At 38.1% G+C, this 72089-nt stretch overlaps 2 protein-coding genes and 2 non-coding genes across 6 annotated transcripts; 3 read left to right on the top strand and 1 right to left on the bottom strand.

Annotated features, from left to right (window-relative positions):
- Positions 1–12748: 12748 nt before the first annotated feature.
- LOC145774269 (serine/threonine-protein phosphatase PP1-beta catalytic subunit) lies at positions 12749–44931 on the top strand. Of its 2 annotated transcripts, none has more exons than XM_082585468.1 (8): positions 12749–12795; positions 21179–21310; positions 27977–28207; positions 28560–28664; positions 31469–31540; positions 36135–36286; positions 41354–41488; positions 42670–44931. In XM_082585468.1, exons 1-8 carry the CDS (start codon positions 12783–12785, stop codon positions 42769–42771), a joined length of 942 nt encoding a protein of 313 aa, XP_082441594.1. In that variant the 5' UTR covers positions 12749–12782; the 3' UTR covers positions 42772–44931. The 2 variants fall into 2 exon arrangements, with proteins under 2 accessions (XP_082441594.1, XP_082441593.1); XM_082585467.1 differs by lacking the exon at positions 12749–12795 and adding an exon at positions 17603–17765.
- Positions 44932–45918: 987 nt separating this feature from the next.
- On the bottom strand, positions 45919–60748 carry LOC145774751 (PDZ and LIM domain protein 7-like). Of its 2 annotated transcripts, none has more exons than XM_082586053.1 (9): positions 60528–60748; positions 58122–58273; positions 56441–56555; positions 55892–55996; positions 54293–54417; positions 53873–54059; positions 51841–51961; positions 49331–49446; positions 45919–48482 (listed from the first exon to the last, which is right to left on the bottom strand). In XM_082586053.1, exons 1-9 carry the CDS (start codon positions 60618–60620, stop codon positions 48390–48392), a joined length of 1107 nt encoding a protein of 368 aa, XP_082442179.1. In that variant the 5' UTR covers positions 60621–60748; the 3' UTR covers positions 45919–48389. The 2 variants fall into 2 exon arrangements, with proteins under 2 accessions (XP_082442179.1, XP_082442180.1); XM_082586054.1 differs by lacking the exon at positions 60528–60748 and adding an exon at positions 59817–59943.
- A 9149-nt stretch (positions 60749–69897) lies between these two features.
- On the top strand, positions 69898–70004 carry LOC145774927 (U6 spliceosomal RNA). Its single transcript, XR_014290099.1, has one exon. It is a non-coding gene; the product is annotated as a U6 spliceosomal RNA (small nuclear RNA).
- A 1445-nt stretch (positions 70005–71449) lies between these two features.
- On the top strand, positions 71450–71556 carry LOC145774921 (U6 spliceosomal RNA). Its single transcript, XR_014290094.1, has one exon. It is a non-coding gene; the product is annotated as a U6 spliceosomal RNA (small nuclear RNA).
- The last annotated feature ends 533 nt before the right edge of the window (positions 71557–72089 follow it).

Here is a 72089-nt window from a genome sequence, read left to right as displayed (position 1 = left end):
GTATGCCAGGATGTACCAATTTTTCTTCATACCCTGAAATTTCACTCTTTGTTGTTCCCAACGGAAAAAAATCATGGTCGCTATGGAAGGGCTGCAGATGTAAAAACAAGTTTTTGCAAGTTTTGTTCAAATACAGGCCACCTACAAACCTTTCCTTCAAGCAACGAATTGATGATGGTAAAGCTTTCGTTTGTAATATGCATTTCAATGAAGGTGATATTTGTAAAACTTCACAAAGAAGTTGGTTAAAGTTTGGTGCACTGCCAAGTTTGAATGTCCCTGAGAAATTGATACCATGCAAAATAGTTCCAGAGAGGCGTAGAATTGTGCTTCACAATGAAGTATCACCAGTATCCCACAAGAAAAAATTATATTCCAGTTTATCTGATATTGAGTTGAGCTTTATATCACTAAAAACTATATGTACTGGCTACAAATGGAGAATATGATACTACCTCAACCTCTGCTGGTTCAAGCAATAGCATTGCATCTGAATGGCTACATTTTACCTACTGGTACTGGGAAGCTAATGATATATGCAAATGCAATTATGTAAAGGTGTGCCACAATACAGCATTTCTATCAAAAGTGATTTGAAATTTACTTCCATAATCAAAAGCTGTTGTTTGCCGGAAAATCACAGTATATATGATATATACTCCTTTAAGCTGCATGGAGATGATGCTGACTCTGTGCACAGTCTTCTTTCCCATGTTGAGTGTTTTGAACTGTGTGATGTTTTTGCATTTTTGGAACAAAAGGAATGCTGCTAAATCCACCTGTTGTAAATGGACTATTACGCAAGACTATTACCAAGAGCATGAGACAATTCCTATCAGGTAAGTTGAATGAATATATATGTTTTAAATAAGCTTGTTCTTAGCATTAATCATAATGCCACAAAACATTGCTATGAGACAACAAATTATTTGCATACAAACTTACTTGACTCATGTTGGCACTGCTCCTCTGTTGTCGTTACATATTAGTTTTGGATACACATAATCAGTCAATGTTACAACAAAAAATAATATTTTTTAATCTATTAATCCATTATGATGGTGCTACTTTAGAAGTGCATTAATTCAATAATTCCGTAGCTATATTTACATTTTGAGGTAATAAACGTTCTTCTTTGGATGCCATTTTTTGTATACTATATACATATAGCAATTGAACATGACTTATTTTACGCATATGCATTACTTTACTGGTACCATATGCTAAAGAACAATGGCATCACATGGTCACCTAAGTTGGGACAGATTAATGGCACCTGATGAAGATGGTGCATTACTGAATTTATTTGTATTTTACAGTTGAATGAAGATTTGGAAGGTGGAAATTCTCTTCGAAAAGTGTGGTATTACACCGACATGTTGCGCAATGAAATCAACAACCTTAATCTGCATAATTGCATGTCATGACTATTGTGAAGGAAGCTTATTGCCGGACTTGGACTGTGCAAGGTATACGGCAATCTATTAACTGGAAACCCTCTACGAATGCGCTTTTGAAGAACTTTTCTGGACCCTTGCTATGTTGACGTGTATTGTTTTTGCTGTGATGGTCAGAAATAAAAAAACTGAACTTATAAAAAAAAAGTGCTGGAGAGATATGTCATGCGTATGAGGAGTCATATTTTTTGCCAGTGCTATAAGACTTCTTACATGGTAGAAACAAAACAACAAAACAGTCGTATAAGCCAAACAGTGCACTATGTAGCACTCTGAAAAGTATAAACAATTCTAAAAGCAAACATTGAAGGAGGATTCCTGTTGTATTTTATTTTGTACAATAAAATCGTAGCATACTTTTATTGTACATATGCTTTTCAAGCTGATTTCACAACACATTACTTTAAAGAATGAAATAGGCTTTCTATTAACACCATAACTTAAATATATATTGTAAAAAGTACACAGAAGGTGCCAATGCGGCAATGATGTAGTTGCAGTGAAAGTACAGTAAACCACTCTTATAACTCCCATTCATCCGAATGAACTAAAAAGTATAAGAAACCATCAGGATTAAAATTCTCGTCCATAACCCATACCGTACGTAATATGTGAGGTTGACTGCACCGGAAATTAGCATAACAGTATGCATTGTGGATACGAAGTTCCTTCAATGTAGGTACGGATTCTCAAAGTGCCAATTTCAATCACTGTTTTATGCAGTCTCGAGTAAAGTGCAGTATGCCGGGGTGGTTAGTCTAATGTTCACTCACGACATTAGATCCCTTCACTGCAGATTGCTTTACAATATCTAAAGTTTTGGAGGTACTGCTAAACATTCGAACTGTAGGCATGGTATCACATGCAACTCTTTGAAAAGTAGTTTCCAAGAGGATCCTGCTTTATTCTTGCAAGTACATAAAATCTGCGAGCAGCAAACGTTTCTCAACTTATCGCTGGTAAGGACAGGGACGATTAGAGAAGCTTCAATTAGTAGCATCTTCTCTCTATTGACATCTCCGACTAAATCTGAAAATCAATGACCTACATCATAAATAACACTTAACAATGTATGTTACAATTAGCACACGTGTTCATCACTAATTATATTAACTATACACACACAGGAATGATAGATCAGTGAATCTTCTCTATATAGGTACGAGTACATTAGCAGTAAGCACCATATGTACCATATGCTTATTGCTTAAATTACAAAAAATAAACATGACGTGTGTGACACATTACGTGATTCACTAGGCATAAGCTCTTAATATTTACCAACATCAACCATTATGGCATACGGTACAACATAAAATTACACTATTTTATTGTGTTGATCTTACCTGATGAAACTGTTCTGCCCACTGTGCTGTTGAAACAGCAAACCTTTTCTTTTCACCACTTGGAACTTTTCACCACTTTGGAACAAAATCCCATATTTGTGGTGTTGTTACATTGTGGTAAACAACAGTTTAGTTCATCACATTTACGCTTAACTTGTGCCATTATCAAACTAAATAATCGTAACTAAGATAATTCACAAGATCCTAAATAGCGTTCAGCATTTGATTATGAACTGTAATGTGCAAAGACTTTGAACAATAAAAGATATTTATATAATTGCTAATTAATAGAAAATTACAACACAAAGGAAATAGACAAAACATAACTTTTGTCTACGGTACATAACCAATTTAGATGCTATGTCGCAAAGCGGGTTCCCCAAAATGGAACAAGTTATCTGATTCTGCTGTGCTTCATTCAGTCTAACTAGTTTTGAGTTAAATCTCAGGACTTTTAACCTTAGTTATGACATTGGTGCTTTAAATTAATGAACCTATACAGTATACTTACCGGTACTCAAATTTATCTTAATGCTCTTTTTGTTTATAAATTATTTTGGGAGTGGCTATTTTGAGTGTCACAGATTGAATCCCATGACTGTTTTGTTGTATCACTAAATAAAACAACTTTAAACACCTTTTTAAAATAACTGTCAACTGAATTAGTTGATCAATCAATACTTTTTGTAAATGATGCTGGCTAAGAAGCATCTATCAATTACTACGGTAATTCCAAGCCTAATTCAGCTTAAAGTTCAAGCTTCCACAAATATTTATTAATTAAACCTTTCAATTAGTAGGTCACTGTACTTGGTACATAGCAACTTATTAACTTTAAAGACCACTACTTTAAACTTATCAATTGCTTAGTAAATTGAAAACTCAAACCACAATTTTATGACTTACCGTATATTCATGCTAACCTAGGCCTAAGAGAATTAATTAAAATTACACTGTGAAGGCCTAAAAGGAAGGTTTAGCACTTCTGTAGCACATTTTCTTCTTTCTAGCGTTATTCCCCCTCATTCAGCAGCCCAAACTCACCTAACAAACACTGCAACCATCAATTCGCCAATTTTTCTACAGGTTTTCCCATAGTGGTTTTGCTGAGTCAGCAAAACGTGTTAACCACCGACAGAGGGCGTACGTGCCGAGTTTAAAACAACGGCAGCTTGCGAACTAGGTATATTTATTAACTATGGTATAAGCCACCCACAGTTTGCTGTGATCGATGAATACTGCCTCCACCAAGTATGCTGTAGCTTTCTCATTTCTGCTCGGATTCTAACAATTTTACTATCGTTGGATGGCATTATGCTTCATCTACTCGAATGGATTAATTGCCAATCTAAAGTAAGCATTATAATTATGTAATGTTAATTTAAACTTTACTATATTGTACCAATTCTCAGAAATTCATTTTGTACAATAAAAATACCAAACCAACACAAATTAAAAGAGTATGTCTTGCTTTATTCACCTAACAACTTTCACGTTTATATGTTATCTACAAAACGAGAAATCGTTGTTCAAACGTAACCGCTCGACGAAGTTATTTTTCCAGTGCCTCCACCAAATGTGCTTTAGCTTTCTCATTTCTGCTCGGATTTCAATAATTTTACTATAGTTAGAAAGCACGATACTTCATCTACACGAATCAGTTAACCCTAATTCACAAATAAACACTGGAGCCATGAACATGAGCAGAAATGAGAAAGCTACAGCATATTTGGTGGAGGCAGTATTCATCGATCACAGCAAACTGTGGGCGGCTAATACTTAACCACGATCGAATCGCCTTGAAAAATGCATCGGAAAAAAGCTTTGTCGAGCGGTTACGTTTGAACAACGATTTCTCGTTTTGTAGATAACATATAAACGTGAAAGTTGGTAGGTTAATAAGGCAAGACATACTCTTTTAATTTGTGTTGGTTTGGTATTTTTATTGTAAAAATTCAATTGCTGAGAATTGGTACAAAATAGTAAAGTTTAAGTTATCGCTACATAAATATAATGCCTACTTTAGATTGGCAATTAATCCATTCGAGTAGATGAAGCATAATGCCATCCAACAATAGTAAAATTGTTAGAATCCGAGCAGAAATGAGAAAGCTACAGCATATTTGGTGGAGGCAGTATTCATCGATCACAGCAAACTGTGGGCGGCTAATACTGAACCACGATCGAATCGCCTTGGAAAAAAGCTTTGTCGAGCGGTTACGTTTGAACAACGATTTCTCGTTTTGTAGATAACATATAAACGTGAAAGTTGGTAGGTTAATAAAGCAAAACATACTCTTTTAATTTGTGTTGGTTTGGTATTTTTGTTGTAAAAATTCAATTGCTGAGAATTGGTAAAAAATAGTAAAGTTTAAGTTAGCTCGACATAAATATAATGCCTACTTTAGATTGGCAATTAATCCATTCGAGTAGATGAAGCATAATGCCATCCAACAACAGAAAAATTGTTAAAATCCGAGCAGAAATGAGAAAGCTACAGCATATTTGGTGGAGGCAGTATTCATCGATCACAGCAAACTGTGGGCGGCTAATACTTAACCACGATCGAATCGCCTTGAAAAATGCATTGGAAAAAAGCTTTGTCGAGCGGTTACGTTTGAACAACGATTTCTCGTTTTGTAGATAACATATAAACGTGAAAGTTGGTAGGTTAATAAGGCAAGACATACTCTTTTAATTTGTGTTGGTTTGGTATTTTTATTGTAAAAATTCAATTGCTGAGAATTGGTACAAAATAGTAAAGTTTAAGTTATCGCTACATAAATATAATGCCTACTTTAGATTGGCAATTAATCCATTCGAGTAGATGAAGCATAATGCCATCCAACGATAGTAAAATTGTTAGAATCCGAGCAGAAATGAGAAAGCTACAGCATATTTGGTGGAGGCAGTATTCATCGATCACAGCAAACTGTGGGCGGCTAATAGCCTACTGAACCACGATCGAATCGCCTTGGAAAAAAGCTTTGTCGAGCGGTTACGTTTGAACAACGATTTCTCGTTTTGTAGATAACATATAAACGTGAAAGTTGTTAGGTTAATAAGGCAAAACATACTCTTTTAATTTGTGTTGGTTTGGTATTTTTATTGTAAAAATTCAATTGCTGAGAATTGGTACAAAATAGTAAAGTTTAAGTTAGCTCGACATAAATATAATGCCAACTTTAGATTGGCAATTAATCCATTGGAGTAGATGAAGCATAATGCCATCCAACGATAGTAAAATTGTTAGAATCCGAGCAGAAATGAGAAAGCTACAGCATATTTGGTGGAGGCAGTATTCATCGATCACAGCAAACTGTGGGCGGCTAATAGCCTACTGAACCACGATCGAATCGCCTTGAAAAATGCATCGGAAAAAAGCTTCGTCGAGCGGTTACGTTTGAACAACGATTGCTCGTTTTGTAGATTAGATATAAATGTGAAAATTAACATATAAATAAACCAAGACATACTCTTTTAATTTGTGTTGGTTTGGTATTTTTATTGTAAAAAATGAATTGCTGAGAATTGGTACAAAATAGTAAAGTTTAAGTTATCGCTACATAAATATAATGCCTACTTTAGATTGGCAATTAATCCATTCGAGTAGATGAAGCATAATGCCACCCAACGATAGTAAAATTGTTAGAATCCGAGCAGAAATGAGAAAGCTACAGCATATTTGGTGGAGGCAGTATTCATCGATCACAGCAAACTGTGGGCGGCTAATAGCCTACTGAACCACGATCGAATCGCCTTGGAAAAAAGCTTTGTCGAGCGGTTACGTTTGAACAACGATTTCTCGTTTTGTAGATAACATATAAACGTGAAAGTTGGTAGGTTAATAAGGCAAAACATACTCTTTTAATTTGTGTTGGTTTGGTATTTTTATTGTAAAAATTCAATTGCTGAGAATTGGTACAAAATAGTACAGTTTAAGTTAGCTCGACATAAATATAATGCCTACTTTAGATTGGCAATTAATCAATTCGAGTAGATAAAGCATAATGCCATCCAACGATAGTAAAATTGTTGAAATCCGAGCAGAAATGAGAAAGCTACAGCATATTTGGTGGAGGCAGTATTCATCGATCACAGCAAACTGTGGGCGGCTAATACTCAACCACGATCGAATCGCCTTGGAAAAAAGTTTGTTTTGTAGAAACGTGAAAGTTGGTAGGTTAATAAAGCAAGAATTGGTACAAAATAGTACAGTTTCAGTTGAAAATCAATAGGCATTCCGCTTTTACTTCTATTCCGCGTTTTTGCACCCTTCGTAAAAGTAGTTGCGTTTTTTAGCATGACGTCACACTTTTCGTGACGTCACTGACCAAGGCGGCCCGATCCTTAACCAGCACCAAACATAATATTGTAAATATTTCTCTAAACCTGTCAACAGTTTCAAGACAGTACGGTATGTCTAACTATATACCGGTAAGTCGGATAGGGTGCAACCTAATTCGTACTATGAACAATTTGCACCGTCAGTTCGTACCTTGAAAAGATCGAGAGCAAAAATTAAAAAAAGCCGAAGTCGCTGATCAAAGTTTCCGCAAGGTTAGGTATCGGACAGGGATATCTATAACTACGGGATTGGAAACTCTATCCAGTGCTATACATCAGTAGGGTCATCACATTACTACGACTACAAAAAGATTAACAAAATACAATACCGACTAAAAGATATACAAAATTCGATTTTACAATAATAATACGAAATGTACACTCACATTAAAATTTAATTGATTTATAAAAGTGCAGTTACGCTGCTAGAAAAAAAACGATGAATCCAAAAAATGAATAAATGCAATGAGTCCAAAAACCGCTTACTGTTGTTCTTTAGCATTTTGCGTACGGTACTGCAAATCGGATCAGAAGTAAATGAGGAGTGTTCAGCAATCAGTGAAATGTGCTGTTGTATCATCAACTTGTTCACAGACCAATCCAGTACGAAACCAATACGTTTACGATGTTATCAGAACAAAAACCAATAGCTAGTCATTCTGGAAAGTTTTTAAGCATCAAACAAAATAAAACATGACTGCACTAATGGAATACAAACAAATAAACAAACCAGGCAAGCGTATAGTTCTTACAATTTACAGCAGGTGAATTGATTGTTACACTTTTGGTTGTTCGTTTAGCCTACCACTTGCTGCCCTTTGAGGTCAATTTATGTGATTATTTATCACAGCAGCGCACAAAGAAAAGTGACCCTACTGGTGTATAAAATGGTTTTCAGTTCCACAGAGTTTCCAATCCCGTAGTTATAGATATCCCTGGTATCGGAGTATCGATGAAGTATCGGCAGTTAAGGTACCGTATCGGTATCCGCAAACAAACTGAAAAGATCGAGAAAAAAAATAGAACATCGCTGATCGCAGTTTCCGTAAACAGTTTAAAATTTCTGGTAATGATCCTAAGAGTTTGCCAAAGTCGCTGATCGCAGTTTCCGCAAATATTTTAAAAGGTTAGTGTTGATCAGAGTTTTCGCAAGCATTTTAAAAGGGTTAGTGTGTTTCCGCAAACAAACTGAAAAGATCGAGTGAAAAAAATAGAACAAAGCTGAAGTTCTATTTGTAATTTGTAATTCTATTTGTAATCAAGGTTTAAGAGAATAAGAGATACCGGTAAGTGAACTGAATAAGTTGAATAGTTGATAAATGAAAAAATAATTTGTGCTGTTGACCTGTTGAAAAGAGCAACTATGCTGGACAAAGCAAAAGAAAAATGTCCTACATGTACTAAAGCAGTGGCTAACAAAGCAGTTGCATGTGACTTACGTATGCGAATATTGGTACCATGCAAGGTGTGTAAACATGCCAGAGGGCACCCTAACTATGCTGGCCAATGGTGATGACAAGGATGGTGCATAATGCGGATCCCTTCTTTGGATCTGTCCCGGTTGCAACCGTGGAGCTAAGAAGCTCATGGTGCATCTGTCCAAAATGCAAGAACAAAGCAACAACCCACACCAAATCGAGTCCTAGCTACAGAAGCTAACCGAGGTAGTTACCGACTTATCCAGTAAGGTGGCCTCTTTAGAGCAGCGATCAACACCCAACATGGCCGAACCTCAACAACAAAAAACATGGGCAGAGAGAGTTGCTAACGGGGTTACTGGTGGTCTAGAAAAGTTGTTCGGAACTCTGTCGAGTCAGTGCTGCAGTGTGAAAAAACAAAGTCTGAACTTATCATATCACGCATGGAGGAGTCCTCTTCCAAAACTGATCAACAGCAAATCAAAGAAATTGGAAAGAAGATTGGTGTGCAAGTGGAACCACTAAATGTCCAAAGGCTAGGCCAAAAACTCGGTGACTCAACCTCAACTCGACTTGTAAAGGTGAGCTTTCCACTGAGCTTGATGCAAGAAATTTCAGAATGAAGTTTACTCAGCACAAGAGGGGCACTAATTTCCAACATGTTAAAGTACGCCTGAACATGGATCTAGAGTCTCGGCAAATTTACAACAAGAAATCTGAGAGTGTTTTCAATATGAACAAGACTGCCATGGAAAGTGGCGTCAGCACAGTCAGCTACAGCCTAAGGGACAATGGTAAAATATGGAAGTATGTAAAGCAAGCTGATGGCAGCTGGAAGAGGGACAACACTTGGAATGAGTCTAACAAGGAGGCAAAAAACGACGAGTAAAAGTAAGGACCAACCCTTACTTCCTTATATTCAATGCGAGGAGTTTACCTAACAAAATTCACATGCTGCAACTATATGCTGCTCAATATACACGCATGTTTATTGGCATAACAGAAACATGGGCGAACAAAGATATATCAGATGTCGTTTTTCAACTAAGTGGGTACAACATGTTCAGAAATGACAGGAGGAATCGTGCTGGGGGGGAGTTCTGTTGTATGTAGATAAACAGATCGAATGTACACTTGTTGAAAACCTAACTTGTGATGTGTATGAAGAAACTATATTATATGGTGTAACTGTAAAGCCAACTTTCCATCAGATGTAACAGTGCTGATCGGCATTGTCTACCGTCCTCCAAATAATTCCGCATTAGACAACGAACATCTCAATGAGCTTCTGTGCAAAGCCTGCCAGGAAAAGTCAACTTTTCGACTTATTGCTGGTGATTTCAATTTTTCTTCAATTGACTGGGCTAACCTCTGTTACAAGCCAAGCAATGATGATTTTATGGAGGTAATTCTGGACAATAACTTAGTGCAGTGTGTATTAAGCCCAACAAGAGAAGAAGCAACTTTGGATCTGCTGTTCACCTCTAATCCAGAGCTTATTACCAACGTCGATATTTTAGAACCCTTAGCTAACTCGGACCATAACATGGTCTTGGCAGAAGTTGCGCTGTTAAGCATCCGCCGCAATAAAAGCTCTAGATTGCGTCGAAATTTTAGGAGGGCAGACTGGGTTCTGTTTCAAGATCTTGTGAATGCTGCTAACTGGGAAAATGTTTTTTCCACCGTAGAGGTCAATTCAATCTGGGAAAATTTTGTATCAACCTTGGATTGTATCTTGGAAGTTACAGTCCCATCAACAACACAAATAACTAAGACATCTCCTTTGTGGGAAACTCAAAAGATCCGTAATGCTCGAAAACAACGCAATAAAGCAGAAAGACAGTTTCTCGCAAATAAGACTACTGAAAACAGGAGAATGCGAAATATTACGGCAAAGAACCTTAAATCAGAAGTTCGGTATGCCATCAAAAACTTTAAATGCAGACTAGTTGAAACTACTGATGCCAAACTGTTCTGGCACTATGTGCGTTCCAAGCAAAAATCAAAAGTTTCCATGATCCTTTGGTCAAGAACAGCGATTGTGATTTAACAAACAATGCAACTGAGTGTGCACAAGCCCTGAGTAACTTTTACTCCACTGTCTTTACCTATGAGGATACCAACCACATACCTTTTGCTCCACCAAAAACCAAAGAAGAACAAGTCAGTGTCACCTTCACGACTGAGCTAGTATCGAGGAACCTGACCAAGACACAAAATTTTGCCTCAACTGGGCCTGATGGTATTCCATACATTGCACTTAAAGCTGGTGGTTTTACTCTTTTATGTCAGTTGTGTCGACTTTTTCAGCTTTGTCTCGATTATGGTGACACTCCAGGGCAGTGGAAGATTGCCCATGTAACCCCAATCTTTAAAAAGGGAAACCGAAGAACTCCTGCAAACTATCGTCCAGTGAGCCTCACAAGTTGTGTCTGTAAGTTAATGGAGTCATGCCTAAGAGAAGTCATCTGGCACTTCTGGGATGAGCGTGACCTTATTAAATCATCCCAATTTGGATTTATCCCACAATCCTCATGCACAACCCAACTTCTTGAATTTCTGGAAGACATCACATCTATTGTTGATAAAGGTCAATGCGTTGATGTTGTCTATTTGGACTTTTCCAAAGCCTTCAATTCGGTTCCACACGAAAGACTAATGAGGAAACTGTCGGCTTTGGGTATAAAAGGCAATGTTTATTCGTGGATACGTTCTTTCCTTTCTGGTAGGAGTGAAGTCGTTGTGGTGGATGGAGAGAAAAGTGATCCGAAACCCATGATATCCGGTGTGCCTCAGGGAAGTTGCCTTGGGCCTCTGCTGTTTATTGCCTATGTCAATGACGCTGATGACTACATTAGTCACAGCACCTTGTTGAAATACGCGGATGACATGAAAATCTACACAGAATTGAGCAGGGATGATCCCGATCTTGCCTCATCCCTGCTACAAACGGACTTGAAATTGTTAATGGACTGGTCTGAATCCTGGCAACTACAGTTTAATGTTGACAAGTGCTCCACTCTGCACTTTGGTCATGGCAACTTAGAGCATCAGTATGTTCTAGGTGACATGCCAATTGCCCCTAAAAAGAGTGAAAAAGACTTGGGCGTTATGATAACGACTGATCTTAAAACATCCACCCATGTCTCGTATGCAGTTAAAAAGGCGGAGATGGTCCTGGGTGTTTTAAAACGAACACTGGTCAGCAGGGACAAGCATGTCTTTTTAGGATTATATAAACAGTTGATCAGGCCCCACTTGGAATTTGCAGTGGCGGCTTGGAATCCCCATTCTGTTCGGGACATTGATTTGCTAGAGAGGGTGCAACAACGAGCAACAAAATGCATTCTTGGACTGAAAAACCTAACCTATGAACAAAGACTGTTTGAACTAGACCTTCTCTCGTTGGAAAAACGGAGATTAATTTTTGATTTGACAGAAGTTTTTAAATTAGTACACAATGTTTCGGTATCACCATGTTCCTAATATTTCCTTTTTAACTCTAATTCAACCAGAGGCCATAATTTTAAATTGCATAAACAGTTTGCTCAACTGAACTGCCGTAAATTTTCCTTTGCCAATAGAGTAGTCGATACTTGGAATAATTTACCATATGCTGTAGTCAATAGTATGTCTATTGCGACATTTAAGCGACGTGTCGAAAACTATTTATGATTGTGTCTTATCTTTTTTGTTCCTTGTGATTTTTGTTTTCTCTTCAAAATTTTCTTATTTTTATTTATTTATGTTTTCTTATCAATTGTTATCTGCGAGTATGTTAATGTTTTTCTCTGTAGTACCATGTGTACTGGACCAGAATACATTATTATTATTATTATTAAGTCGCTGATCGCAGTTTCCGTTTTTCTGCAGTTTTTGCAAACATTTTAAAATTTCTGGTAATGGTCCTAAGAGTTTGCCGAAGTCGCTGCTAGCAGTTTCTGCAAACATTTTAAAATGGTTATGGTTGATCAGAGTTTCTGCAAGCATTTTAAAAGGGTTAGGGTTGATCGAAGTTTCCACAAACATTTTAAAATTTCTGCTAATGATTCTAAGAGTTTTTGTTTGTTTGCAAAAAATTTTACAATATTTGCGGAAACTGCAATCAGCAATTTCAGCTTTTTTTAATTTTTTTTTTTGGATCTTTTCAAGGTACGAACTGACGGTACGAATTGTTCATGGTACTGTACGAATTAGGTTGCATCCAGTCGGATATGCATATAAAAGGTCCTACGGTATATATGATAACCGATTTTAGACAATAATTATTATAATAAAAGTAACAGATAGACTAATGTCGTTGAGTTTTTGCTCTAATCTACTATGCATGATAGCATATCAAAATAGAGGCACTGTAGAATAAGAAGTGTTGCAACAGTTCTAAATGTAACAAACAAGTTGTTGCAAAGTTTTAACTTGAACCTTGTGTGTGCAAGTGGCTATAGTGAACAATGAACATGCTAATCAATTAATACGTATAATTCTAAATCACTGTGATAAGTTGAGAATTAAAATAAAGTTTAACCAGCCACATGTTTAAATCATCATAATCCATCGTCAGTTTGTTCCCCACTAGTGGGGGTGGCCGATTGTTTCCGCGCAGCAATTGTCTTAATCCCTTTTCTCCATTTCACCCTGTCCCTTGCATCTTCCTCCTTCAGTCCGACTTTTTTAAACTCATCCTTCACTTGTTGTTTCCACGTTCTTCTTGGACGACCGCGTTTCCTCTTCCCATCCACCTTTAGATCTAGTGCCTTTCTAATAAAACTTCCTTCCTCCCTCCTTATCACATGTCCATACCATCTTACTCCATTTGCCCTTGCCAGTTGGTCTATGGTCTCTCTCATGTCTAGCATATCCAACAATTCTTCAGTCCTTTTTTCTCTTCTCGTTTTCACCCCACACATTGCTCTCACCATTGACCTTTCCGTTCTTCTCAGGATTGCCAGTTCACTCTCTCTCAATACCCATGTTTCGCTACCATATAGCATTGCAGGCCGCACACAGCTCCGATATACTTTTCCTTTCATCCTTAGTGAAAATTTTCTGCCATACAACATTTCCCCACATTCTCTGAACTTTGCCCAGCCCAATCTTGCCCTTGTTGTCACCGCTGCTTCACATCCACCACTTCCATTTATCCGATCATCCAGATAACAGAAGTCTGTCACTGTTTCGATGCCATGGCAGAACTCATCATCATGGCCTTCCACTTCATTCCTTCCTTTACTGCATTTCCCACAAACAAAACACTTCGCCAATCTTGTTGCGGCTCTCTTGACATTAGCACATCTTGCATGTACCCACTTTCCACATTCCTTGCATTGCATTGAATTTCTCATCACTCTCTTGCCACATATTCCACAGGGATCTACTTTGCTCTCAACAACTGTTCCTTCTGCTCCACTCACCATCACTTTCGTTTTTTCAAGATTCACCTTCATACCCTTGATTTCAAATGCTTCTTTCCATTTCTCAAACTTTCTCTCCATTCCCTCCATACTATTACTTGTCAAGACCAGGTCGTCTGCATACAAAATTTCACTTAATAAGCCCTCCCTCACTCCTTCAGTTACAACGTCAACCACAATAGCAAATATCAGAGGTGACAAAACTGATCCCTGGTGTACACTAGGGTGTGTCGTGTGCCCCCAAAAATTTAAAAAATGGTTGAAAACAAAATTATTTTTTTTTGTGGGTGAGGCTTGACTAAAAAAGCAAAATTACAAAATTTCAAAAAATTTGGTCAAGGTTTAGGTGCTCCACATCCCAATTGCCTGTATCCCCTTGTTGGCTTGACAACAGGGTGGATTAAAAAAAATTTTTTTTTTAATTAAAAAAAAGGGGGGTCTAGACCACTGACAAATTGGCTAAAAACAATAACAAAACTGGTTTCAGGGAGTTGTACCACATATTGGCCGTTCTACCCCCCATTTTATGGGGGAATACCCCCAAAATTCTCAAATCGGATGTAACTTTGGAACTGCTGGTGCTAGGAACATGAGTTTGGTATCAAATGATGCAGAATCATAATGTTTCTATCTGCTCTATGAGGATTTTTTGCCTTAATTTCATTAGAAAAAAAGTTATGACAAAAAGCGTATATTTGACAATGTTTTGGACAAAACGGTAGCGCAGGCACAAGGTAATGGGTAAATGCACATGCTGTACTGCATATGTTGATGCAGGTCACAGATGACTTGGATACTTTTGCTTATTGCATTTGCAATAAATATACAGCATGGTATGCATAATATACGGTACACACTACACATGATGTAGAGAATACAAGGGTTAATCGAGAGCATGTAGGCAGTGGTCTAACGGTACAGTAGTGTGACTGGAAATACAATATAGTGCTCGTGTCATGTACACACACAGTTGCAAGTAACAACTTTACTGCACGACCTGGGGGTTACTAACTGGACTGTTCAAAGTGTAGGTGCATAAAACAAATACTGTAATTAGTAGACATAATTGGTGATGGGTAGACTGTGATCTGCCATGAAATCATTGTCAAGGAAATACCAGCACACAGATTGATATACTCCATACTGCTGCATGTGCTAGACTACCTGTACTACATTGAGACTTTAGCAACCAGCACAAAAAGGTGAACATGTCAATGGCATTGCGTTCACCACCAACATATGCAGTGCTATAACGAATGGTTAGTAGTGTTAGACAGACCAAAACAGCCTAAGTAAGGTTACTGTACAAGCATTGCCACAGGCCTACTTAATCCTTTGTGGTTTCATGCAAACCTTTGACGGGGGGGGGGGGTCAGTTATACTTTTAGCCTCCCTTTTAGATTGTTATTACTGCATGGTTAATAATGTTGCTTAGAAAACAAATTGGTATCAAAATTATATTTGATGTATTTCAGCTACTTATGCACGACATGGCCTGGATTTCTGCATATAGCAAAATATGTATGTGCAATAAACGCAACGTCAAATCTTCCACTTTTGACAAAAGTAACAATTTGCTGTCATCATATCTCACATACCTGACGTGATAGGATAAATCTGAGGGCAGATTTGGATTCAGCACCCCAAAATTACTCTAAATCAGTTTTCAAAGTTCATAGAGCAAAAATCGTGTAGACCAGTGTTATGTTAAAACAAGGTATTTATGGAGTATGGGGGTCGAAATTCCTGTATTTTTAACTGCAATGTGGAGCACCTAAACATTAATATTTTTTGCTGAAACTTCATATTATTGTTATTTCAGTGAAACCTCACCATTGAAAAAAAATAATACAAAAAATATGAACATTGGGGCACACGACGCACCCTAGTGTACACCAACCTTCACAGAAAACTCGTTTGAATAATTTGATCCAACTCTCACTTTTGTTCTTGCATCCTCATACATAGACATCACAGCTCTCACTAATACCTCCGGTATACCTCTTTTCCTCATTGCCCATTCCATCACTTTCCTTGGTACTCTGTCAAATGCCTTTTCTAAGTCGACGAAACACATATATAGTTTTCTCTGCTTCTCTCGGTATTCCTCCTGCATTCTTCTCAATATAAACAGAGCATCCACTGTACCTTTTCCTGGCATAAATCCAAACTGCATATCATTTAATTTCACCAATGTTCTCAACCTCTTTTCTAGTATTCGCTCCACAATTTTCATTCCATGCTCTAGTAGTTTTACACCTCTATATGCACTGCAACTTCTCACATCCCCTTTTCTCTTAAACAGTGGAACAACAATACTATGCTTCCACTCCTCCGGCATTCCCTCTCCATCTAATACCCTTTGGCTAAGTTGTAGCATTACTTCAATTCCCAACTCTCCACTTGCTTTTATCATCTCTACGCTCACTTCGGATGGACCGGCTGCTTTATGCAGTTTCATTTGCCCCATTGCCTCCACCACTTCATCACGAGTAACCTTTCCCACTGGACCCTCCACCAGATCAACCTCTGTCATATGATCCCATACATTCTCCTTATTCATAACATTTTTCATATGTTCCTTCCACACTTCTCCTCTGCTTTCCGGGCTGAAATGCAACTTTCCATCTCCACTCCTTATACATCTTCCCCCTACAATATCTTTCCCATCCTTTTTCATTTGCTTTATGAGTCTGAATACTTTGTTTTGGCTTTCCCCCATTTTATTAAGTTCCTCCTCAGCACCATTCTTCATAGCTCTTGCAACAACCCTCTTTGCCTTCTTTTTCATACTCTTATACTTCTTTTTATTCTCTTCTGACCCATTTTTACGCCACTGCTTGTATGCATCTCTTTTCTGTGAAATCGCATGCTTCACCTCTTCATCCCACCACCAATCCACCATGTGTCTCCACGATCCCTCCTCACTTTCTTTTTTCCACATACTTCATCACATGCTGCTAGGACACCTTTCTGAAATGAAGCCCACAAGTCCTGCGCACTCATGTTTACCAGCTCTTTTGCTCTTTTCACAAACTTAATTCTCGTTTCTTTTTCCTCCAGTTTCCACACATTTCTCACAAAAAGTCGTTCTTTCTTCACAATGTTCTTCACTTTTTTTCATATTTAAGTCTCCTACTACTAGTCTATGCTGCAACTCCCACGGAATTACTTTCACATTCTTCAAGTACTTTCTCTGTTCCTGCCCAACCACAATAAAATCAATTTCCGACACATGTCCTCCTGAGCTGTAAGTCACCTTCCTTTTCTCTTTCTTTTTAAACCATGTGTTGGCAATACAAAGTTTCCTTTCATCACAAAATTCAAGTAGCATTCAGAATATATATATAAAAAGAATATAAATCAAATATAGTAATAACTATATTTGATTTAATTTGCTCTGCTTTGCTTTTTTGCTTAGCATTGAGCACTTTTTTGTAGTATTGATAGTTTTCATTGTTTTAAAAAGAATATATATATATTTCGCTACATAGTAATGAGCATCTTCAGTTCTGCAAACAAACAAATTACTGCAATGAATGCTGCATAAAGGGAAAATATGCTATAAATAAGCCTCTATAATCAAAATTCAAAATCTATGCCTTTTTTATTGTTTGAAGGTAACAGCACATTACACTTTACGTGTTAACAGTGTCTCAGTGGAGTTGATAGTTCATAAAATATTATTCAACAAAAGATAATTTTTTAAGAGATTGTGTTAGAAGGAAAACAGTATGGCTGATTTAGATTTGGATGTTGATAATTTAATTTCACGTTTACTTGAAGGTGAGTGATAATGAATTTTAAAGATATGATAGAAAAATGTAGTAAATCAAAATATTTAATTCTTGATTAATTGAATCTTTATCCTCAGACTGAGAAAGCTTTTTTAAGAGCTTAGTCCTGACAGTTTCGCGTCCTTGAAAATGTTACTTATCAGGGTTCGACCTTAACTTTTTTTCGCACTGGCCAACCGGACCAGTGGCTCACCATTTGCACTGGTCCACACAAGATCGCACTGGTCCGTCCCGTTTACTGATAAAAACAAGATTGTCGTAAGAAGCACAAGCCCAACCCAGGGAAAACCACGTTAAAACGAAAATAATGAATGGTGGCAATAACATGAAAATATACAATGGCAATAACAGTAACAACAGTTTATCTAGGCAAGACATTCAATCTACGTTGAGTCTTCAATCTACTTGGGGCTCTTCTTCAATTTCTGAATCCGATAATGGGTCATAATCGGAATCTGATGATGGGACGATCACGGGGTCATAATCGGAATCCGATGTGTGTTTGTCTGGCCTTGTAAACACATAGCCAGTGCCGGGCCTTCTTGACCTCACAGATGAATCGTTTGCCAGCCATAGTTGTATGGCAGGTTTGGGGTCGGGTTGAAATCTTTTATTTCTGTTGCGATTACCCTTTTTCTTACAATTTAACACCGTCACGGGATGTTGCGATTGCTTTTTTCTTACGATTTAACACGTGATGTTGCAATTGCCTTTTTGTTACGGTTTAACATGCACGGATCACGTGTTTTGTTGTTTGAAAAGAAGCGCAAACGAGAACCACGCACTCTAAACGATCAAACAACATATTACGATGATATTTTCGCACTGGACAGTCGGACCAGTGCGAAACGATTCGTACTGGTCCGCGGTGAACTTGCACTAGACATTGGCCAGAGGACCAGTGCTAAGATCGAGCCCTGCTGATGCAGGCCTGGTTGTCGAGATTAGCAGATTGAAGTTTTTGATTGTTGAAGTGTTTCTGTCTGTGAATTATTTTATCCACCAGGTGTCGCTGAATGGAGAATTGTCCTCAAAATGCGTTGCTCAAATGTACACCTCGGTATACTACTTCATGCTGCTGTCCGGATGACGCGAACACAAATCATGCGTCCAAAACACGAATGATGCGAGGCTTGGTTATTTCTTATAAAACTACTTTTGAATATTTCAATCTGCGTTGATTGCTTTGAGACTATCAATACAAGCCGAGTAAACCATTTTCACAGCTTGGCCTTGGTTTTGTGCGGGAAGAAGTTGAAAAGCATAGTAGAATTAGCCTACAGGTAGTAATCAAATCCAATTAAATTAGTGATGTTACGCCACTACACAAAACACACACTTGAATAAACCATATTAAACAGACACCATCGTGCGCTTTCGATACTGTCTCCATACAGGTAGTTATATTGTAGGCCTAATCATGAAATACTGTTTGCAGTGCATTCACGCTGTTTGACAGTGAGTATAAACCTCCTAAAACTAGGTTTTCTTCTAAAACAAAAGAGTGTAACTGGCATCTTGTGCCTGAGGCAACAAAGAACCAGATTAACTGCCCAAAGTCAGACTTATTTTTCTGCAGACGTGTCCAATCCATTAAGATTAAAATGCAACAGATGAGTTAATGGCACCTTTATCTAAATTTTGTTAAATGCAAAAAACAATTTTTATATATATTTTGTGAAATTGTTATCGTGACAAATGAAATTACTACCGTATTTAAAAAACAATTCATTTTAATAAAGAATAACCAAGTCTCCCGCCGTTTATGTATTGCGACAATTGGACCTTGCATCATTTGTGTATTGCGACCTAGGGAGGGGGTCATCTGTGTTCGCATCATTTGGAATGTGGCATAAAGTCGTGTCTGTACACCCTGAGAGTCGATCCACCACTGGTTGATCTTGCAGTTTCCTCAATTTTAAATCAAGCTTTTAATCAACTGAGCTATTGTGGCAAATGATACTGATAAAAACATGACCATGATTATAGTCACCGTACAAGAAACAATACCACCTAAGGTTTTGCTCGCTATATCGCTTGAGCAAATGAATAGCACTTCTTCAACAGATTGATCATGTTAGATCAGCTGTGATCTCCTTTTTGAACTGCCTCCATTTTGTTCTGTCTTTTGTTTTTACCAGTTCTGCGGCATGCTTTTTATTCCCGTAATTTGCTTGATATTGTCAAAATATTTCATTTTTTGGCGTCCTTTTGGTCGTTTGGCCTGCACCATTCCAGTCAACATTGAATTTTGCAACAAGTTGCTTTTTGCTATGTTTCTGAAATATCTCAATTTTCTGAGGTTAATGTTGTTAATCAGACTCTATTTATCGTTTGTTTGGAAACAAATTCATTTATTTTTATTTTCATTGATTGATTAATATCTGGTTAAGTGTTAAGTACAGTAGTGCAGTTTAGCATAATGCTTTCTATTAAAATGTAGTTTTACTGTACAGCATTCACAGTATGCAGATTTTGAACATGGTGAACGTTTTAAGATTGAATGACTTTTAGTTTTCCGACAATCCTGATACCCTGCTAAACCGATATTTTAGGACAAAACGAAATGGTGCGGTCTGACTGTACCGTCCTTCAAAATAATATTTGCATGTGAACCAGAGGAAGCAGTTGCACACTAAAATCGTATCCACTTTTCTTAGGCAAAGAAAGCAGGCTTTACATTACATCAACCCTAACGTTACCAGTTCTGTATGTCTAAACTTGGTCTACAAACTGGCTATACATGTGCCATGACAACCATTATGTTCAGTTCAGTTGTTTTTATTTGTGACCATCACAGCAAAAATAATACATGTCAACATAGCAAAGGTCTACAAAAATGAGAAGTGACAAAACGCGAACATTATGTCATGCTTGTGACCAAAATAAGTTATTAAGTTTTAAAGAAAATTGACAAGGTTTTCTTTGGAAAAGTTTAGGATAAAAAGCAAAATAAAATCAAAAAAAGCTTCTAAAAAAATTAAAACACCAACATATCCACTCTATAACTTCATCAGTCATCACTCATCAGCCCATATACCTTTTAAGTTAACTGATAATTTCAAGATTTGCATAAATAGACACTTGCTATGAAGATCGGCCATGGTGCGTTATCAAGAGTGCTGATAGTCATGAAGGGAACATATTTGAACATCATCTCATTTCAAAATACTTTTTTTTTACATTTGACACTGTCAAAGGTTACGTTGTTTCATCCAGCAATTAGTAAAAATCTCTGTGGAACCTGTTTTTTTTTAAAACGAAGTTTCTCAGCAAGATATTTTAGAATGCAGAAAGTGCCCTTGATTTCAAATTAAATTTTTACACTAATTTTGTGGCACTGTTAACTGCACTATTTATTTCAGACTAAATTTTCACACTAACTTTGTGGCACTGTTGCAGTACGAGGTGGGAGACCTGGAAGGACTGTTCAAATGACTGAAGCAGAAGTGCGGGCTTTGTGTCTTAAATCTCGGGAAATATTCTTAAGTCAACCAATTTTATTAGAACTTGAAGCTCCATTAAAAATTTGTGGTAAGTTAATTTAAGTGACTGTAAAGTTTTCTAACATTAGTCATGTTGCCGAATGGTCTGAGTCATTCTGTTTTGTGTTGTATTCAAGGTTGTATGGGAATTAAAGGTTTACAACAGAAAGTCCTTTGACCAACTTATAATCAATTTATTAATAGAAAATAAATAATATTTCATCAATAAAGGTACCACAATGAGAGGGGTCTGCTACTATTCGGCGAGTCCGATTCGGCGAGTCCGATTCGGCTAATCCGATTCGGCGAGTTCCCTATTCGGCGAGAGCCTTTTTCGGCGAGTGCCCTATTCGGCGAGTTTTTGAAATTTTATTTTTAAAAGGGAATTATTGGGTACCGTAGCCTAATTAGTAATTATAATTGCCGTTTTTACATCGTTAAACGTTGAAATCATGCAGAAACGAATAAAAATAAAATGTTTGAACTATTAAATTAAAATTCGTTATGTCAGTTCAGTTAAGTTGTTTTTATTTCTGACCATCATATGAAAAACAATACACGTCAACATAGCAAAGGTAGAAGCGACAAAACGCGAACGTTAAAACGTGCTTGAATTCGTCATGTCAGTTCAGTTGTTTTTATTTTTGATCATGATATCAAAAACAATTCACGTCAACATAGCAAAGGTGTAGAAAAAGATAGAAGCGACAAAACGCGAACGTTAAAACGTGTTTGTGACCGAAGTAAGTTATTGAGTTGAAAGAAATTTGACACGGTCGCAACACCTTCAGAAAAATTTAAGAAATAAAGGGAAAATAAAAAAAAGAAAATGTTACAAAAAAAAATCATGTTTAATGTCTATAAGTTAGTACTTTTGAATAGTTAAAATGATTAGTTTGGATCAACAAATGTGTGGCCTACAGCTTGAATTGAAAGGAAATTATCGGGTACCGTAGCCTAGTTATCCCGACCAGCAGAAATTGCCGTTTTTACATCGTTTTAACGTCGCTAAACGTTGAAATCGTGTAAAAGAGAGAACTTTGATGACTAGGATACGTTGAAACTGGGAAACATTCACAGAAGCCCTTCGATTTGTTCCAAGAAGCCATTTAGCCTAACAGTTCATTTGTACATTGATTCAACGTCTGAATACATTATCTTAAAAATGCATAATCTTAAAAATGCAACGTATCGAAGGGCTTCTGTGAATGTTTTTCAGTTTCAACGCAGGCCTTAAAACTCGTGTTTTTTTCCGGCAGCCATCGTGGCCTACCGAGAGCTCCTTCTCGGCGGCCAAATCTGCGTGCTTGGAGGCCAAAATACAATAACGATAGCACAAGTAAATAGCATTAAAGTTGCAACAATGTTAAAATGATCACTTAGCGTTGTTGAAGTCTGGGCGACGTACTGCAATAGAATCGTTGTACTACGCATTAAATGCTTTATCGAGATTGTAATCCAGTATTGCGGGACCATCTAACGACCCTAAATTGTTTTAACTGCTCGCAGCTCAATAAATTGTTTCAACTGCATACCGCCTTTCATAAAACTTGATCATTTATTCCTTATTCCGTTATAATGTCATCATTGAGGGTGTGAAGTCACTAACAGTGTTCTCAACTATGAAGACACGTGTTTTACCCACGGATGTCAACTAACCTAGTTCTCCTTTTTAACAATGATTCAGTATCCGACAATATTGAATCGATATAAAAACGACAATATTGCCAGCCGATGTAAATTAGCACTTCGGATTAACACTTCGTTAAAATAAACATCGGGAATTGCAAACAAGACTTACAGCGCTGGTGATCGCAGCTGGATATATTCAATACAACAGTGGTGACTATGATGCGCTGACCTAATTCTGCGTCACTCTTTGATACTACATATTTTCGACATTTAATCCACGATCATTCTATTGCGAAATTAAATAATTGGCTAGAAGAAACCGGCGGCCAAACTTGGCCGACGGAAGAGGTAGCACAGGCGGTCATTCAAGCACTACTTAGCGGCCATGGCCGCGATGGTCGCCGGCTGCTTTAAGGTTTACAACGTATCCTAGTCATCAAAGTTCTCTTTTCTACACGATTTCAACGTTTAGCGACGTTAAAACGATAAGCCACACATTTGGTGAGTCTTTTCATTCTGTTACTACAATGTAAAAATGAACTGTTAGGCTAACTGGGTTCTTGGAACAAATTTTTGCTGGTAGGGATAACTAGGCTACGGTACCCGATAATTTCCTTTCAATCCAAGCTGTAGGCCACACATTTGTTGATCCAAACTAATCATTTTAACTATTCAAAAGTACTAACTTATAGATATAAACATGATTTTTTTTGTAACATTTTCTTTTTTTTATTTTCCCTTCACATCTTAAATTTTTCTGAAGGTGTTGCGACCGTGCCAAATTTCTTTCAACTCAATAACTTACTTCGGTCACAAGCACGTTTTAACGTTCGCGTTTTGTCGCTTCTACCTTAAAAACAACTGAACCGACATGACGAATTCAAGCACGTTTTAGCGTTCGCGTTTTGTCGCTTCTACCTTTGCTATGTTGACGTGTATTGTTTTTGATATGATGGTCTGAAATAAAAACAACTGAACTGACATAACGAATTTTAATTTAATAGTTCAAACATTTTATTTTTATTCGTTTCTGCACGTTCAGCGACGTTAAAACGATGTGAAAACAGTTAGGCTGCGGTACCCGATAATTACCTTTTAAAAATAAAATTTCAAAAACACGCCGAATAGGGCACTTGCCGAAAAAGGCTCTCGTCGAATAGGGAACTCGCCGAATCGGACTAGCCGAATCGGACTCGCCGAAACGGGCCATTCCGCAATGAGAGCATACAATACTAGGAATAATTTTTTTTATTTATTTTCCATATGGCTGCCCTTCACTTGGATAACTCTTTCAATTCATTGTCGGAAGTTTTCGACCAATGCGCGTAGCTCATCCTGGGGTACTTTGGCCCATTTCACAGAAGTGATTGTTTCAGAGCATCAACACTAGGGTGAGCAACGAAACACACCTTTGCCTCCAATAACAACCACACACAAAAATCTATGGGATTCAAATCAAGCAATGAGGGAGGCCACATTTTCTTGCTCCAATATCTTGGAAGTTAACATAAGCACCATTCCTGAGTCTTTCTTGAGGTGGACGGTCTTGTTGGAATGTGCAAGGCTGATCTTTGTAGTGTTTTCTTATCTCTTCAAGGGCTGTAACCAAAATATTGTTGATGTAGCAATTTAAATTGGTTTTAACTCCCTTTTCCATGAAAGTCAGAGAAGACTTTCAAGTAACTTTGGAGATGGCAGCCCACAGTCCCACACCAAGACAGAAGGTGGTTTTTGACGGCGGTAAACTGTTTTTACATAATCTTTAATATCTGCTGAAGACTTTGCATAAATTCTATCGCTCTCATTACACTGGTCTACGACTATAGGTTCAGACGGAAATGGGTTTGTTTATTTGAAAGAAACCTTTACTGATAGCAAAACTGATGCCAAAGTATTTTTTTTTTAGTTATATATTGGGCCATTAATCGGGCACCCTTTGCTTGACGATTCGAATTTGGCATGTTACAGAGCTTAATGATCTCAGATTTGGTTTTCCTCGAGCGATGAAGCTAAATGATGGCTTCTCTTTGGCCCATTTTAAACCTTACAACTCATGTTTATAATTAGACCTAAATTTTTAGAGAGTTCAGCAAGATATTTAGCATATTCAATGGCATATATTTTTATAAGTGACATTCAATATGTTGAATCATACAAGGAAAAAGTCCAAGTACTTTCTGTTCACCCTGTAGTGTCGGAATGGCCCGTTTCGGCGAGTCCGATTCGGCTAATCCGATTCGGCTAGTCCGATTCGGCTAATCCGATTCGGCTAGTCCGATTCGGCGAGTTCCCTATTCGGCGAGAGCCTTTTTCGGCGAGTGCCCTATTCGGCGAGTTTTTGAAATTTTATTTTTGAAAGGAAATTATCGGGTATCGTAGCCTAATTGTTTTCACATCGTTTTAACGTCGCTGAACGTGCAGAAAGAATAGAAATAAAATGTTTGAACTATTAGATTAAAATTCGTTAGTTCAGTTGAGTTGTTTTTATTTCTGACCATCATATCAAAAACAATACACGTCAACATAGCAAAGGTAGAAGCGATAAAACGCGAACGCTAAAACGTGCTTGAATTCGTCATGTCGGTTCAGTTGTTTTTAAGGTAGAAGCGACAAAACGCGAACGTTAAAACGTGCTTGTGACCGAAGTATGTTATTGAGTTGAAAGAAATTTGGCACGGTCGCAACACCTTCAGAAAAATTTAAGATGTGAAGGGAAAATAAAAAAAAGAAAATGTTACAAAAAAAAATCATGTTTATATTTATAAATTAGTACTTTTGAATAGTTAAAATGATTAGTTTGGATCAACAAATGTGTGGCCTACAGCTTGAATTGAAAGGAAATTATCGGGTATCGTAGCCTAGTTATCCCTACCAGCAAAAATTTGTTCCAAGAACCCAGTTAGCCTAACAGTTCATTTTTACATTGTAGTAACAGAATGAAAAGGCTAACCAAATGTGTGGCCTATCGTTTTAACGTCGCGAAACGTTGAAATCGTGTAGAAAAGAGAACTTTGATGACTAGGATGCGTACGGTTGAAACTGAGAAGCATTCAGAGAAGCCCGTCGATACGTTGCATTTTTAAGATTATGCATTTTTAAGATAATGTATTCAGACGTTGAATCAATGTACAAATAAACTGTTAGGCTAAATGGGTTCTTGGAACAAATCGAAGGGCTTCTGCGAATGTTTCCCAGTTTCAACGTATCCTAGTCAGCAAAGTTCTGATTTCTACACGATTTCAACGTTTAGCGACGTTAAAACGACGTTAAAACAATGTAAAAACGACCAGCAATTTCTGCTGGTTGGGATAGCTAGGCTACGGTACCCGATAATTTCCTTTCAATCCAAGCTGTAGGCCACACATTTGTTGATCCAAACTAATCATTTTAACTATTCAAAAGTACTAACTTATAGACATTAAACATGATTTTTGTTTGTAACATTTTATTTTTTTATTTTCCCTTCATTTCTTAAATTTTTCTGAAGGTGTTGCGACCGTGCCAAAGTTCTTTCAACTCAATTACTTACTTCGGTCACAAGCACGTTTTAACGTTCGCGTTTTGGCGCTTCTATCTTTTTCTACAGCTTTGCTATGTTGACGTGAATTGTTTTTGATATCATGATCAAAAATAATAACAACTGAACTGACATGACGAATTCAAGTACGTTTTAACGTTCGCGTTTTATCGCTTCTACCTTTGCTGTGTTGACGTGTATTGTTTTTCATATGATGGTCAGAAATAAAAACAACTCAACTGAACTGACATAACGAATTTTAATTTAATAGTTCAAACATTTTATTTCTATTCCTTTCTGCACGATTTCAACGTTTAACGATGTAAAAACGGCAATTATAATTAGGCTACGGTACCTGACAACTCCTTTTCAAAAATAAAATTTCAAAAACTCGCCGAATAGGGCACTCGCCGAAAAAGGCTCTCGCTGAATCGGATTAGCCGAATCGGATTAGCCGAATCGGACTCGCCGAATAGTAGCAGACCCCTGTAATGTAGATTAGATAAAAATATCAGAAAGAAAAGCATCATCATTCATCATGTTCACTTTCAACCGTGTTATCATGCACCTTGCCAGAACATCAGTCGCAAACTCGCAATTTGTGATGCGATTTCAATTTCTAGAAGCATGTGAAATTAGTAGTATCCCCAGGCCTTTAAGCTCCCGGCGGCCATAAATGACCTCTGAAACATCCGCGCCGGCACTTCCGCGCATGTTTGGTCACCGGCTTCCGCACAGTTAACATTTCTCAACTCGGTGATATTTGAAACATTTTCCTTATTGATGTTGTATTTTAAACTTTTTTCCGCTTGTGTTAGTACGTGAAACTATTTTCTCGCATTCGCAACCTTTCTCAACCTCGTATTTGCAACCTTTCCGACGAGAATTGTTGCCCTAAAAGTTTCGCTGTAAGTGTGAGCGTCGATCTATTAAATTCGAAGACCAGTTCTCTCCTACTTAGGAAGCATTGCGTTTAAATACAACTGTAAATGTTTTTCAGGGCCTTGTTTACGTTGTTCTTACCCTAGTGAATGCAAAAACACGATATTAACGGATTCTTAAAAACACTAATGTTTAATTTTGGCTGCCGGGCGCAAGAATTTGGCCGCCGGGAAGAGGCACTGATAGACCATGCTTGGTCCCCGGAAAAATAAAGGAGTTTAGAGGCCTGATCGTACAAAAGGGTGTCATGTAAAAGTGACATAACTAATTACTGTAGATGAGCGTTTTGTTGGTATTTTTCAGCTACTTTACTGTTAATTTATGGTAAATACAAACTGCAGTTCAACGTTTGTGCAACAAATCTAAACTGTAGGCCTTTCAATCTGAATATCTTTCATTCTTGTCAGGTTAAGATTGTCACACTTCATAATAATCTACCGGCAATGAGTATTTGGTAGATCACAAAAGTTCATCTTGTGCTGAGGTTGAGACATGGTAGGATTGGTTTTATAGGACAAAATGCACTATAATTTGCTAAACTTGCTTTTTCCTCAAACATCAAAAAACAATCACAGGTATTGGACTGGGTTGTTTTTCTTTTTTTGTCATGATATGTTATTTCAGGTGACATTCATGGCCAGTACACTGACTTACTGAGATTGTTTGAGTATGGAGACTTTCCACCTGACTCCAACTACTTATTCTTGGGTGACTATGTAGACAGAGGAAAACAATCACTGGAGTGTATCTGCCTACTACTTGCCTACAAAATAAAATATCCAGAAAACTTTTTTCTACTTCGAGGCAATCATGAATGTGCTAGTATTAACAGGATATATGGCTTTCATGATGAATGTAAGAAAACTATCTGTAATTTTCTATGCTTTTTTGTTTTCTTGTAGTGTTTTGGTGGGCTTGGCACATTGAAAGCCGTCTTTTGTAACTGATTATCCATAAATTTATTATTCCAAGCAATGTTCTACATGTTACAGTTTGTAAAAGTATTTATAAGAATGTGTAACGGCATATTACAACGAACAGGGGGCCACTGCTATTGCATATCACATCATCTTACAGTGAAGTATTTAACTTATGTCCCATCCTTGTATTCATGCTGTTAGTATGGGTGGCGTACAACAATCACTTGTTAACATTGGCTAATGTAAGCTGAATAAACTGAATTCATAACGAAAAACCATGTTTTTAGGCAAACGTCGTTTCAACATCAAGCTGTGGAAAACATTCACAGACTGCTTTAACTGTCTTCCTATTGCTGCTATTATTGATGAGAAGATATTCTGTTGTCATGGAGGTAACATCAGAAGTAACTGAGCATTAGACCAACGTTTTGATTCTAATGGAGTAAAAATGTTCAGTTTGACATATGCCAGAGTAGTATGGCTGGTGAGCTCACTCAGCCCCGGATAATTTTAGGTTTGGTTCAATTTGTGGTCATCCCCGTTTCACAGTAGGCCATAACTATTTCGAGAGTAGTGCGTTTCATTGAGTCGATGCGGCGCTGTGGGCACGTAGTCATCACACATAGCCGACCACAGTACAGTAGGGTTAGTAAAATACAAAATAACATAAAACTTTTTCCAAAAAGCTAAGTGCCAATCAATTGTTATAAAAATAGAAAAGTGAATGTACATTATTTGAATATGAGCGTTCGTTAGAGGCAGATAAAAACAAGAAAATTAGCTCAGCTGACGTCACCTGGACTTACTGACGTGTCAACAGATTTCACTTGAAACAGAAAACCACTGCGCGCTTATGGGTACATCTATTTTCCGCTCGTAATGGTTTATCGTTTCACGTCCAGTTGATTTCAAGTGAACATGGAATATCTTAGCTTGTTATCTGCGTCTAGCTATGAAACATTTTTTTTCATACATAGCTATGAAACAGAACTGAACCCAATGAAACATTCCAAAAGCTCGAGGAACCCCTGTTCAATAATTTAATTGCCTTATGCAAAAAACATCGTTTGATTAATAAGAACTCCTTGAAGTGAAGAAAACATGTCGACGAAATTTGGCGGGAAAGCAGAAAGCTGAAGGTAATCGCACCACAAGAAAACAACGAAAATTCGTAATCGCAGCGAACGTGTTAAACTTAAAGTGTAGCAAATTTATTAATAGTGGCAATAGTTGATTATATTTAAACTATATCATATGCATATAATAATAAAATAGACTCTCGGCTTTGAATGTAAACTTGCGGAACCCCTAGACTTACTGGAGGAACCTTAGGTTTCCGCGGAACTCCGGTTGTAAACCACTGCCTTACGGTAATGAATTTGTTTTTCCATAATTATGCACTCAATCAATATTATACTATGACACCAACCAGTGAACTTCCAAGTTGGCTTGTGTCAGCTAAAGCGCCAAACGTTGTGGCCCCTGAAAAAAACTCAATTTTTATTCTCCACAACTCTCAACCAAGTAATGAATAGCGTGGATTGCTTTGCAATGATGCATCTGTTCAATATTCAATTCATGCTTATTGCTTAGTTCGTTTCTAGTACAAGTAGTAACAACTCATTTGTAAGATAGCTTGCATTGCACAGACACAAGCCTAGTCATTGTCAAACTCAGCAATATAGTCTCCAGAGGTTTATAGACCAATGCGTTGACAAGTTAATGTCTGTCAGCTACACTACTCTTTTGAAATCAAGTAGAGATATCTGAACTTGTATTTTGCGTAAGCTTATTCTTTCAACATTGGCATCAGATTAATGTGGCCATTATGGGACCAAACTATGCTTGTTATAATATTTCTATGGTCAGAATAGTCACTATACTAGTACGTAGCAGTAGTAGTCTAGTTTTAATTTAGTGATAAAGCTTTGGTAGAGAGTTTGCATTTTTGAACCATCGACAAGCAAAACAAAGTAACCTTAGCGGGTTTAACATAATGTATTACACACAAAACGAAGTATATAACATAATGACTCAAACGTTATCGACACGTACGTGTGTCCTCATCAGGAAATAAATCTACAATATACATAAAATGAAAAATCTTAAGATAAATTTGACTTTGCACTGTAACGACACTCTGAACTGAAAAGCACAAACTGAACAAATGATACAAGAATGATTACGAGTAAATTAAAGTTTTAATTTAGTGTTGTTGCCGTTACCAAGGGCCGCAATCGCTTTCATACCCTGCCTCCACATCAACCTGTCTAAAGCATCCTTTCTTGTCAAGCTGACCTTGCTGTTTTTCTCCTCAACTTGCCGTTTCCACGTTTTCTTAGGTCTTCCTTATTTCCTACGACCATCCACTCGCTTGGCCAAACTATTTTCTATTTAGTAACTTTAAGGCAACTCGACTGCGCTCTGTATTACTTGTTAGATCAGCTGTTCTCAACCAGAGGTCCGCCAAGCGTGTGAAGGTGTGAAGGACTTGTAATATAATAATGAAGTTGAGTTGAGAATCACGATGCGGTATTACATTATCCAAATAACACAAATGTAATTTTGACGTCTCACACATTGGCTATTTTTGTACTGCATCGCTAATTGCGCTTTTTTTGGCCTGCAGCGATATTTTGTTGGTCAAACTTAAAAATTAGCACCCCAACATTAGAAAAATAATCTACAAGGTAAAAAACGTCTTTGATAAACTTCGCTATATAATCCAAGTGCTTGAGGGTTGCATGTGGCTTGAGTGTATTTTGAAGGATCCGTTTCTAGTTTTGAGCGTCTGCGATGCGTAAATAAAGTTATTTATGTGAAGAAAGGGGCGTTCTTCTCGGCTATCAGCACAAGGCTGAGCACTCACTAGTACAGCGAGCAGTTGCGATTCGCTAACCATAACGGTGTAGCTTCCACGCTAGCCATTCAGACCATCCAATCAACGATATGTTTTTCGGCAGCCGATTTGTAGCAAGAATTGACAGCGATAGACACGTGTTTCGCCCATGAGGCTGCGCTCATCAGTATCGCACCGTATTCTTGCCACAAGGTATTCGACCGCCGCTTTATATAAGTAGATGGTGATAGTGCAATGGAAAGTAGAGGTTCCCTTTTCATTAAGAGGAGCGGATGAAAGCTAGACTGCTGCAAGTGCTACCATATTGAATTTAAAATTACCTTTGTTGCATTGCAGGACTTTCGCCGGATTTGCAAGGCATGGATCAAATCAGAAAAATAATTCGACCAACTGATGTCCCTGACACAGGTACAAAAATTTCTGCCGTATGTATTGTATGCTTGTCCTTTTATCAGCAATCATCATATAAAACAACTCTTCAATTTTACATAAAAAAAAAACAACCAAAAAGCTGGCAGACCTTGTCAAAGCGGCCACAACAGTAGTCGATAACTCGATATAAAATACTCGGCGAGATGTTTTATAATACAAATCAACTTTGTGTTAGACCAATCAGTTGTGAGCCATTGTTTCATCTTAAATTTAATTTGAAGTAGCTGAACGTAAGATATCGTTCCACTGACTTGAGTAAATATTTAAGTTTGAACTTAATTTGTATGATTACGATCTGTCTATACACAAATGGCGTTAATACAGCAATCTGCATTTTATTTTGGCCGAAAAATTTTCATAAACTTTGAATCGTTGTGTTGATGTCGTCAATTCGTTATGAACGCGTTTCCAAACACTGTACAGTGTACGTACAACTTGGATGGAATAAAAATTTCCCCTTGTGACTTGCAAATACAGTTACAAAAAATTGTGATGGAATAAGTCTTTGCCATTTTGAAAGCAATGCGTACTCAAATTAATACGATTTTAGTTAGGAAGTTTATTTGGTACGAAAAAAAGGTTGTTGTTTTACAAAATAAATTTTACTTTATATTGCCTAATACCGTACTTGTTAATATGCAATATGCATTCCTGAATTGGGCCTCAAAGTCATGCCCGAATCCACTTGAAAATCTACGTCGTACTTTAGTTTTTGATTTATTACACTTTGGTGTGGAAAAGTTTTTATTTTTGTTTATAGAGTAGAGGCGTGACGCCTACCTAGTCTACCCCTATCGCTTGCTCGACTGTCAAACATACAGATTTGAAAAGAAGATAGTTTCCAAATTAAAAACCGACTTCAATGCTACTATTAGTATTAACTAAATTTTATTGTAACGTGATGTAGGCTATCCTACGCTACCAGCGCCCAGACTCATTTGCGTTTTTCATCAACAAACTCATGTTTGTATGTTTCTATGCAACTAATTTTGCTGCAATATGGTTTGGTTTTACCCACCAAGCAAGACAACTTCATAATTCACATCAAACTGCACCACCACCACCACCACTACATCCGCTACCCGCCAAATTGGTCATAACAAGTCGGTTACCCTATCAAAGTAAATGTAAATCAAGGATTTACTATGAAAGATTTACAAATATATATAGGATTGCTGCGCTATTGACATAAATAAATTTGATCATGCAGAAGACTAGAATTGCCACATTGTATACATTTTTGTAATCAAAATTACCAAAGTGAATGTAAACTATCAAATATTAGTACTTTTTTTACACTTTTGACTCTTAAGTTAGCTTCTGGTGAAATCTTGCTAATAGTTTCGGAATACCGTGCTGTAATGCTTTCCCAATTCTAATTTGGGTAGGTGTGTGGTACAAGTAGCACCTTTGAACCCTGGGCAGTCGCCATGGACTGTTACACCATGGGTCTCGGGGAACACTGGTCTTGATCACACACCAAACTAACAAGTGGGTCCACGTCCCACCTCATGGGCAACAACCTCGACTGGTTGGCTAAAACTTGTTAGAAATCCTGCTGCCTTGCAGGAAATACTTTTTTAAGTAAAGGCTAGGCCCACCGCCAATAACTGTGGTTAGCGTCAGGAAGGGCATCCGGCTGGAAAATCTTTGCTCCAAAATATTATTTAAATGCAGCAAAAAGCTCAGGAGGACATAAGTCGGAAATCGATTTTATTGTGGTTGGGCAGGAACAGAGAAAGTACTTGAAGAATGTGAAAGTAATTCCGTGGGAGTTGCAGCATAGACTAGTAGTAGGAGACTTAAATATGAAAAAAGTGAAGAAAATTGTGAAGAAAGAACGAGTTTTTGTGAGAAATGTGTGGAAACTGGAGGAAAAAGAAACGAGAATTAAGTTTGTGAAAAGAGCAAAAGAGCTGGTAAACATGAGTGCGCAGGACTTGTGGGCTTCATTTCAGAAAGGTGTCCTAGCAGCATGTGATGAAGTATGTGGGAAAAAGAAAGTGAGGAGGGATCGTGGAGACACATGGTGGATTGGTGGTGGGATGAAGAGGTGAAGCATGCGATTTCACAGAAAAGAGATGCATACAAGCAGTGGCGCAAAAATGGGTCAGAAGAGAATAAAAAGAAGTATAAGAGTATGAAAAAGAAGGCAAAGAGGGTTGTTGCAAGAGCTATGAAGAATGGTGCTGAGGAGGAACTTAATAAAATGGGGGAAAGCCAAAACAAAGTATTCAGACTCATAAAGCAAATGAAAAAGGATGGGAATGATATTGTAGGGGGAAGATGTATAAGGAGTGGAGATGGGAAGTTGCATTTCAGCCCGGAAAGCAGAGGAGAAGTGTGGAAGGAACATATGAAAAATGTTATGAATAAGGAGAATGTATGGGATCATATGACAGAGGTTGATCTGGTGGAGGGTCCAGTGGGAAAGGTTACTCGTGATGAAGTGGTGGAGGCAATGGGGCAAATGAAACTGCATAAAGCAGCCGGTCCATCAGAAGTGAGCGTAGAGATGATAAAAGCAAGTGGAGAGTTGGGAATTGAAGTAATGCTACAACTTAGCCAAAGGGTATTAGATGGAGAGGGAATGCCGGAGGAGTGGAAGCATAGTACTCTTGTTCCATTGTTCAAGAGAAAAGGGGATGTGAGAAGTTGCAGTGCATATAGAGGTGTAAAACTACTAGAGCATGGAATGAAAACTGTGGAGCGAATACTAGAAAAGAGGTTGAGAACATTGGTGAAATTAAATGATATGCAGTTTGGATTTATGCCAGGAAAAGGTACAGTGGATGCTCTGTTTATATTGAGAAGAATGCAGGAGGAATACCGAGAGAAGCAGAGAAAACTATATATGTGTTTTGTCGACTTAGAAAAGGCATTTGACAGAGTACCAAGGAAAGTGATGGAGTGGGCAATGAGGAAAAGAGGTATACCGGAGGTATTAGTGAGAGCTGTGATGTCTATGTATGAGGATGCAAGAACAAAAGTGAGAGTTGGATCAAATTATTCAGAGTTTTTTGTGAAGGTTGGTGTACACCAAGGATCAGTTTTGTCACCTCTGATATTTGCTATTGTGGTTGACGTTGTAACTGAAGGAGTGAGGTAGGGCTTATTGAGTGAAATTTTGTATGCAGACGACCTGGTCTTGACAAATAATAGTATGGAGGGACTGGAGAGAAAGTTTGAGAAATGGAAAGAAGCATTTGAAACCAAGGGTATGAAGGTGAATCTTGAAAAAACAAAAGTGATGGTGAGTGGAGCAGAAGGAACAGTTGTTGAGAGCAAAGTAGATCCCTGTGGAATATGTGGCAAGAGAGTGATGAGAAATTCAATGCAATGCAAGGAATGTGGAAAGTGGGTACATGCAAGATGTGCTACTGTCAAGAGAGCCGCAACAAGATTGGCGAAGTGTTTTGTTTGTGGGAAATGCAGTAAAGGAAGGAATGAAGTGGAAGGCCATGATGATGAGTTCTGCCATGGCATCGAAACAGTGACAGACTTCTGTTATCTGGGTGATCGGATAAATGGAAGTGGTGGATGTGAAGCAGCGGTGACAACAAGGGCAAGATTGGGCTGGGCAAAGTTCAGGGAATGTGGGGAAATGTTGTATGGCAGAAAATTCTCACTAAGGATGAAAGGGAAAGTATATCGGAGCTGTGTGCGGCCTGCAATGCTATATGGTAGCGAGACATGGATATTGAGAGAGAGTGAACTGGCAATCCTGAGAAGAACGGAAAGGTCAATGGTGAGAGCAATGTGTGGGGTGAAAACGAGAAGGGAAAAAAGGACTGAAGAATTGTTGGATATGCTAGAGATGAGAGAGACCATAGACCAACTGGCAAGGGCAAATGGAGTAAGATGGTATGGACATGTGATAAGGAGGGAGGAAGGAAGTTTTATTAGAAAGGCACTAGATCTAAAGGTGGATGGGAAGAGGAAACGCGGTCGTCCAAGAAGAACGTGGAAACAACAAGTGAAGGATGAATTTAAAAAAGTCGGACTGAAGGAGGAAGATGCAAGGGATAGGGTGAAATGGAGAAAAGGGATTAAAACAATTGCTGCGCGGAAACAATCGGCCACCCCCACTAGTGGGAAACAAACCGACGATGGATTATGATGATTATGATGAATTTCTGCATTCCACTTGAAAGCTTGACCTTATGAGAACCTACTTTTTGATATAACCCACTTTAGGTTTTATGTGGTTTGACTTAATAATGCAGGTTATTAGTTATTTAATGAACTTGGCCCACCAACCAGTTTAGCATTAGCCAACGATTTCTAAGTTTTTTTCGCAACATTTATTTTTGACGATGCCGGAAATGTAAGTTGTTGCACTAGTATAGTTTTTACTTGTTTGATTTATCTTTTGTATGATGTACTATCAATCAATTATTTAACTTTGTTTTGGTTGATCTATGAATTATGGTAAAAAATATTAATTTTTGTTTAATAATTTGTAATTCTGGTTTCATTTTTGGCTGGTGTGTGCCATTCCAACGCACTGCTTAATTACCAATTTCAGTACCTCTTGAATGATACGAATCTTAATTTCTTTACCTTCCAGGCCTCTTGTGTGATTTGCTGTGGGCTGACCCAGACAAAGACATCAATGGTTGGGGTGAAAACGATCGTGGTGTATCTTTCACATTCGGCCCAGATGTTGTCAGCAAGTTTTTAAACCGGCATGATTTGGATCTTATCTGTCGGGCTCATCAGGTACCAGTCAAAGTTATCAGTCTTCCCGAACGGCACAACTTATGTTATTTCCGCATAGATGCTTCCTTACGTTCAAGGCATATTTCTGATTTGACCTTCGAGCAGTGTTACGTCAGTGATTTGCTTGATCCACTCGTGCCGAAGCTACGCTTGCACAGTTAAGCCAGAAGTATAGAAGGCATGTTTGTTTGAGTGCGTCGCGTTACCATATATAAACTGTTAAGCGTCTACGCAACTACAAACTGCTGTATGGCACTTTCAGAAAAACTTTTAAAAATAGAACAAAGTGATAGAGTTGTGCTTAGTCAAAATGAGCCATTGCTTCTGTAAATCGTTTACTCTTTGATATAAAGTTAGTTTCGTTATAACAGTATCATACAAAGGAACAGCTGGATAACCACGTATTTACTTGCATGGCAACAGTTCTTTTTCAACCTCTCAAGTTTTGTCTTAAACTCTGTCTTAAGACATTGACACCATATTTTTTCTCTTCAAAACTTTTTAGTCGTTGCGCAAATGTGACATAGTTGCCTTTGAAGTCTTGTTTTTAATAATACTTTATGACGTCATTGTTACATTACTTCATGATGCAGGTTGACTAAATTAGTTTCAACAGCGTGGGTTACTTTTTCTGCATGTGAATTGTGGAAATACAGTATACGTGCTGTTCTTTTACTGCTACACGTTTTTAAAATGGTAGAGTTAGTGGTAAAAACTTGTATTTGGGCATTATAGATTAGATCGGAATGGCCCGTTTCGGTGAGTCCGATTTGGTGAGTTGCCTATTCGGTGAGAGCCTTATTCGGAGAGTTCCCTATTTGGTGATTTTTTTTCTAAATTATCGGGTACCGTAGCCTAATTATCATTGCCGTTTTAGGGTTAGGATTAGGGTTGACGGTTAGGGTCTTATTTCAACGTTTAGCGACGTTAAAATGATGTAAAAGCGGAAATGATAATTACACTGGTCTACAAATTTCAACTTTTTTTTCAGGTTTGGGTTTTGACAACTGATTTTGGCTAATTTTGGGGCGCTGAGTCCGAAAATGAACTCAGATTTTCTCTATCACATCAAGCTTTCTTTCTATCGTTGCCATTATTTTATGAAATTGTCCAATTTTTACCCTTTTCAGTGCAGTAAAATGTCAAATATAATTATTTTCTGACAGCTATAAACTTTCAAACATAGAGATATTTTTACACTAAATTCATAAATTGGTTCAAATTTCCTCTAAAATAAAAAAAATTCCTGTTATGATAATCGTAATAGGACATAGTGGAGATTGGTAGCGTTGAGTTTTTCCATGCTGGCTTGAACTCCCTGTCTTGGCTTAGGCGTTATCTGTGGGTCAGCTGCTATCTCTGTGCACTGTGCAGATGGAATATCGTAGGAAGACAGCTGGTGGGAGTAGATTTGACTTAGTATTAAATTCTTGCTTAGTAAGGAAAATTTATTTAGAAGTTTCATAAAGCGCATGTACATTGTACAGACCAACATCAAAGTTCAAGCTGAAAAGTGGTTTGTGGAAGGAAAAGGTATTTTCATACTTTATAAGTTTGAGTTTAAGTCGGTTAGAGTTTTTGGTATAGTGGTGTTTCTGTGGAAAAACTTGCTCTTAGAAAACTACTAACAAAGAAAGGTTATATTTGATCTCAAGCTATGTCTGCTTCCAGCAAAAGAAGAAAATGTTGTAATGATCCGGATATATTTTGTTACATTTGTGGATGCTTCATGTTGAAGTCTCAACAATGCAATATCACCACGTTTGTAAAAAGGGCATATTTTGCTTACTTTAAAGTCAAGTTGGGGGACCAGGACAAAAGCTGGGCTACTCATAAAGTGTGCAAGACCTGCGTTGAATGTCTGAGAAGTTGGTCGCAAGAAAAAGGTTCACAAATGAAATTTGGAATACCCATGATTTGGCGAGAGCAACGAAATCATGTTGACGATTGTTATTTTTGTCTTGTTAGTGTGAAAGGGTATAACCAAAAGAGTAAACATCGTTTGAAATATCCAAATCTGGATTCGGCATTGCGGCCAGTTCCTCACAGTGATGAAAAGCCACTGCCAGTATTTACATCACTTCCAGAACTACACGAAGAGGCTATTTCTTCTTTAGAAGCATCGTTTAGTGAAGGAGAAAGGGAAATTTTTCAACCAGCACCGGAGGATCTGTCAGATAAGCCTTCCCAGTTTAATCAGATGGAATTAAATGATTTAGTGAGAGATTTGTATTTGCCTAAGCAATCTGCGGAGTTATTGGCATCAAGGCTACAGGAAAGGAAACATCTCAAAGCTGGTACAAGCGTGACATTTTATCGCAAACGAGAAGAAGAACTGCTTCCATATTTTGCTTCCCACAATGATTTCGTTTATTGCAACAATATAGATAGTTTGAAGTGTGTTCTACTTCACAATGGTAACGTGTACGGTTCTATTCCGATAGGACATTCGGTGACAATGAAAGAAGAGTATCAGAACATCAAAACCGTTTTTGAAAAGTTAAAGTACCATGAGCATGGTTGGCTCATCTGTGTAGATTTAAAAATGGTGAACTTTTTGCTGGGGCAACAAAGTGGCTACAGTACACCAAATATCCATGTTTCCTATGCTACTGGGACAGCAGGGCCAAGGATCAGCACTGGAACAAAGAAGAGTGGCCTCCAAGGCTCACCTTGACACCTGGAAACAAAAATATCATACGTGATCAGTTAGTTGATATCAAAAAGATCTTCTTGCCTCCTCTTCACATCAAACTTGGTCTCATGAAACAATATGTAAAAGCTTTGGATCATGAAGGAGAGTGTTTTAACTTTTTAAGTATATATGTTATGCTTTTCCTGGTCTCAGTGAAGAGAAAAAAAGAGCTGGGATTTTCAATGGACCACAAATCAGGCAATTGTTAAAGGATGAAAATTTTGTAAAATCAATGTTGCCATTCGAGGCTAGAGCTTGGAATGCTTTCGGTGCTGTTGTGAGAAATTTTTTGGGAAACAGAAAAGCAGAAAATTATAAAGATCTCTTAAGGGAGCTACTGCTTAGTTTTGAAGATTTGGGATGCAGAATGAGCATCAAAGTTCACTATTTGAAAAGCCATGCGGATGAGTTTCCAGAAAACCTTGGGAAAGTTAGTGAAGAACAGGGTGAACGTTTCCACCAGGGTATTAAAATTATGGAGGAAAGTTATCAAGGTCGGTGGAATTGTCATATGATGGCCGACTATTGCTGGAGTTTTAAAAGAGAAATTCCAGATGCTGCTCATAAAAGAAAGTCCCTAAAAAGAGCATTTTTAAGCTTATAAGTGAAGAGTTCATATTTTATGAAAGCTCTTTTTTTGACTGTTTCTGAACTCGCCCTGCCCAATTCCCTTTGAGTCAATCTTTATTTTGGCACTTTGCTATTTCTGTGTGTGTCTTCAGAATTTCTGCACTCCATTGGAATGTCTATGTGCATATTGTGTGAACTGTAGGCTGTAATTCAGATAATACCTTGTCACTGTCCTATCGACATGTTCGTCAGCATAATGTAGCGTTTGATGTTATTATGGTTGCTCTTTTGCATGCCTATTTTTTATTCCAAGGCATGAAATTTTAATAAAGACAACGCAAATTTGTGTGAATATAATATAGAATGCTTGTTCGCTAATTAAAGCTAGATTATTGCAGGTAAAACAGTGTTTATTGCATCAGAATTCCTTGTTTTGACAACAGAGGAGGGGCAAAAATTGATTTTTTTCAAAAATTAGGGATATTTCATATCTCAAAAACGTGATGTGATAGAGAAAATCTGAGTTCATTTTCGGATTCAGCGCCCCAAAATTAGCTAAAATGAGTTGTCAAAACCCAAACCTGAAATTTTGTGTAGACCAGTGTAATTAGGCTACGGTACCCGATAATTTTCAAAAAAAATTCAAAAAATCACCGAATAGGGAACTCTCCGAAAAAGGCTCTCACCGAATAGGGAACTCACCAAATCGGACTCACCGAATAGTAGCAGACCCAGATTAGATAGGGATGTTTTAAAGGATTTTTATCACGTTCGGCTTAAACAAACCAGCACCCCGAACTGAAAGGCGTTTCTAAAAAGAACAAAAAAAAACAGAAATCCTGATGAAAAAGCGTGATTTGAAACCAAAGAAAATTGTGTAGAAGAATTTTGCATTGAAAGAAAGTTTGGTTTAATTTACTTCATGTTTATTTTGAATACACCAAAGCCTAGCAATTAAAAGCCTTCGAAAAGCGTGGAGTGAGGCCACACTCTGTCAATTTTTCGTGCTTCGAGATGTTTGATTGTTGTGTTTTTGTTTCAATCTCAAAACGAAAGGAAATATTGAATGATCTGTTTGTTTTGAGCAGCTCAATCGCAGACCGGAGAGTATTATTATCATTAACGAATTGTCCAATTGTCCACCTTTAAACTTATCCTGGTTTAGTCGCCAAGCGTGCAAAAGTGCTAGGATTAAGTGTTTTATAATGAGAATAAATAGTTTGACAATTCAACTGGGCTTATCAGTGCTGGTCCCCAAGAATAAGCACACTTATACTCCGTGTCGGACTGTCGGTATTGTGACAGGGAGTATATTTCAAAGAAAAGTGACAAATTGTATCTGGGGTTTGTTGAAATTTTAACTATTGATGAATGATGATGCACTTCCACGAAACTTCTTTCAAAGGTAGAAATTTCAAAAATGCCCACTAAACATAAATAAAACTGTTATTATTGTCAATTCTTCTCAAATTTTGTGCTACAATTGGTAAAAAATGAGATTGGCGGTGAAATGGCGCAGCGGATAGAGCGTTGGCTTTCAAATGATGCAAACCTGGTTCGACACCCGGATTAAGCTGGTTGTTGGTAAACTCGCCAACCTCTACCCATGGTATAATAAATTGGGTGTGCGGAGCTGTTGAAAGAAAAGCGGCCGAGAAAATGGAACTGGCCACCCTACTCCCGTTAGTGCCGAAGGCCTATTGTTATGAAAACCTTTTTTCTCATTTTCCGAAGCTCAATAACTGAGTATGGGACCACATTTACCTGGTAAAATATTATCTTGTTACCTTCTTTTTGTTCAGGTGGTTGAGGATGGATACGAGTTTTTTGCCAAACGTCAACTAGTGACGCTGTTCTCTGCTCCAAATTACTGCGGAGAGTTTGACAATGCGGGCGGGATGATGAGCGTTGACGAATCACTGATGTGTTCCTTCCAGGTTACGATTGAACGTTGTTGTTTTAGTCATTGTAGATTTCTAAAATTAAAACGCTTTGCACCTGTCCAGCCTATGCGTCAATGTACTGAAGTAATTCGAGCTTTTAACTTGGCTTTAACGTAATTTTAATGAAAAACATCATGTTTTAAAAACTAGAAATTGTTTGCTTCTTATGTTGATTTTGGATCCTGTAGTGTTTTCTTTGAAATAACAGTGCCCTTTTTGCAGTATTATAACGTTAACATACCTTTGATTGCTGTCACATTTTGACGATGTTTTGCACAGGTGCTGAATTTGTGTCAAATCCAATGCCATGAACTTTGTGATTTTGAGAATGTGTAGTCTTGGCATAGTAGTTCTAAACGGGCAACGATACTTCTCTGCAAAAGATCAGAGCACACTCGCAGAACTGAGTCCCGGTTTACATTGATTCAACGTCTAACAACCACATATCACATATCTTGCTACAGGGTTAATGCGTACTTTGCGTGGATTACGCAATCTCTGTGGTTGTCAGGCGTCATTTGACGACATAATTCTTCAGCTAATGTTGCGCTTGCTTTTTGTTATTGGTAGCATATCCGATTGCGAGTCGGGTCTTGTCTACCGGGCTTGTGTATTTGATACAATTTATTGTGTAGATGCTCGTAGTCTACAGCTACACCTGATCTAAACAGGAAATAGGTCAAATGTACATCAGTTTCTTTCATATCTGGTTTTACAAACTTAGTTCGAACTATACAATTCTGAAAAATTTAACGACAACGTTGTTTAGTTTTCCGATTTAGTTTAAGTATGTTTTACTGTCAGCTTCTCTTATAATTAAATAAAAAAGTTTTTTGGTGGAAATTTTTTTAGGGCTGACAGTGTTCAGTAAAAAAATATTTGTCCAGGCTGTAAACATTTAAAAAGACAGGCGCTTACTAAATCACAATGTTAAAAAATAATAAAAACGGTTTTCGTTTTACTCTTGGCTTTATCACCGATGTGTGTCTGTGCGGTGCAATTGTCATGATGATAGCTGACAATGAAAAGAATAACTCCAACACTTTTTTAAATGTTTTTTTCACGTTTTTCTGAGCGTTTTAATACTCCGCGTAAATAACCTGTTGATGAAAAGAATCATATTCATATGGCATGATGAAGCGATTGTACTAATAGGTCGATTTTGTTTTTTCTAGATCTTAAAACCGTCAGAAAAGAAAGCAAAATATCAGTACGGTGGTCTGAACTCTGGTCGGCCAATAACTCCTCCCAGAAACAACGTTTTGAAGGCAAAGTGACTTTATTTCGACAACTTCTTGTTCTTAATTCTTTATTGAAAATTTCTTTATTGTAGCTGATTTTGTTTGAGCTGTTCTCTCAAACCGTTAAAAGACGTCTATCTGTTTACCCACCGAAAACAGCCGATATAGGTTTGTATGGAGTGTGAATTGCATGCTTAACTTTGGGTCTAAACGCATTGAAGTTGCATGCACCTCAGTGTGTGGAGTTCGATTGTACTTGCTTCTGTGAGACCTTTTCTGATTACAGCAATACAAGCTTAGTTGAAAATCCACACGGATGCAGTTGAACATTTAAAAACTGTTTAAAATTTATAAATCCGTATTCATTTAATCATTTGAAATAGTTACAATGCACGGGAAACAAAAGTTGTGCATTGTTCAAATAATTTTTTCAGAAATTCAGCCTTTTAATTGAAGCAAGGTCTTGGAAAATTAAATTGTGGAAACTTATAATTTTTTTCAAATTCGTTTCATTCCTATGATCAGGCTTCACGTTTTCTTTTCTATAATTTAAGATAGTGATTGACATTGCCATGATGTATCAAGTGTAGAAACAGCCGACGTATCTTCTCGCTCTGCATCGTTTTGAGTTGTGTCCAGTGCCTACGCTGTTAATTTGACTTTTAGGAAAGTACTACAAAAACTGTTTGCAATCTGTCTGGTGATTTAAGATTTTTCTAAGGGGATAGTTTTGCAAAAAGGAAATACATTTGTCACAGTAAATCCTTTCATGTTGATGCTAACAATATAGTTAGCATCAACATATTAGTAAACATGTTCCCAGCAACCTGAATCAGCGTGCGTGAGAAGTTTTTCCGTTGTCAGTTACACCTCTGTGCTCGCTTCTATTGGACTAACTTTTTGCACCAGAAACACTTCAGTTTTAGTGCGGTACCTCATGAGTTCATCGCAAGTGTAACTGTACCACCGGATTGGGTGGTTCGGAATTTAACTGTGTTTAAAATGGTATGCTTGTCTTTGAATTTCCAGTGTTTACCCGTTTTCATCTATCAGATATTTTAATAACGTTTGGCTTGCACGTTTCTAAACCATTCTATGGGATTGCCACATCTATGTAACAACACAATTTTTAACTCGACACATTGATTTTTACTTTCGGTGACATGATGAGAGTGGTAGACTCAGTGCGATTTTCCACAGCTGCACAGTGCACACTGCACAGCCATGGGTTTAACTATGAGCACTAAAAACAGCATTGAAATTTAATAGATTTCCAGTTTATTGTAGAATCCGTTCCGTTCATTTGATTGTTCTTTATTTTGAAATATACAATCTTCTGAATCACATGAAAACACGTTTAATTTAGTTATATAGAAAGAAAGTTATTTTTAGCATGATATTAACCCTACTTCTGCATGACTACTCTGCAACTCTGCCTGTTTCTTGTTCAATAAAGGCATACTAGCTTTCACCATGTGAATATACTGAACTTTGCGTGCGTGTACCGACCTTTATCACTCCTGAAAGATGACTTTTCTTCTGTAAGACTAGAAAAATTAACTGTTTGACTGAGTGCTGTATGATTCATTTGATTTTTTCAGCAGTTATGTAAAGTATTCTGCAGAGTCTAATTGCATTGTTGTGGATACAACACGTTTTTATGATAATTTTATGATTTCATCATCACCAGTTTGTTATCTTCAGCAGGGGGGAACCGACATTTGTTCCGACTAACAACTGTCTTTAAGTTGCTGTATTATTTTGCCATGCTTCCCTGTTGTTGTGAATTGTACCTACTTTTCCCCAGTTATCAATGTGAGCTGAACCTTAATTCACTTTGATTGTGATTGTGCATCACACATCAATACATGAAATATATATTTTTATGCTACTGTATAAAATCGTCAGTATCACTCAAACATCGAAACTGCAGTGTTCGTCACTCTAATACTGCTGACTGTGTCTGTCTACGCCGTTTTCATAACTGACCCAATTTGTCGTGGAAGTGATATCTTAAAATTTACATTGTTTTTTCATCACTAAACGGATTTTAACGTTGCGTTTTATTCGATTGTACATTTTCTGTTTCGAGTAGGCCCTGGTCATTTTTGTACTTTGTTTATATTGTTCCCATATCAAGACTTGATCGGTCTTTCGCAAAACAATCAGTAAAATATATTTGTTATTTTTACGTGATTGATGCAAAAAATACTAAAACATGATAGAAATTTGGACAGTATGTGGTAGAAACTAGTAGGCTACAAAAAACGTCACTCTTGTTGACCGGGCCTGCAGCATTGGTTTGAACTTTAAGGTATCAGAAAGAATGCGAAACTGCCAAGGTTTAGCTTTTAAGTAGGCTTTTTAAAGATTTCTGCAATCAATCAATAGCCCGACGTACACAGATCTCGCAACTAAAGCCTATTTTGCGAAGTTTGAACACGTCGCTTAAACAGTTCTAGCTTAATGGATCTGTTTTTGTTAAAATCCCCACAGTTTAGTAAAAACTAATGATATCCATGGGTAGGCTACGCTTTTATAAAAACAGTAGGGTGCTTCCGGCTTCATCGATTTCCGGCAATTTTTTTACAAGCCCACAGGTGAATTTTCCCCAGCGCGGCTTCAACATATCTCCAACTTCTTGCGAGTTTGCTCAACCGCATCGAAGGGTGTCTCCCGGGGATGTAGTCCCCGGTGTCTCCGAAAAAAGGTCTTAAAGAGATGTTGTTGTTCAGTTGGGCGTAACCACTGAGCTAACGGGGCGGAGTTTGCATGGTTAAAATCATTGAAGAACAAAAATTGGGAAATTGCTTCACTTTAGTTGAGGGATTGCGCCATGCGGCAATGAAAGTTTGCGGTGTCTGAAAAAGCGCGCGCCAGACAGAAGAGATGAGATTTTTGGTTTCCAGTGACGACAAAAATCTCATCCCCAGATATATCGACAGATATTAACTTTATTTTTTGCCAATAAAAAAGAAGTTTAAGTTAGACCAAGCTCATGTGTTTATGCGTAATCAACAATGTTTTGCTCAAAGAAGTTGTAGGCCAAGGCTAGTAGAGGTATTCGATTCGTCAGAAAATTTGCTTGTCTTGGTACCGGTATCGTCTTAATCCCAGCAAAAGCGTAGTTCAAGCTTTTTTGATAACCTTGATAGATGAAAGAAGCGAAAACACAAGTGATTTTCGGCATCTTTATTGGCTAATATTTTGCGCCAACATCACAATACTTTTTAATCATCAAGTTACAAGAATATAATTGATTTTGATAAGCAGTAACGACGAACACGTATAATATATGGGCAATATATAGGCTGGTAGTACAACATCTATGAGCTTAGACGAGAGGCTGTATTAACTATAAAAGTTATAATGCAGCATGCACGCACTTTTTTCTTTATGATGTTTGACTGCCCAAACAAGCTAAATTGTGTTACTTCTCTAACTAGTGCAGTAGGGGAGAGTGGGGTTAGTTGAAAAATGATCATTTTTTTAACTCTCGATAACTTTTTTAAATATTTACTGCCATGTGAAGTAGTTTATAAAAGCACATAATCCATGTTAGTTTCGATTTGTTGAGTCAAGGTATACCTGTTTGGCTGACAATTTTCTATTTTCTTACTTTCGAAGTAAAATTTTTGGCGTATTAAAAAACATCTTATACGTCGATATCGTTAAAGATAGGCAGAAGTTTTTTGGTGTGTGTCAGCTGTAGATGTTCAACAACACTGAGACATAAACAAATTTTAGTCCAATCCGCCATGCTTGAATATTTTAGGAAAATAGTTTGTCATATGCTAATGGGGCTAGCTGGAAAATAGTGGGTTGGGTTAGTTGGAAAATTGTTTGATAACGGTATGACTATGTAGTACGATACGAGTATATCGTCGCGGTATGATAATAAGTAGTATAAGCTCCAATGTATTTGTTTTAAGCAGACATATGTTGTAAAATTTTAATTTGAATAACTTGGAAAGTGTTATATATACGGCATCACAAGTTTTAATAATGCGTTTATTAAAAAATGGTTTTACGATGATTAGGTGTAGAATTCATTGCATTTTGATTTTAAAGCAGGTAAACATATTTACTTACAACCCCATGTAAATGTTTGTTGGTTGAAAAAAGAGTATCCAGTTCATTAGTGGGCATTAAACTGACGTTTTTCAACTAACCCCAGGCATGGGGTTAGTTAAAAAATCAATTGTATGTTTGTTTATTTTAAATTTGCATTAAAAGTTAAATTGACTAAATACTTATTTTTGGTTGTATGATAGAGGACACCATATAGATGATAATTTAAGCCACTTTACGTTGTCAGGTTATGCACCCATTGTTTTAAATTTCACATTAAAAAAAAATCTTTCCGACTAGCCCCACTCTCCCCTAAAGCTAGAATATCTATTTGCGTGAGTTTACAGTAATAGGCCTACACGAAAAGGATAAAAATTCCGCAATATCATGACAAGTGGATTCTGATTCAATGTGAATGGAATTGGGCTGATCGACCAAACGATTCTACTCCAGCCCTTTGCATAAAACAAAATAATACATTCATGTACCAGTATTTAAAACTTTTCAAAATGGGGTGTGACCTTGTTTAAATATAAACGTGCGTTCAAGCAGAAACGGAATAGCCACTGCGTGTTTAAGCAAAGAGCGGGTATCAGATAAGCCAGGGGCGGGCAATTCTCCAGTATGTATGTAGACCCGAACAGAACAAGTAGATACGTGGCCATCTTTCTCACGTTAGCAAACGTGGACTCATTCAGTGACGTATAAAATTTGTGAATGCTTTCAGATTGGAATTTCTCTTTCAGGATAGAGTCACACTGCAGATCAATCAATTCCAGCTGGACAGCATCTGGTACCCTTTAAAAGTCAGGTGTAAAGGGTGATGAGAAGATATCAAACTCAGCAGAAAGTTTCTGGAAGTTCACAAAGCGACGACCAAATTCATTGTCTAGTGCAGATATCATATTGGTGTAGCCTACTTCTCAATTGTCATCATCTGGGGTGCCATAATTTCGAGTCTTGGAAAGTGTATTGTGATATTCTGACTGAGCTGACGAGAAAACAATTGATCTATTTTTTCCGGCTTGTGCTTGAGGCAAAGCTTGAGACTAAAGGAGATTCAAGCAAGAGACAAAGAAAAAGATAGAAAAGCCTTTTATGACGGAACACATGCTTGTCACTTGACTAAAAACAAAGAACTAAAGAAAAACTAACAGTCACTATTATTTGACGTAGTAAGCAAATAGTGAGGGATTGCGGCAGACAGTGGGTGCTCTGGTCACATTATAATGTAAGACCGGACACTTGTCTGAGGGCAGTTTAAAATCCCGTCACTGGCCGTATGTTGCCCGCCCCTATGGTAAGCGACAACCTACAGTGCAAAAGCATTGAGTCTATGGAAGCCAAAGCGACGACTTTTTATTTCAGAAAACAGAGGTCGAAACCACGTTTCAATGAAAAAGATTGCAACATTTCCGATGATTAAATGTAACTTCTACATATCGAGGTAAAAATTTGTGAATCTTTTTACTTGATACAAATTTGCAACAATGTTGTCGCTTGGGAATGATTTCAAACTTGGTTTTCTTATGCAAACCACCAGCGGCAGTAAAGAGCTAGTATGTACATAAATTTGTTGATGTCTATGCCACCAGGCCAGCATTCCTGTGGTTGCTGCAGACTGGTTTGTCGTTGACAGAAAAAAATCCAACATTCTTCAAGTCGCAATGGCACACCTGAAAATAACATGAACATAATAGGCTATAGGAGGAATAAAGCTTTGTAAAGGGACTCTGATAACAAAGAAGTCGGTGTAGCCTATATAGTAGGTATAAGCTATAACAATAGCTGAGTTGGTTTTAAACGGCCGACTTTGTGCACCAAGAAACCGCTAGATCAACGGCGCTGGTTCGGCTATAGGGGTATGCGCTTAAGCAACGGATTTTAACGATTGCTCTCCATTTACAAGCACCTAATGGATGGAACAAGTCTGAGCATGCGCGTTGGCCTACTTTGGCTGCTCTCAGTCTCCAAGCACAGACCGAAAAATGCTTAAAGAACAGACCATCGAGCACAAAACAAAACGCAGATTCTCTAACAGCCTACAGGAGAAAGACAAACTTTTGATGACGACATCACACGTTCACTTCTCTCCTGCCTCTTCACTCCCACTTGGTTCTGAACTTCAGAGAAGGGAGTGGGTGACACTGAACCGAATAAGAACGGGAGTTGGCCGCTTCAATGCTTGCTTGACACGCTGGGGCATAAGGGACTCTGCTGCTTGTCAGTGCGGTGCGACGGAGCAAACAGCTAACCACATCATCTTTGGGTGTCCCATCTATTCCCCTCCCAATGGAATAACAGGCCTCCGCACAATTGACGATCTGACGAAAAGTTGGCTCCAAGTCCTTCCATTCGGCTGATCACAAACTTTCTGCTTCATACGAACGACGACGACGACGTTCACTTCCACTTCTTTGTGATGCATTTGTTGACAGCGAAGATCAATCAGCGGATTAGATTTAAAGAAATACAAAATATAACATCTTAACACTTAACAGTAGTAGAAATTTCCACGGCTTACCGAGCAAGAAAAGCACTTGTCGTGCCATTGTGCTTTGATAGCTTCAACGTAGTGGTCTCCAGCCTCTATGGGACGATTGCACGCTTTGCATACGGAACCAAACTTCTTCTTGTAATCTAAAAATTACAAGTTCATTTAAGCATAAGTGTCGTTGATAACATAGTAGTATTATTTGGTTGAGGCAGCCGAACAAAGCTTTGCATCAATCGCGTTTTTTCATAGAAACGCTTTTTAATTTTTTTCTTTATTGCAAGTGATTTGAGTGTTTCCTAACGCTAGAGGTAGGCTTCACGTTTGCTTATTTTGCCAAGCACAGTAAACTTTGGGAAAACTTATTATGGTTTAGGTTATGCCAGATATGATGACATCAGGGGTCTAAGTTTGAAAAAAAAAATAAACTAAAATTTCTTTTATCATAAGGGAGTAAAGTAAATAGCTTATAACGGCCTGCATTGGAAATAACAAAAATTTGTAGTGAAAGGCTACTATCGGAGTTACATGCTCTTCAAAAACTTCAAACGAACACAAAACGGAAGGATCGAGCAATGCTGGTTGAATAGTCATTGCCCGATAAGTCAGTTAGATAAGCGCCCGACTGCACGAAAAAACCTCAAGATCAGGCGGTGCTGGCTCTGCTCACGAGGTGTCCGTATGAGTAACGCATTTTAAGGACTATTCTCCATTCAGCGCCGCTTAGCGGATGAAATTCACAAGCAAAACCACTTCAACAAACGAAAACGTAACTATCAATTTCAGTTTCCGGCCTGCATTATTAATTTAAAGCCTCTATACTGAGCCATTGCGAAACTTCCGAGATTAAACTCTAAAAACGCTTTTGAAGTCCGAGGATAAATAGTTAACCAATCAATCAACTTTGATAGAGCAGTGGGACAGCTGACATCAAGCCCAAGAATATATTAAGCGACACCTAAGAGAGGGAATAGTGAAGAGCAGCAATCGGAGACTTTATCTTGTCGACTTTGGTCATCAAACCTACGTCAGCATGGTAGCCAAAATTCCTTGCGAGCATAAAGTGTCCGATGTAAACTTCCTGAGAAAAATTGTCAACCGAACAATAGAAAGGTTTCATTGCACTGAAATAAAATTGCTTGCAAATACGCATGCGAAAATAGGTTCTATTAACTGAAAATACAAGCTCATAGATCTCATAAATAAAACGACAAATTTGAACCTTCCATGAGCTCACAAATGGAGAGGGTGGGGTAAGATGAGCACCTTTTTGCTTAAGTCACTTTTACAAAAGAACGGTTTGCTTTGGAAAATTTTAATTGGGTGAACTTAAAGCACTAGTGAATCAGCTACATTTTAGATTGAGTTTTATCACCTTGCGATTTTTATATTTTTTTATATTGATACTTATTCGCGTGTTGCTCAACTTACCCCGGCATAAATTGTATGGGGTAAATTGAGCAATGACCTGGGGTAAGTTGAGCAATTCGATTAAGTTGAAGCATTCCCCTGTCAGTTTGTTTGTATAATTGCGAGGCATTATGCTTCACAACACTGTTTTTTTTATCCAATACGAACCTAAAAAGACACAAATTCAACAGTTCAAACATTAAATAAGCTAAGGCTATTTCTTTTGGGGTAAGTTGAGCAACTGCTCCAACAGACAGTACTTCAACTAGCATTGCACACTTTACCCCATCCTGATTTTTGTGACAAAATTACAAATATTTAAAAAAACTACAAGACTAACCAACCTGAACGTTTTATTGAATATCCTCACACTTTATGCTTACCAATACAAAAAAACAGATTTGATTTACATAGTGTAACAATAAAGTTATTCAGTTTTTGGCAAAAAAATAAACATTTTGAATTTTCGACATAAGCAATATAATCTGATATAATTGCGTGCCATTGTAAAATGCAATTCTCAGTGGACATAACAAATACATTGAATGAAGTGGCATTATGAGTGATACATCCAGAATAAAAATAAAAAAATTCCGCCGACTCGTTTTTCCAAAAACAGGGGTTGCTCATCTTACCCCATTGCACACTTTACCCCAGTCTCCCCCTATAGTCGACTATACTATCCCTAAAAAGTGTCAAATGTAGACTCTGCAAACACCCATTTCAAATATCGCGTAATTTGCTTTGTTTCTACCACTAAAACAAGATCAGTGTTTCATATTCATATCTGTGCAGTTAGCATAAAAAGTTTTGAAAGCAGTAGGCCAATCGTTTCTTTTGTTTGCAAGATATTGGAGCAAAACCTACTGCCACACTGTTGCAACCATTTGCTTTGGCATGGACAGGTTTGTCATTCTAATGTGAAGAGTGCATCTGAGTCAATGGCTGTGATTTAGAGGTCGTTTCGTTGTTAATACCAACATGCCCAAATGCATAACATGGGCAATTAAAACCTGTAAATCAATTTTTATACAAATCCATAAAAGAACGATGACACAGTGGTAACTTGACTACAGTCCTTTAATTGAAACTTCGTTTGTGATAGCATTGAAGATTCATAACAAACTTACCTGCTACGCAATATGGCTTGTCATTGTCCAACTGAAAAACACCGTCTTGGAAGGACTGCCCGCATTCAGAACACACAAAACATTCCACGTGCCAGGTTTTATTCAGAGCGTGCATGACTTGCTGAAACAGCACCAGTAAGCTGTATTAATTTCTCGTGCTTGGTAATAAAACCATTGGGTCGATAGCTAAAGTAGAAGTTAAATTGCCTGCCTGTCAATGTTACAGATTAAGTTCATTTTTTTATTAATGAGACTAGCTCATTAGAATGTTAGTTTTAAAAATTACTTTTAGTAAAATGAGAAAATGTTTGAAAAGCTTCCCAGAACGTGTGACAGGTCGAGCTATCCTTTCACTTGCTTGTCCTTGTTAGTACAAGAAGCTTCTATAACCCGAAGATAAAACCGGAAATTTTGTCATGAAACGTCTTAGTATGAAACGACGTAAATTACGTCACTTCTTTTCAATAGCTAGCGGAATGTAAAGAAAAGTCCACAGCGATAAAGAATGGATTCTCTGTCGATGGACTGCCAGCCTCCATGTCTGTGAACGTTTATTTCTAACAATATTCAACCCTGTCTACATTAAGTCGACATTAATCAACGTTAAATTAGCAAGGAAAAGTTTGACTAGTTGAAGGTATCACTATTAACGCTAAAACGAATTTACAGGTAACATAACTTATGTGTCATCAAAAAATTGTACTTGGGAAATTTTTATTAACGATTTATAATAATAAGGCCAGCTACATAGCCGAGCGGTGAGAGCCTTGGTACAACACTCGGAGGGCGCCGGTTCGACACCGCTCAAAAGCATTTGGCTGTGTCTTTGGCAGGACACGTAAAATGTCTGATGGTGAACATGAAGATTTGCTTCCTTGCCTTCTGTTCCATTAAATCTAAATCTTCAACCACGGTCTTGGACACGACAATAAATAACTCCATGTGTGTGTGTGTTTTTATTTTTACAAAAACTCAACAAAAATTAAAAATCAATGTCTATTCAGCTGAAATAAAAAGCCTTTTCATTCCTGGTGTGGACACTTTTTGTTTTGTAATACTAACGCTTGTTGACAGACAACACCTAACCATCCGTATTGGGGATTTTATAGTTTTCCATTTAGCAATCACATCTGTTACGACCACATCCGCATTGATGGGTTTCATGATATGACGGAAAGTAATAAGCTTCCGGTTTAGGACACTTGAGATTTGCGTGATGCACCAAGTCTAATCACGATGCGGTATGACCATATGAAAGCCTACTATCGTACTGTGGGAACAAACTCAACCTTGTGCACTTGTATTATACAGTAACCGCAAGTTTCTATCCTATTAGGGCAGTACCACTCATGAATCACATTGATGGTACTTTACAAGTAGCGATGTATGTAAGAGTGAGAACCAACTCTCCCCAGAAAGCTAAAAAGCACCTGATCCGCTTTGTAATATTTTGCGTCAAATGTGTGGTTCTATGCAAAGTGTGGTTAGTGTACCGCTTCAGCAAAGTTGGCCCCCATGCTACAAAAGTCTAGTCGCACCATTGAAAACAATTACTGTAACTGTAAATTTTATCATGTTTTCATCTACCTTTTTTGGCTCATTGTCCGTTTGCACAAACTTGGCATTGTAGGATGGCAAACAAAAGTGCATGTGTGATTGTGCATTAGTGCATGCCTTGGTGACACAAACCACAAATTAAGCAGGCATCGTCTAATGCAAATGTTTCATCCATTTTAACAGTGTTTTATTATTGGTTTACACACTGTCATAGAGGGCTGTAACACATCGAACATTAGCAGACCACAAATGTTTCACCAACTACCCAAATAATGCAAATTGAGCCCTGCTTTTATCAAATAAAAATAAATGGTCAGATGGTTCAGTATGAATCTGAAATAAACCAGAGAAAAAGTCTTAAACTTTGTACTATAAAACATGTGCAAAGCAGATTAGTCTTGATTGTTCGGGGCTAGGGTGCAGTCATATACATTATACAAGTAGCTTGCCAACTAATTAGAATAATTAAACTTACTCCAACTATTTTTTTAGAGCATTTTCCACAAGTATGAGCGAAATGCTTCTCATAGCAATCAGAGCAGTAACGTTTGCCATTTTCTTCGATGAAACCGCAGTTTTGCAAGGAGCGCCTGCAGTTGGGTGAGGCACATACAAACTCCTCAGGGTGCCAGTTTTTTCCTTGTGCAGTCAAGTAAGGACCCCTGACAAGACGGGGTATTTTTTACATTATTTCAAGGAAACAAATAAAATCAATTCACAATAAGAGCTTGAACATCATCTACAGCACAATGTGCACATTCACATTAAATCAAAAATGTGCCCAAGTTTTAAAATCAAATATCGCAAGCGTATGTCAGACTAATAATAATAAAAAGAAAGAATCGATTTCAAAAGATAAATTGTTTTACAAGGCGCAAACAGTTGAAACAAATACTTGATATTTTGCTTGCAGCCTTCACAAATAAGTTCCTCTGTTCCACTTGCTTGTTGCGTGGTCACAGGAACTGTCACAGCTGGTGGTGGGGCCGGGAAATCATCTTGTGGTGGTTTTGAATTACTCTGGCATGACACATTTATAAACATTAATAACATGTTATAAAATGATTCTTATGACACTGTAGTTTTAAGAAACCATATATTTTGTATTTACACTGCTTCGATGCATAGGCCTAAACTACCCTATACAACCACTACTATAAAGTACTGCTCTGGCCTTTTTAATGTAAATCTTTTCTAGCAGTCATTGAAACGTTCATCTAATTCAGTGGTTCTCAAACTTTTTCAGCTTGTGGCACATTAGAAAAAAATATAAAACGCACGCGGCACACTTACAAAAGAAGAAAAGTTGCACTTTAAAAAAGATTATTTTCACCTGTCAATGCGATAGATGTGCTTGTTTATACCAATATAAGCTTCGACTGAAACGAGGTTGCATTGTTGACAAACATATACCCGAATTTCATCGTCAATTCCAAGCAGTCTCTCTCGTTTACAGCTTTTAATTTCAGTCAAAACAGAAAAGCCATGTTCACATACAGTAGCCATGAAGATGCAAATGGCAATATAATTTTGATTGCTTTTGCACAGATCACGAAATAGGATTTGGAAGCAGACAGCCAAAACGCATCCAAGTTTTTTTTTGTGGAAACAGCGTTTGAAAAACGGGTCGTTTCGGAAATCAATGAGCTGTTCTTTTTCTGCAGAAAGATTGCTTGATTCATTGCTTCCAAATGGTGGGAAGTAATGTTAGCAATAGCAATAGCTAACATAGCAGCCCAATAGTGACGTGGCAATTACCCTGCTGTATCGGCAATGCCATAATTGGTTTCATCGTCACATGTGCTTATTTATCATCTATTGAAGGAGTTAAAGCGCTTTTAAGTCGCATGCTTGTCTGAATGGCTTATTTTAAATATTTATACAGTTCTTTTCCAAAATTTCAAAAAGATTCGCGGCACACAGCTTGAGAATCACTGATCTAATTAATGCGAAGGTAAAAGTGGATACATAGGAGTTGTTTGATTACTTCACTGACGTTTCGCGCACCATGATAATGCTCATCCTCAGAGCGAATGCCGAATAACGTACAATGCACATTGTCATGGTGCGAGAAACGACAATGAAGCAATAAGACTAGATAGGCTACTTTGTTTAATTGTTTTATCATGTTATCTATTATAGATATCTACTTTTACTTTTGCATTCATTAAGTGAGAGTTGCATCTACTGCTAGAAAAGAAGACATTAGGCTACTGAGTGACACCCAAACTTTTCAACAATCTTTAAAACATATCAATTGCAAGCTTGCTTTATTTGTATGATCAACCTCAAAGCGTAGTTCAGTCACCAAGGAGGAATAATACTGGCACTAAGACTGAAGGAACATCCTAATATATATAACCAAATTTTTACATCTAAGTGATTTACATTGTACGGTAAATGAAAAAATAGTAGATTTTCATTTAGAAATGTTTACACTTTCGTTTACAAATGTTGCACTTAGTAGTCTACTGATAAAAACTAATAATCACACCTGCTGCAGCATGTCTGTAGGGGGAGGAGGTAAGAAATCATTGTTGCTGACGTAAGAAGTGGGTGCTGAAACCGGGGTTGGTTTGCTTGGTTGCCATGTCTTGGGCTGCTCGAACATTGACAAAGAATTAAATTTTGTGTTGCACTGACAACAATGGATAAAAGATGAAGCAAAAGCCCCATCCAATGCTTGATTTCATGTATCTCACGACCCTGCGATCGTTCCCTAAGTACAAAAACAACAACTGTTGGGCCTACTTCAGTAGTAAAAAACTCAGTGGGCTAGGGCTATGGTTGGATGAATTGTTTCGACTGTTGTCGCAGCCATGGCTATACCGAAGTTAAAATTACTTATTGTACTTTTTCTCAATACTTTCTCTATACCGTACCACTGTACCAATGCCTCATCTGAGGTTTAGTATAGACCGATGAAAACCGCTGTGCTGCAAAGCAACAAATGTCACGAAGACATTTGTGCTCATAATAAGACAAGAAGTTTGATGTTAAAATAGTACGTTTTAGAAAAGCAGCATTTATGGTTGGAACATACTGTAGGAGCGGTTGATGGCGTGTAAGTGGATGGTTTGGGAGGAGAACTGTAAGATGGTGCAGGTGGATTGGAGACTGCTGGAGGATTTCCGGCTGGCCGCTGTCCCGTGGAGCCACTAAATCACAAACAAGAAAAACTAAATAATGAGTTTCATATCATTTAAGTACCAGGTGAAAAATAACGAGGCTGAATAACTTAGGAGACGAAAAAAGGGTGAAGGTACCTAAAAAAATATTGCTTTATTGACACGCATAAAACCAATGTGGTAAACACTTGATGGAAGCCATTAGCAGTATGAAAAATCAACGTCAGTCAAGTAAGAATTCTTGCAAAAAGAATTTGGTGATACAGTTATATTTTTCCTACACTACTATCAAAGAACATGTTTTTTTCAAAAGGGGTCGTTTAGTAAGGAATAGATTAACCGATTTAGTAGATGCAAAGCCTGAAGTAAGAAAACAAGGTTTTCACAGTTCTTTCTTTGTATGAAAACCATCCAGGTCTATACTGTACACACAGACTTTGCGAACTCTCAAATTTGACTGGCGTTTGACCTGGGAGGCTTGATACTTTGATAAAAAAGTCGTAAGTATATATTTCTGGTCAGCGAATATAATTGGTTAATATAGCCTTTGCGCATATTTTTGATTGATTTTGAGATACTTTTATGTTTTGTCCCATTGTTACTACACAAAAATTGCACTAACTGTAGGCACTTGTGCTGAAGCGTTATCTATGGTCAATGGTCATAAAACCTATTTTCTGCAACATGATAAAACATTAAATAAAGACATTTTTTTGGCATGAATGAATACCGAATAAAAAAATATCCTATTGCTAAATAGTCATTTATGTTGTGACATTCAACACAAGCGACTTCTATTGAACGAAGTATCACCCATGCGTTGATAATTCCACCCACACCCATACGAACTACAGGAAGGAAATACACAGTTTCTATCATTTCATAGTAGCTAAAACGACAGCACATGGTTTCTGATTTCAACTTACGCAGTGAAGAAGGAAGTCTATGATGCAGCTTTAAAAACTACCATTTCTCTCCAACTCGTTGATACTACACGTAGAAAAAACGTTGAACTTGGAACTGAATGAACTTGTGTTACAGCCTTACAGGTCATAAACCACGCACGCATTACCATATAATCCACAGACAGCAAGAAATGCCTTTTTTGACTCGTTTCTTTATTTGGCGAAGTTTAAAACGCACAAAAGCGAGTTTGAAACGACGAACATCAACAATGTAAATCAGACAGCTTTTGCTGGCTGAAATGCCACTACCTGCTGACCAGTGGTTATTTATACGCTATTTCTACGTGTTCAAGTGTTTGGTTGATGAAAAAATATGAAACAGGTTTCCGAAATTGCAAAGACTTTGTCATGGGATGTTAGGCTATTTCACCCCTAGCCAAAATGCAATACTTAACATTTGTTGGGGTCAATTGGGTGGTTTAAAGAAAAAGCTGCACGTCTAAGCGTAGTTCAAAAAAATAATATACTGTAGTGAATCATACAGCAATTTAAAATTGCCCACACAAAATAATGACAATTTTGTGTGAAAATTTTACAACTAAAAAATCTTTTCAAAAGGTATGTGAGACCAAACCAACTTTAAGAGGCCTAACTTTCTAATTCACAAAATAGTGTAAACTATTTACCGTACCTTTCAATCGTCAATACAAGCATGCTTGTAGAAGCCTTTACTCGATTTTGAGCTTCCAGGTGACTCAGTTGCCTTGTATCATCGTTGTTTATTGATACAATAACATCACCTGGTTTTAAGCCAGCAAGGTCAGCCTTTCCACCAGGGGTTACCTAAGGAGGAAGCATACAGTTGTAAAAATATACTTTTGCCCATATCAGGAGAAACCAATCACTGGAAAAAGATATCATGCTTGGTTTGGTCAGCAGAAAAAAAATGGGCAGTCCAAAACGAGACGGCTCGATACAGAAATAAATTACAGCAGATGAGAAAGAGAGCTGAAGGAGGTTGCAAGGAATTGAGAGCTGTGGAGGGGATGATTTACAAAGTAAAAGGGTTGAGTTTTTTCTGCCCTTTTTGAAATTTGATAGCAAGATTTTTACTCTCCTGGTCTGTCGTTTCATTTGCGTTCTGTTTTGTTTCTCTTTTTCGTTTTTGTTTTACTTTCTTTGTTTTTACTACTTTTTCTTGCGGTCTTATGTTCTTGGTGTGTTTTTAATACTTTTTTTTATTGCGTTTTAACTCTGTTACTTTATTTACTGACTTCTTATTGTGTATTGCGGCCCTCGGATCAATTTACAGGTGTTCATTTGGCTCTCAAAGCAATTTGAATTTGAGACCCTTGGCCTAAACACACTAGTTAGAGTGAATTGACAAAACCACGCCTGAAAACCATAGAAATCTGCAGTTCAGTAGCACCTAGAATCCTAGATCATGTCAAACAAAAATATGTTGTAACATGTCGATTTGTGTGGATACAAAACTGCTTCTTTTTGTTTTGTTAAAAAAGCAAAAACAAGTAGGCCTACATACTAATTTTGTTGCGTTGTCAACTCGAAACTGAACCGAAACCACAAGTTTCTTCAAACACAAAAAGCAATGAAAGGTGGCCTTACTCCACGCTCGGCAAAAAATAGTCATTTATGTGGTGTTCCAGTGATAGAAAAAATATTGCTAAATGAGTTTTTTTTTCTGTAAACCCTAGCTTACAAAACCAACCAAACTTCATGATCTGTTGGAAAATGTGAGATAAAGCATTCAAAAACATCATAGTTCAAAAACATCATAGTTAGCTTAGGACTACGATTATTTTAATCGTTTCGTTCTGTGTTTTGAAATTCTGATTCATTTCGATTAACCTTTCATGCAAAACAAAGTTGCTTTGATTTTAAAATACAGTAGAATTCGCCTATAGTGACACCTGAAGGGACCGCGGAAAAAGTGTCACTATAAGCGAAGTGTCACTATAGACGCATTTTACTCTACTGTAATCTATGCAAAAGTGACTTTGCAACAGGTGTCAGTATAGGCGAAATGTCACAATAGCCGAAGTCACTAATTGGCGAATTCTACTGTACTAACAAACAAAGCAAAATCAAAATTTATTCTGTTTCCATCAAGCCCACACTGCATTTACTGGAATCTTTAAGAAAGTTGTTCTTGATGATGATTGTGAAATTTTTATCCTCAGACTGTTATCACGTTGTTGAAGTGTTGTCTGTGACTTATTTTATTCACTAGTTGTCGTTGAATAGAGAGCAATCCTAACATATGTTGCTCTTGCTCAAGCATACACCCCTATAGAGCCGAACCAGCACTACTTGATTTTGAAGATTTGTGCACAAAGTCGAACGCTTATTGGTCAACAACACCAACCTGTATCCAAGGAAACGTTTCTTGATGTTGTATTTGTTTCATTTACTCAACTGAATGATAGCCAGCTGAGCTATTTAGTCGGCTTGGTGTGTGCAACACTTGCCGCAAAAAATGCTGCACATATATTTATTCAACCTACGCCCCAATCAATAAAGTACTGTTTTCTATATTCAAGGTAATAGCCTACCATAAAAATTAGGAAAATCAATATATTAAAGAAAAAAATACATAATTATTAATAAGCCTTGATGAAAGTATGTTTGCTTTCAAAGCATACGCTGTTTATTCCTTATAAGGTCATACAGTTGGTCATGCTTAGCGAAGATCTCTCGCAAAGCGGATTTGTTGACAGTAGAGTGAGACCAGTGGATTCAAAATTTATGTTTTCAACCAAACAGTCACATGACTCTCATAGGTAACTAGACTATACTTTATGTTTGTACGAAATAATTCTGTTTTGTTGAGCATAAAATCCTTAATTATCTGTTTAAGTGTTTGCAACTGCGACTGTAACTTTGTGTTTCGAGCTCTGTTCTCAGTTTTCTCTACCTCATGACAATCACGAAAACCACGCATCATAGTCATAGCAAGAAAATTAGCTGAAATATTTGACGGTGTGATATGTAATGAAATAATTATCTAGAAGTGAATTGAAAAGTAATATAAAAATAAAGTTTTCGAAAATCAGCATTTTACCATAACGTGGCTTACCTTGGATACTGCTAAATTAGCACGAAAATCACTTCCTCCAACCAATCTAAATCCCCAAGGACTGCCACCTCGCAATGTCACAACACTTTGCATTTCAATCAGACTGTGTTCCTTCAAGAAAACACAATGTAAATCACAACATTCTTACAACTGTCTGTGTTAGCAGAATCAAGACTGACTGTGGCTGCTTTGCTTCGACTTGGTCAACACCACGAGCTACACCTCTCAGAAAGGCAATGCTTGAAATGTTCACACATTTAATTGTACAAAAACATTTGAAGAAAACGCTTTGTTTCATTCAAAAGCACATTTTACTCAAAATATCGTTCGTAAAACATCAATGCTGTCTGAACACTTCAATCTGCTAACTCGTCATCGTGATAGACAATGACAACGCTGGCCGATGGACACGCCTACTCACGAAGCGTCACTCAGCAATGCAAACACGAAAAAAGCATTGCAGGGCTGAAAATTAAACATGATTAAAATCGTGGCCTTGTGGACGTTTTCTTGTCGCTAATCTTTAAATTTAAACCTGTTTTCGTCATTTCGTATTGGATTTTCTTATAGACCTGCAAATTCAGTATTTGACTGAATCTGGTTAAATTTGGCGAGCTATTGTTGACTACTACGCTATAACATACGGAATTCTAAAGGAAAACTTGTCGCTCATCCTGACGAACAAACTGTCCTGCCTGATTAACTTCTCATTAGCTGCATTTATACAGGGAGAGCAAGAAATTTTGGAAGAGTGGCAATTAGTAGCGCACCCAGAAAAAAAATTAGGGGGGAGGGGCTAATTCAGAAATGTCAGCCGAGTGATTTGCGACAATAGTGATAGTGATAATAGGCCAATGGCCCTTATCTTTGATTATTTAAAGGCACTCACGGCCCACTACCCACCGGTTGCCGATACATCAAGATTTGTTCTCCCAATCAGATTACAAGTTCGCCTACTGAACCCCATGCTACTAGCACCTTCAGCATTCTCATTCCTACGCCTACTCTCGCAATCTAGCTTCTATAAATCTCGAGTTTTTCCTCATGTATGACAAAATAGAATTAACTTTCTGTTTGCCAACACAAATAAGTGCGAAAACAACAACTAGCACGAAAACAGTTTGAAACAAAACAATAATTTTGTAAACAGTAAATTTGATGTGGACGTTTTTCTTACTTACAAAACTTTCAAAATTAGTTCGTATTTTCAACTAAAGTCCCACAGACGTTTTCCTCTGCTCAAATTTCGTATACAGTTTTACATGTCCGTGTGATTCGGCATTGATGTACGGTACATCGGTATGTCTACCAGACATTTGACCACGAGAGCATCTGAACTTTAAAAGTGCCATCAAAGACCATATCATGGAGTCAAGGGCGTCCGCACATAGGGGCAAATGGGGTCAGCTGACCCCCCCTGGAAAATTGTTGGATGAAAAAGCGAGAACATGCAAAAATAGGCAATTTTCTGAAAGGGGGGGGGGAGGGGTGAAGGTGATACGAGTGATGACTGGCTGGTTAAGCTCTCCGATTGTGATCATCACCCTTCTTCGTGAGTATCCCACTTCCTCTATTAATTTACGAAGACACCTATACGAGCTACCCGTAATCGCAAAATTCGACAACTTGAGCTCCTGTACTCTTAGAACCACATTACTAGTGCGGGCACTGGCTTTATCTCACATATATCTGAAGAAGGATAATTCACAGTTTCAAATAAAATCATCTCGTATTTCGTGAATTCAATGAAGCTGCACGTAACATTGAATCATACAGAAAAGAACAATCAGCCACCAGTTTAGTTAATCAGTTCTTGAATAAAAAGTGAAGTCGACGTGGGTCTTTGCCGAATTTTTCGATGACTTTTTGGATGAACAAATTTTGTCCGAGTTTATTCGGCTTCTGTGGACACTCATCATACACAGCCCGGATAGCCTGTCGTCAGACATAGTTGATCTGAGCCATGTTTTGACCCCCCCTCATTGTGCTGAATGATCTTTCTACCGTACAAGTAGTGGCGGGGAGGGTCAGTAATGTTATCATCGCTTGACGTACAGCTGGAAAAAGTTTCATAGTTTTCACCAAGTCCACAAATTCCAATTCTTCCTGGTTTTCGGACTGAGAAAATTTTCCTTTTATGGTTATGCCATACCACGACGCTAAAAATTGTCAAAGTTGTAGAATTGGTGTATGGTTTTGACCAGGGCTTTGTAGTCTGAACGGTCAATTTTCTCCATCTGCGCTGGATGCAGTCGGTATAACATGAATGCCGGCATGTTCGTCTCTGAGAAGCGGCTTTTCAGAGACTGGATTAAAGAGTCCATGTAAGGAACGTAAATGGAGCGGCGATAGTATTCCTCACTGGTGCCACCAGTAGGCTATTTGCTCTGAATACTTGACGCTAATTTTCAAATTTGCTGTTGATATAATCACAACTCATAACTTTTTTCTGTGTATGGTTTTAAAGATTATATAGACTCCTAAATACCATCGCGTAATTGAAATGCTTTTTTTTCTCTGTTCTTACCTTCCTTTACTATCTCTTCTTGGAACTATATTAGCCTTACTAGCAGTCGGTCGCTGCGGAAACCACACAGTTATGACAAAACAAAGTGCATTTTTACCCCAAATGTATATATTACACATTACGCAAGGTTCACTTGAGCACGATAATAGTACGCAATAAAACGATTATATAACTCTGATAATTTTTGCTCTGACCAATTTTGATAAAAATCAGTAGAAATGTAAACACTGATAAATTGTCTGGATGGTGTAATAGTCAAATTTTCAAAAAAATTTGCATTCGGCCGTAAGGGCAGAGTGAACCCACCTTGACCCCCCCTAACCGAAAACCTGCGGACGCCCTTGCATGGAGTGTTCTTTTTGTACAGATCGAAAATTCTCTGCTGACTCATTTAAAACTTTACGCACTGGCAAATCCCAATTTGACATCGAAATTCAGGAAGCAGTGTTAACCAAACGCTACGACCCAAATTTAAACAAACAATTAGCCTAAGCTGGAGGTCCATTCTCCTCAACATTTACTTGATGTAGCCTCATGTAGGTATCACGTTCTCTGTGGTGCAGATTTTTTTGTAGAAATTCATGTAGTTGCCTTTTCTTAATGTAATTTTACCTTCAAAAAGTTGAAATTTATTGCATTTTTATAAATATTTTCAGATTCTTGATGAGGGCTTAAATTAAGCCGAAAACGTTCGACTGTTAAAACTATTTGTAAATATGTAAAATATATTGTTATAATTCTCAGCCCTGTTGTATTGTTGTGTCTTATTCATATCTACCCTGTAAGCAAAAGGTATAAATGGGGAACATACAAAAACTTCATTTTTAGTGGCGGTTTGGGGGGGCTTGAGCCCCCTTAGCCCCATGCTGGGTGCACTACAGGAGGCAATTGCCCCCTTTGTCCTCTATTGGTTACGTCACTGTTTGTTAATGGGCTCGTTTTTTTTTACTAAAAATTGGAAAATAATGAAATTGTTTTAGGTGTTACAAATCTTTTCAATAATAGGTTAATACTATGTCAAAGTTAGGTTTAGACTTACCATAAGCTACGTTAGCTATGCACTCTATTTGGAGGACATAGCCTGAACGCGCCCAAATGTCCTCATTTTTTGCATATTAAACAAGTGAAAAGGAATGCACACGCATGCAGTTTGCAAAAACATCCATTAGTTGTAAAACTATAACCATAGAATTTGTTGACAAAAACTTGAAAAATGTCAAACTCAATTTATTGCACTTTTATAGTTTTGTTAGGTCATTTAATTTTGTCTGTTGTACATGACGTCACACAAATCAAACCACTTTTTTCATTGATAAAAATCTTGATTCGATGAAAAAAATCATTGATGCTAAGGCATCGCAATGTTTGTATAAAATTTCTTCCAACACTTAAACGTTGGTTAGTGTTTACATACATTAACACTTTTTACTGTTCAAAGTGTAGCCTAGGCTATAGGTTTCATAGTGAAAATTAGCAAAAAATTGACATTAAAATTCGATTATAGTGCAGGCCCTTAGGGGAATCTTTAGGCTAAACGTGTTACACGTTGTTTTTTTTTGCATACTTTTGCAGTTGGTCGACCCAACTTTGATTTTAGTGAGTGCCGCAACTTTTTGGGTCACGTGATCACCCCCAAATCGGGGATTTTAACTTAAAAAGCACACACAAATAAGTGAGACAAAACAAACACAAAATAATTTGATTGAGACGTCATTATGACGCTATCATTTTTTTTTTGCTTTTTTAACCTATTTTGGTCGTTTGCTGTTGGTTTTAGTTGCAGTACCGATTACTAAAACCATTTCACAATTTCCAAAAGTAGTTTCGTCATGATTGCATCGTTTATGACGTCATCATTACATTATAAGACTAGACAATTTGAAATTCAGGAACCAAAGGTAAGTTTATTCCGAAAAAAGCGATCAAATACTATCATTATAAGTTTTGCAAATGCTTAAAATTTTATAATACCAGTACAGTAAGCTATGACGCAATAATGACGTCATCAAGGGTATAACCAGAAGAGCAACTACTAGGGGTGAATTTCCCTTTTAGCCATGCCACTTTAAAATTTAAAATAATATATAGTTATGATGTACAAATCAAATGAATACACGACACCAGATTATGCAATGTCTGAGTCCACTGTCAATTCAAGATGAAAAAACAGGTAGGTTTTCGATGTTAAATTCCCACCATACGTAATTTGGTGTTAAAAAAATTCATACGACAAGTTTTTTCAAGCTACAACATAGAATTTAGAAAGTCAAAAGCATTTCTTGAATGGTCAGTGTGGATTGGAGATGAAACGTCAATGTGGAATGAAGATGAAACATCAGAGAGGATTGGCGATTTTGTGGTCGAATTGCATGTTTCGTACTCGGATGAACAAAGGCTTGTGCATTTTATGGATTTTGTCTTACAGGAAGATTGAGAGCCACAAGTAGACTGACAACTACAATGATCTATCATTTCGTGAATCGATGATATTAGCTTGAGGTCCAAAACGGAACAAACTGATTTGCATCATTATGTTTCCAACCCAAAGCTAAAAGAGAAGGTATAGTTGCTTGACATTTACGAGGCTTGATTTCCTTATTTCAGCTTGATATATCGCTCTGCGTGTATGCTGCATCAGAGCAGCTGACGTTGGTGGCAGCCTTTGAATAGTGCAACCATTGGTAAACATCATATAACGGCATTCGTCTACATCCGTGATAGTAGGACCATTGTCATAAAGAGCTATGACATACTTTTGTATGTCATTCATAGAACTAGGAGAGCTTTAGAAATTCAGAAAGTTAAAGAAACCACACATTTCGGTGAGATTAAGCATCTAAAAGTCCCAAGCCTTTTTTTCCAAAAACGAAACAGTAGCCTATCATAGCCTGTGATAGCATAAAACAAAGGCAAAGAAATGCAAATCATCGGAGATTGAGGTAAAGATGAAACAATATCATGGATTGGAATGAAGCGAGTTTTTTCTCCAACTCCAAATTCAACCCATATAGTTTACAGATTTCTAATTTGTCAAAACACGAAATTGCAATAATTACCACATCAGTATCTACTGTTTTGACTATGGCATCAGATTTTCTATGTTTCACATAGAGGAAACATTCGGGTGTCTGCCTCTTCGTGATCACACGCGGAAATCTCAGACATGTCCCATGTTTGATTGCTAAGAGCTGTATCTAAAGATGTAACAACAATCGTAGACAAGTTTGGATCGACTGAAGTTATCACAGCTTGTTGAACCAGTTGATACAACGCAGTTTTGTTGCCGTCATTTCTCAGAAACTCAGACCAGTTGAGAGGAAGACGAGTAGCCTATTACTTGTGACAGCCACGTAACATCCAGATCTTCGTCTGTTTCTTGCAGAAGATTTGAGGTTATATTTCAGATATACATCGAAGACAATGTCAACACGATTGTACTTTGCTGCCTTGCCAGTAAAGTAAGGGATAACGATAACGAGTGCGAAAGCCTCTACTCCGACTTCCTCCACGCCCCCCCAGGGCAACGACACCAACAGCTCAGCCACAGCTCTGTTAGTGAGGCTGGACTCAAAGAGGAAGGATCGCTGGACAGAAGCTGTTGAATCAATCGACTTCAAGCACTTCAGCCGCATAGCATGGAGTACATTGAACAAGTTAACTGGCAGATCACGTGTCTCTCGTCAACAATGTTCCCGTTTCAGCAAATTCCATCGCCTCACAACTCGTGGAGAACGGGAAATACAAATCGAGAGACCGTGAATCAAACAGATCCGTCTTACAAGAAATGACGGACCTCTGGAGGGTAACAACCCCAGACGGGGAGAACATCTCGGGTGAGTTCACCCCGGAGGAATTTTCCGCCGCCCTCCATCACATAAAGCCGGTTAAGCCCCTGGCCCTGACCACCTATGCCCGGAGTTGATACTCCATGCTTCTATCTCCTTAAAGTCCTGGTTAAAAGATTTCCTTTCCTGCTGTTTGCGCCACCTGAGGATTCCCTAAATCTGGAGAAAAGCCTTTGTGGTTGCAGTTCCTAAGCCGAAGAAGCTCCCAGGGGATCAGAAAAGCTACCGCCCAATCTCACTGCTCTGCATCCCTTTCAAGATCATCGAGAGATTCACCTACGCCCGTGTCGAACCAATAATAGGTTCGCAGTTCCCCCGTGAGCAAGCTGGCTTCCTACACGGAAGATCAACCGTAGATTAAGTCACACTTATGGCCCAAGACATTGAGGACAGTTTTTCGGCTAAGAAGAAGGTTGGCGCCGTGTTTGTTGATCTCACGGCTGCCTATGATACTGTATGGCATAGCGGCCTTACCTGCAAGTTACTCTGTCTGCTCCATGACAGACACATGGTCCATATGATGACGGAAGTTGGGCAAAGTTTTACCCTCACAACCAGTAGCGGTCGTCGAAGCAGACTACGCAGACTTAAAAACGGCGTCCCACAGGGCTCAGTCTTGGCTCCTCTCATGTTCAAAATATACATCTATGACTTGCCCCCCACCATCTCCAGGAAATATTCTTACGCAGACGACCTGGCACTCCTGCACTCAGCGGGAAATTGGCAGTCAGTGGAGAGGAACCTCAGCCAAGACATGCAAACACTATCAGCATACCTTTAGAAATGGAAGCTACAGCTCAGCAAGGCAAAGACAGTGTCGGCGGTCTTCCACCATAACAACCGGGAGGCACAGCGTGAGATAAACATCAACATTGATGGGGAGCGCCTGCCCTACTGTGCCGAACCTACTGTACTGTATCTTGGCATAACTCCGGACAGGTCACTCACGTACCGTCGACACTATGAGTCACTGCGCAAAAAAATTATCTACACGCGTCGCACTTTTGAGGCGATTGGCGGGTTCCGGCTGGGGAGCTGATCTCTCTCTCTCTCTCTCTTTCACACCCACCACATTGATACCGCCATCAACGATGCACTGCGTACTGTGACTGGATGGCTGCGTCCCACTCCGACATACTACCTACCCATCCTTAGCAGGCATCCAACCCGCTGAGCTACGCCGTAAAGGAGCCACGATTTCTCTCGCTTGCCGCGCTCTGGATCCTGACCATCCCCTCCATCATCCATGCAACATTCAAGCGACCACCACCTTCAAAGCAGCGGCTGAAATCAAGACGCCCCTTTGTGCCTACCGCACAACAACTACTTAAACACACAGAAAAAGTTGGTTTAAGTGTGGAACACTGGATGAACCACATGTGGAGCACGGAGTGGCAAAACCACACCTCCACGCTCCGTGACTTCATACCCGACGCCGATCCCCGTCCACCGGGGATGACCCTCGCAAGGCTTGCGTGGGTCAGGCTTAACCGCCTGCAAACTGGCATTGGCCGTTTTCGTTCGGATATGCACAAGTGGGGCCTGGCTCCTTCACCAAAATGCGAATGTGGTGCCACTGAACAAACCGCAGATCATGTCGTCCACCACTGCCTAACCCACCGGCCTCCACACAGTGCGCATGGTCTGAGAGTCCTAGACGACGAGACTGTTGAGTGGCTGATGATTTCCTGCCCTCCAATCTAACCTGGAAAGATCTGCTCATACGCCGATGATGAGTAGTTTTGTGGTAGTTACGTTCATGATAGGCCTATCACTAATCAACCTGTATAAAATACTAGTTATTGCCTACCTACTATACTAACATATAAGAAAAACATCTGGAAAAAAAATCACAAAACAAATTATGACGTCATTCATGATGCAATGCTGACGTCATATTTGAAAAGGGAATTATTTTAGCATTGGTAACTTTTTGTAACCAAAAAAGTAACACCAACAACAAACAAGCGACTACAATAAGAAAAAAACAAGCAAAAAAGTAATGTTATGACGTCACAATGACGTCATTAATAACATAATTTTGCGTGATTTTTATCTCGTGTATTTAGTAGTGGCAGTCAGTCCAAATAAAAAAATAATAACGTATCTAATTGCATAGAAATGCCGTGAAAAGAGCTCAAAATTGATTTGGGGGGAATCCCCGATTTGAGAGTGATCACGTGACCCAAAAAGTTGCGGCACCCACTAAAATTGAAGTTAGATTCATCAACTACAAAAAATGCAAAAAAACAACGTGTAACACGTTTAGCCTAAAGATGCTCATTTTTGCCCCTTATAAGGGCCTGCACTATCAGAGCACGTTTTAACTCAACATTTGGCCTGGACGTTTATTTTACCAATACGAACAACGCGCTAAGCCAGGGGTCACCAAACTTTTTTGCATGCGGGCCACTTTGGCACTAAGGAGAGCTGTGGCGGGCCGCACTACTAAAATTTTAGGTAGGTTGACTCTTATGCTAGAAAAGAACGCATTTCGTACCCAGTATCCAGCGTTACATGTTGTTCATATTTATGTTAGAATACCGCAGCAACAAAATTAATCGAACAACGCTACTGCCAGGCCAAGCTCCTTTTACAACACTTTTGACTTTTTTTTAACAATACCTAATAAACGAGCGAGGCGAGCGGTTTCATCAGAATATTCATCGCCAAGCAAGAGTGGTGTTGTCACTTCGCCTCACAAAGGATATCTTGCAATTAACAATTTCAGTAAACAAGGAGATGTTTGACACATCGTAATACAGGCAACAATAGTGACCTGCAAACATATCAGCGAAAAATAGGCTCCAATAACAGGGAAAAAGAAACCAGGCACCATGAAACAAATGCTTGTGGAAATCACCCAAAAATCGTAATTCATGAACAGTTTCATCCTTTTTGTAAGAGTCTATAAAACCGTCTTTCATTTGTTATAGACAACTGTCACTTGCGGTGCTTATCAGCGTGGCAAGAATTTGTTGATTAACAACATTTTGCAGAACTTGCTTCGGCAGTACATATACTAAAATTGGAACGATACAGAGAAGATTAGCATGGTCCCTGCGCAAGGATGACACGCAAAATCGTAAAGCGTTCCATATTTCATATAAAGAGAACACTGCTCGTGAATCACAATAACGGTGAAACACACACTAGTGTTTACATGACATTTGCAAACTTAAAATAAGCAACCCTATGCTCACAGACATTTTGGAAATTCGAAAACAGACGTTTTAATCAACCACTGGGACAGTGTGGCTAGACATCGCATTGGAATAGCTTCAAGCAACCTCCACCTAGAACTATAATCTGAATGGTCGGTCGGTGGAATCGTATGAAAAGCGAAAATATGCTTCCCAGAAAGTATTTTTTGCCTTCGTGCTCTTTAACTTCTCAAGAAAAGTATTTTTGGTTATACTTGTACGCTGATACCTTCCGCGGGCCGCAGCAATACAGCGTGGCGGGCCGCATGGGGCCCGCGGGCCGCCAGTTGGTGACCCCTGCGCTAAGCAATCATGGCAAAATTTAAAAATTTGTATTTTATCATTCCTTCCGACTACTTAGCCTTTGCGTACAATATATTGTAACAACTCATCAGATAAACATGGTCTGGAATGTAAAGCTTTAAGTCGTCACATTGACAATTGTTTGATAAAGAATAACATAGTTTTTACGTCTTTTTACTTTTCGTTGTTCCTGAACAGCAGTGGCGGCTCGTGGTCTCAAAACATGGGGGGGGGCTGCATCAACCAGTAGGCTAATAATCTAATATAAATAATTATAAACCTGTACCGGACTGAGTTATAAATGCACTGAGTTAGGGTTAGTAACACAGTAACATGTTCTTTTAATTGGCTGTCGTTTAATGTTTTTATCATTTAAAGCAGGGGTCACCAACCTTTTTTGCATGCGGGCCACTTTGACACTAAGGAGAGCTGTGGCGGGCCGCAGTAATACAATTTTAGGTAAGTTGACTCTTATGCTAGAAAATAACGGATTTCGTATACAGTATCCAGCGTTACATGTTGTTAATATTTGTCTTAGAATACCGCAGCAACACAATTAGTCGAACAACGCTACAATTAGTCGAACAACCAGGCCAAGCTCCTTTAACAACACTTTTGACTTCTTTAACAATGGCCACTTGTTTTGCGCACTTATAGCGAGGCGAGTGGTTTCATCAGAATATTCATCGCCAAGCAAGAGTGGTGTTGTCACTTCGCTTCACAAATGATATCTTGCAATTAACAATTTCAGCAAACAAGGAAATGTTTGACACATCGCAATACAGGCAACAATAGTGACCTGCAAACATATCTCCAATAGCAGGGAAAAAGGCACCAGGCACCATGAAACAAACGTTTGTGGAAATCAGCGAAAAATCGTAATTCTATCGTAATTCATGAACAGTCTTCCCTCAAAAAAAGCAATGAGTTGGTTTTTCATTCTTTTTGTGAGAGTCTATAAAACCGTCTTTCTTTATTATAGACAACTGTCACATGTGGTGCTTATTAGCGTGGCAAGAATTTGTTGATTAACAACATTTTGCAGTACTTGCTTTGGCAGTACATATACTAAAATTGGAACGATGCAGAGAAGATTAGCATGGTCCCTGCGCAAGGATGACACGCAAAATCGTGAAGCGTTCCATATTTTGCCAATTTATTATAAATTGAGTTGGCACACCGACCTATTTTGCCTACAAAAACTTGCATAAAGAGAATACTGCTCGTGAAACACAATAACGGTGAAACGCACACTAGTGTTTACATGATATTTGCAAACTTAAAATAAGCAACTCTATGCTTACAGAAAATCGAAACCAGACGTTTTAATCAACCACTGGGTCAATGTGGCTGGACATCGCATTGGAATAACTTTAAACAACCCCCACCTAGAACTAGGCTATAATCTGATTGGTCGGTCGGTGGAATCGTATGCAAAGCGAAAATATGCTTCCCAGAAAGTATTTTTTGCCTTCGTGCTCTTTAACTCCTCAAAAAAAGTATTTTTGGTTATACTTGTACGCAGTGGTGGATTTCCAGAAGATTGGCTTCCGGAGCGCTAGTTTGTTACTTTCCAAATGCGCTGTAAGGTGCCGTAGAAGAAATTCAGAAATATGCCTTTATAAGATTTTGAAACAACACACTTGATGTAGCCTACCTAAAACGTTGCTAAAGTAATTATCAT

Source organism: Aplidium turbinatum, chromosome 7 (assembly GCF_918807975.1).
Source record: "Aplidium turbinatum chromosome 7, kaAplTurb1.1, whole genome shotgun sequence".
Lineage (NCBI taxonomy): Eukaryota > Metazoa > Chordata > Ascidiacea > Aplousobranchia > Polyclinidae > Aplidium > Aplidium turbinatum.
The sequence above is the reverse complement of the archived record's forward strand: the minus strand, read 5'-3'. Positions and strand labels throughout refer to the sequence as shown.

Bases quoted from the DNA above. Each gene is read 5' to 3' on its own strand.
- LOC145774751 (XM_082586053.1), bottom strand. From the start codon at position 60,620: ATGCAAAGTGTTGTGACATTGCGAGGTGGCAGTCCTTGGGGATTTAGA. The intron at 55,997-56,440 runs GTATGTTCCAAC...ATGTTCGAGCAG, and splicing joins CGCCATCAACCGCTCCTACA to CCCAAGACATGGCAACCAAG. The intron at 49,447-51,840 runs GTAAGTTTGTTA...TGTAATTTTTAG, and splicing joins CAAGCCATATTGCGTAGCAG to ATTACAAGAAGAAGTTTGGT.
- LOC145774269 (XM_082585467.1), top strand. From the start codon at position 17,714: ATGGCTGATTTAGATTTGGATGTTGATAATTTAATTTCACGTTTACTT. The intron at 28,665-31,468 runs GTAACATCAGAA...GTTGCATTGCAG, and splicing joins GATATTCTGTTGTCATGGAG to GACTTTCGCCGGATTTGCAA. The intron at 36,287-41,353 runs GTACCAGTCAAA...CTTTTTGTTCAG, and splicing joins TTATCTGTCGGGCTCATCAG to GTGGTTGAGGATGGATACGA.